At 47.1% G+C, this 70,345-nt stretch overlaps 2 protein-coding genes, 2 long non-coding RNA genes and 1 pseudogene across 23 annotated transcripts in view; 3 read left to right on the forward strand and 2 right to left on the reverse strand.

Annotated features, from left to right (window-relative positions):
• Nucleotides 1–216: 216 nt before the first annotated feature.
• Nucleotides 217–21,459, reverse strand: LOC139359463 (uncharacterized). Its single transcript, XR_011615457.1, has 6 exons — nucleotides 21,332–21,459; nucleotides 19,551–19,627; nucleotides 12,315–12,398; nucleotides 6,203–6,498; nucleotides 742–790; nucleotides 217–426 (listed from the first exon to the last, which is right to left on the reverse strand). It is a non-coding gene; the product is annotated as an uncharacterized lncRNA (long non-coding RNA).
• Nucleotides 21,460–28,792: 7,333 nt separating this feature from the next.
• On the forward strand, nucleotides 28,793–32,660 carry LOC139359271 (YLP motif-containing protein 1-like; annotated as a pseudogene).
• A 3,521-nt stretch (nucleotides 32,661–36,181) lies between these two features.
• LOC139359464 (golgin subfamily A member 6-like protein 26) lies at nucleotides 36,182–44,989 on the reverse strand. 2 transcript variants are annotated; one of them, XM_071082486.1, is made up of 10 exons: nucleotides 44,788–44,989; nucleotides 43,002–43,130; nucleotides 42,176–42,205; nucleotides 41,863–41,913; nucleotides 41,681–41,774; nucleotides 41,479–41,585; nucleotides 40,036–40,094; nucleotides 39,565–39,706; nucleotides 37,350–39,236; nucleotides 36,182–36,692 (listed from the first exon to the last, which is right to left on the reverse strand). In XM_071082486.1, exons 1-10 carry the CDS (start codon nucleotides 44,869–44,871, stop codon nucleotides 36,630–36,632), a joined length of 2,646 nt encoding a protein of 881 aa, XP_070938587.1. In that variant the 5' UTR covers nucleotides 44,872–44,989; the 3' UTR covers nucleotides 36,182–36,629. The 2 variants fall into 2 exon arrangements, with proteins under 2 accessions (XP_070938587.1, XP_070938588.1); XM_071082487.1 differs by lacking the exon at nucleotides 42,176–42,205.
• On the forward strand, nucleotides 41,575–44,578 carry LOC139359465 (uncharacterized). 2 transcript variants are annotated; one of them, XR_011615459.1, is made up of 3 exons: nucleotides 41,575–41,745; nucleotides 42,820–43,009; nucleotides 43,671–44,578. It is a non-coding gene; the product is annotated as an uncharacterized lncRNA (long non-coding RNA). The 2 variants fall into 2 exon arrangements; XR_011615458.1 differs by having other exon boundaries at nucleotides 43,674–44,578.
• Nucleotides 44,990–51,693: 6,704 nt separating the features above from the next.
• LOC105471026 (E3 ubiquitin-protein ligase HERC2-like) overlaps nucleotides 51,694–70,345 on the forward strand; it is a 30,011-nt gene continuing 11,359 nt past the window's right edge. For 3 of the 18 annotated variants that reach the window (XR_011615461.1, XR_011615471.1, XR_011615472.1), the window contains exons 1-4: nucleotides 52,043–52,703; nucleotides 61,621–64,341; nucleotides 67,401–67,620; nucleotides 68,373–68,604. The gene's annotated coding sequence lies outside the window, so the exon portion shown is untranslated. The other 15 variants (XR_011615468.1, XR_011615460.1, XR_011615466.1 and 12 more) reach the window with 15 other exon arrangements.

Consider the following 70,345-nt stretch of genomic DNA (forward strand, 5'->3'; position numbering starts at 1 on the left):
ATCCGCCCGTCTCGGCTTCCCAAAGTGCTGGGATTACAGGCTTGAGCCACCGCGCCCGGCCTACTTCTGTATTTTCTACAGATCATCTTTGTAACAAGAAGAAAGCAAACCAAATGAAAATGAAATGAATTCTCTCAAAAAGAATTAAGGTAACAAGAAGGCGCACAAAGTAATATAAAATATATCTTATGGTTTATATAAAATTCTTAATAAAAGTACCTTCTTTGCTCCAAGCTACACTCTGGCTTTGCCTTTGAGTCAGGTGGCATTTCTTTGCACGATGACCGGTTCTATTGAGTAGGCACTGCTTCAGCCCTACAGGAAGAACAAAACATCTCTGGAACACAGCAGCATTCCTGATTCCCACTTGAGAAGGCCTAACAAGATGCCATGCACCTCAACAGCAGCAGATCAGTGTTAAAAAGCCTGGAGACAAGGGGAAAAAGTAAAATTGGACCATTTCCAGAATCTCACAAAAACCAACAAACTGACGTTCTAAGTGCCCAACCATGAGCAAGTTAGAACCTTAAATAAAGGTCACTCTTAATGCCGATCCTAGCATAGATTCACCACCAAGTACAATCTCATTTTACTGGTTGACCTTTTTCATTCTTGAAAGTAGGGGCTATGAAAAAAAAAGAACACACACTAAAATTTCTTTAAGAGAATCTAGCTTAAATCTAGCTTACATAATCAAAACACTCTATTGAGGGTGAAAATTGAGTATCATAAGAAAATCACCTGTTTCGTGAGAAGTTCCATACATAATGCTCTTCTACCCAATATATACCTTAAAGAGAAAAAAGGAAACATACAAAATTATCTCCAGAATTGTTCCTGCTTAAACAATTTCTACGTGCCATTACTCAGAAAGCAAGCACACAGTAAAGATGAGAAGAGAACATGCAAGCACGAACATACTGGTTAGGGATATAGGCTATGAGTAATTAAAAAATTCTAATGGTATTACTCTCATGTAATTGCTCTGAAATTCTAGTCAATTGTTTGAAATGGCTCTTAGAACAGGATTCTTTGACATTTTTATGATGTCAGAAACTAAGAATTTAACCCTAAATATTCCAAAGAATAGGCGCAGAGGAACCCGTTTCCTTAAATGGCATTTGAGTATTCTTTTTTTTTTTTTTTTTTTTTTGAGACAGAGTCTCGCTCTGTCGCCTGGGCTGGAGTGCAGTGGCCGGATCTCAGCTCACTGCAAGCTCCGCCTCCCGGGTTTACGCCATTCTCCTGCCTCAGCCTCCCGAGTAGCTAGGACCACAGGTGCACGCCACCTCGCCCGGCTAGTTTTTTGTATTTTTTTTAGTAGAGACGGGGTTTCACCGTGTTAGCCAGGATGGTCTCGATCTCCTGACCTCGTGATCCGCCCGTCTCAGCCTCCCAAAGTGCTGGGATTACAGGCTTGAGCCACCGCGCCCGGCCTTGAGTATTCTTTACAACTGAAACTTTCTCTCCCATCCTGTGTTGGCCAAGAGTTTTTCCTCTGACAACAGCACTGACCTTACCCTATCCAAAATACGAACATCTGCATTGCTTCATGGTTGGAATTGTTTTTATCCATTCTGTCATGAGAATCAAAGGGTTCAGACCATGTAGCTCCTCTCTGGGACTCCTCAGATCCTTTCTAGATCTGAAGACTATTCTCTGAACCAAAGTCAACTTCTGGGGGTGTACCAGATCTCCCATTAGAAAATTACTTATATCAAGACATTTTATCCTTTTAACTCTTTCTCAAGCAAAATAATTTCGTTTCTCCTTTACTGTTACTTTAAATTTCAAAATACACAGATAGCATACCTAAAATATAATCAAGGGAATGACAGTTTTAGAACACAAACTGTGGTAATTTTGAAAACACAAAAGCTAAGACCACTAATTAGGTCTATGTGGACACCAAGTCCACCACAACCTGTTCTGTCCTCTGGGGCTCTGCCCACACATTTCCCTTGCCTGAGATTCCTTCTGCTTCCCACCCTTCCAAATGCTGTATCTCCCCCCAGAAAACCTGCCAAGACCACCCCAGCCTGCACATCTTCCATTCCAGCTATCCAGAGGCATCCTTGTGTTGACTAAACCAAACTATTTTGCAGAGAAGGCATCTAAACACTTCTACTGCAGACTATTCACCTTAATAATTGTTATCGTGACATTATTCAATAACAAAATGAGGGCAAGAAGTCCTCTCACTCCCTTATTCTGGAGAATCCAAGCCAGTGTCTTTCCCACTTGCTTTGCCCAAACCCTGGAACCTTTCAAAGTAACAGTTTAATGGAAGAGAAAGAAAATCTAAAAGAAAAACTCTCCAAAAAATTAAACTCAGGCAAAGAACCATGGGATTAAAAATTTTTATTCTTTATGTATTTCATTTCTGAAACGTAGACATCTATCTCCCACTCCTTAAATCTGCCACTGGGCTAAGAGAGTATTGTATAGAATGTGCACTTACTGATTTAACAGAATTAGAACATCCAGGCACTCACTGAGATTTTGCTTCCACAACCACTCAAAGTCTAGTGATTAGTTAATGAGTTAACACTACACTTGATCTTCACATTTTGGATATGCTGACGGCAGACAGGGACTTGTTTTGGGAAAGGAAGTATACAGTAGACATTGTTACCCATTACCCAGCCACCACCACCTTTCCTTTAAAGTACTCCACTCTTCCTTTAAGGTTTCAGAGTCTCAGAAAGTGGGAAGAAAAGAAGTTTTTGCATTTTCAGATCAAAAGAAAGTACATTTGTACAACCACATAATACCTATGCAAAGGTTTGTTGAAATCTAAACACAAGACAGAAGTAGTTCTAGCACCTCCGCCAAAAGTAAGGGAAGTAAACTTTTCCTTAATATACACTTTCAGCAGCATCGACACCTAAAAGTGTTCGACTTTACTACTGTACTAAATTAAATTACATTCATTTTGTCAATATGTGTTCCAAATTCCTACTGCTCTTTGTCTCCAAGGGGTTCCTGCTGAATATTGAGACAGTTGAAGATTACTAGGGGAAAAAATTCTTAATAATTGAAGTAAGGGTCATCTAAAGATAATATGCCACATATACAGTCACAGTCATATTTTCAACTTTAACAAGATTCAGTTGTCAAAGTTGTACAGCAAACACTATCCTAAGCTTAGCCTCTTCAGGCATTTCATTTATAAATACTGTAAAGAAAGGCCGGTCACAAAATGCCACATTTTGTATGATTCTATTTATATGAAATGTCCAGGAGAGGCAAATCTACAGAGAGAAATTAGATCAGAGGTTGCCAGGATCAACGGTGGGGGAGATGGGTACAGGACGTGACTGCTAATGGGCACGGGGTTTCTTTTTGGGGAGATGAAAATGTTCTGAAATTAGGGAGTGGTAATGGTTGCGTAACTCTGAATACACTAAAAACCACTGAACTGTACACTTGAAGGGTGAGGCTTATCATACAAAAACTATATCACAATAAAGCTGTTAGTTTAAAAAATGTTTGGCTATGTCAAGAAACAAAGAAATAGGGTCATAGCTAGAAGATGTGGGATATAAAACACATGGAACAAAACTGCTCAATAATCTATCTAGAATCACACAGTGCTTAAGCTTTACCCTGACTAAAATCATGAGCTTTGTGTTTTATTGATATTTCACATTTTTTACTTCTTCTAAGTCAGCCAATAATTCCTCCTCCTCACTTAATAGTTGACTACAAAGACCAAGCCATTTTGATTCTGCCGGCAATGAGCTTTCACATTTCATTCCTCCTGCCATTCCCATGAGTACCAAACCAATGTAAGTTCTCCTCACTTCACTCTAAGACAACAGTGTGGCCCTCAACTACCATCACACTCTTCAAGGCTCTGTGAGGACAATGTGTCTCATATTCTCTTCTCCTGCCACCAGATTTATTCTGAGACAGTTTCTTTACTGTTACTTCCCTGTTTCTCAACCAGTTACACAGAAAGATGAATATCCAGGCATGCTGTCATGTGACTGTAGTCCCAGCTACTCAGGAGGCTGAGGTGGCAGGATCGCTTGAGAATGGGAGGTTCAGACTGCAGTGAGCCATGATCATGCCACTGCACTCCAGCCTGGGCAACAGAGTGAGATTGTCTCAATAACTAATTAATCACCTAACTAACTAAAAAAATGTGGTCTATCCATGCAATGGAATATTATAATATTATGAGTCTTAAAAAAGAAAGCAGCCCTGTCACGTGCTGCAACATCGATGAACCTTGAAAACATTATACTAATTGAAATGAGCCAGTCACACAAAGACAAATCGTGTATGATTTCTCTTACATTAGGTTCGAAATTAGTCAAACTTATAGAAACAGAAAATAGAACGGTCGTTTCCGGAAGCCAGGGGAGAGAGAAATGGAGTTGTTGTATAGTGGGTATAGTTTCAGATCTCCAAGAGGAGCAAGTTCTAGAAACTCATTACTCAACAGCATGTATACACTTAACACTACTGCACTGTATACCTACAAATGGTTAATACGGTAAATTTTATGTTGTGCGTTATCACCATAATATTTACAAAATAAGGGGCTTGTGTTTCCCTTCGTTGTGATCTCCCATTTTTCACTTCAGCATTTTGAACTTTAGGTTTCCTGTAGCTGTTTTACTGAGCCCTGGAGTTACCGGCTGAGAATGTCTCCACCACCTTGTAACCTTGTAGGCAGACACTTCTCAGCATCTTATTGGGCTCCTTGTGCTTGACGCTTAAAGTGACATGGAGACATGCCACTTGCTGAGAGGCAAAGCAAGGCAAAATGTGACTGCCTTCCTGGCATCGATGAAGGCAGAGAGAAGGGATCTTGGAGGCACAGATGTTAAGGCATAAACAAAAACAAGGGTTGCCAGCAAAAGAACTAATCCCTCTCCTGGTAACATTTGCAGGTGTTTTTCACACGGCCAGTGGATTTCATAATGTGAGCGCTGTCCAGCACCAAAGGGAATGGCCAACAGGCATGGAGCAGCCTGCAACGTCCAGCACCCAGGAGGACGGCCAGCAGGTAGGGAGCAGCCTTCAGCGTCCAGCACCCAGGAGGATGGGCAGCAGGCACGGAGCAGCCTTCAGCGTCCAGCACCCAGGGGGATGGCCAGCAGGTAGGGAGCAGCCTTCAGCTTCCAGCACCCAGGAGGATGGCCAGCAGGGACGGAGCAGCCTGCCTGTCCCAGGAAAGCAGGAGTCACAGGACACAGCTGGACCCAGGTAGGCGTGTATATTAGTTTTCTGTGGCTGTTAGAGCAAATTACCAAAACTTTGGTGACTCAAAACAACAGAAATTTATTTTCTCACAGTTGTGGATACCAGAAGTCCAAAATCAGTATCACTGGGCTGAAATCTAGGTATCGGCAGAGCCAGTGCTCTCAGAGGCTAAGGAGAAAAATCCATCCTGGCCGGGCGCGGTGGCTCAAGCCTGTAATCCCAGCACTTTGGGAGGCCGAGACGGGCGGATCACGAGGTCAGGAGATCCAGACCATCCTGGCGAACACGGTGAAACCCCGTCTCTACTAAAAAAAATACAAAAAACTAGCCGGGCGAGGCGGCAGGCGCCTGTAGTCCTAGCTACTCGGGAGGCTGAGGCAGGAGAATGGCGTAAACCCGGGGGGCGGAGCTTGCAGTGAGCTGAGATCCGGCCACTGCACTCTAGCCCGGGCGACAGAGCCAGACTCCGTCTCAAAAAAAAAAAAAAAAAGAAAAAAGAAAAATCCATCCTTTGACTTTCCCAGCTTCTGGTGGCTGCTGGCATTCATTGGCTTGCAGCTCCACCACTCCGGGCTCTGCCTCCGTGGTCACAGGGCCTCCTTCTCTTCTGTCTGAAGTTAAATCTCCTTTATCTCCCTCTTATAAGGATACACGTGTCAGGATTTAATGCCCACAGAGACGATCCAGGATATCTCTCCTCAAGATCCTTAACTTAATCATACCGGAAAAGATGCTTTTTCCAAATGAGGTAACATTTACAGGTTCTAGGAATTAGGACTTAATTATTAGTTTCCACTTATCAGTGAGAACATGCAGTATTTGGTTTTCTTTCTCTGGTTTAGTTTGCTTAGGATCATGGCCTCCGACTGCATCCATGTTGCTGAAAAGGACATGATTTTGTTCCTTTTTACAGCTTCATAGTGTTCCATGGTGTATATGTGCCACATTTTCTTAAAAAGAGATTGATTATGGGGTCATGGCTTACATTATTATGAAGGCAAAGAATGTGCCATCTGGAAGCTGGAACACTCAGGAAAATTGGTGATTTAATTCTGTCCAAGTCAGAAGGCCTGAGAATCAGGAGAGCTGATGGTGTCCATCCCAGTCCCAGGGCAGGAGAAGATAAGATGAGATGTCCCAGCACACGGAAAGAGGCAGAAAGAAAGGGGGCAAATTTCTCTTTCCTCCTTTTGTTCTACTCAAGTCCTCACCAGGTTGGATGATGTCCATCTCCATGGGGCCATCTACTACTGAACTCACTTACTCAAAAGCTAATGTCATCTGGAAACACAAACACACAGAGAAACAATGTTTAATCTGAGCACCCTGTGGCCCAGTCAAGTTGGCACATAAAATTAACCCTCACTGTGTAATCCCAGGAGCAAGGCCCAGGCTGGAGTGCAATGACGGCTCACCGCAACCTCGGCTTCCCAGGTTTAAGTGATCCTCCTGCCTCAGCTTCCCCAGTGGCTGGGATTGCAGGCCTGAGCCACCATGCCTTGCGAAATGTTTTTTTTTTTTTTGGTTAAGACAGGGTTTCTCCATGTTGGTCAGGCTGGTCTCAAACTCCCGAGCTCAGTTTATCCACCCACCTCAGCCTCCCGGGGTGCTGGGATTGCAGGCGTGAGCCACCAAGCCCGACCCAATTTATTAATCAGAAAGGAATGAATCTGCCTGGTCTGGTGGCTCACCCTTGTGATCCCAGGACCGTGGATGGCCGAGCATGGGAGATTGCTTGAGCCTAGGAGTTCCAGACCCGCCTGGGCAACATGGTGAAACTCGGTCTTTTTTTTTTTTTTTGAGATGGAGTTTCCCTCTTGTTTTCCAGGCTGGAGTGTAGCAGTGCGGTCTCGGCTCACCATGGCCCCACCTCCCCGGTTTAGGTGATTCTCCTGCCTCAGCCTCCCCAGTGGCTGGGATTTCAGGCATGGGCCACCATGCCAGCTAATTTTGGTTTTATGTTTTTGGTACAGATGGGGTTTCTGCATGTTGGTCGGGCTGATCTGGAACTCCTGACCTCAGGTGATCCCCCTGCCTCCGCCTCGCGCGGTACTGGGATTGCAGGCGTGAGCCAGCGCGCAAGGCCTAATTTATTAATCAGAAAGGAATGAATCGGCCTGGTGTAGGGGCTCACGTTTGGAGTCCCAGGACTTTGGACTGCTGAGCAAAGCGGATCGCTTGAGCCTCGGTGTTCCAGACCGGCCTGGGCAACGTGGTGAAACCCGGTCTCATTTTTGGTGTATTTTTTTTTTTTTTTTTGAGACGGAGTCTCGCTCTGTCGCCCAGGCTGGAGTGCAGTGGCGCGATCTCGGCTCACTGCAAGCTCCGCCTCCCGGGTTCACGCCATTCTCCTGCCTCAGCCTCCCGAGTAGCTGGGACTACAGGCGCCCACAACCGCGCCCGGCTAATTTTTTGTATTTTTAGTAGAGACGGGGTTTCACCGTGGTCTCGATCTCCTGACCTTGTGATCCGCCCGCCTCGGCCTCCCAAAGTGCTGGGATTACAGGCGTGAGCCACCGCGCCCGGCCCATTTTTGGTGTATTTTTAAGACGGAGTTTCGCTCTTGTTGCCCAGGATGGAGTGCAATGGCGCGATCTCAGCTCACCACAACCTCTGCCTCCGGGGTTTAGGTGATTCTCCTGCCTCGACCTCCCGAGTAGCTGGGATTACAGGCAAGAGCCACCATGCCCGGCTAATTTTGTATTTTCTTTAGTAGAGATGGGGTTTCTCCATGTTGGTCGGGCTGGTCTCCAGCTCCCGACCTCGGGTGATCCCCCCGCCTGGGCCTCCCAAAGTGCCGGGATTGCAGGCGTGAGCCACCCTGCCCAACCGAAACCCAGAACGGAAAAACAAAGCAAAAACCACAAACATTAGCCCAGCTTGGTGGGCCGCAGGCAGGTAGTCCCAGCTACTCTGAAAGCTGATGTAGGAGGATTGCTTCAGCCCAGGGGTCTAGCTGGCAGTGAGCTATGCTGGTGCTGCTGCACTCCGGACTGGGCGACAGAGCGGGACTCTGTCACAGGAAAAGGGAAAGGAAAAAATAAAAAAGAAAAATTAAAAAAAAGAAAAAATGTAAATAAAATCGCTAACTCAAGGAACAGCTTGACAGTGTATTATTGAGACAAACAGAGGCAAAGGTTAGCTGACACCAGTGTTCACTTAGTGGGAACTGCAGGTGTTCTCCCGACAGGAGGCTGCTACTTTTCCACAAGAAATCCATTACTGACTACCAGTAAAAACACATTGTAGGTTTGTTACAATATATAAATAGTAAAACTTTATATAGCCACGATCATATTCTAGCACTGCTCTAAGCCATTTCCTGCTCTGAAATAGCTACTATTGTACCTCCATTGTAGAGAAAACAGATGCCCAGAGGTGGTTGTGGAAGGACCAGGGAAACTGACTATGAAATTGACTTGTTGTAAGTTTCCGACTTAAAGGTTCTGTTATGCCCAGACTGTTTGTTCCCCAAAGAAGACCACCAGAGTCCAGAGTCAAAGCCAAGCGGCAAGGATCTTTACTACAAGTTCGAACTTGGTCCCTCCTTTACACAGTATACAAGAGGGCCCTGAACAATGCGAGCGTTTGCTTTTTATAGCCCGAAAGTTGTAGGGGAACAAAGAAATTCTTTTGGCTCCTGCGCTTTCAGTAACCTTGAACGGCTGTCTCCTTATCGGAGACTTTCCAGGTGGTGTTTGTACTGAGCTCAGGGAGTTTGAGAGATATATGGTGGTGGGAGGGGAGGATGGGATGTGTTTGTGCTAGGCTCAGGGAGTTTTGAGCCCGGGGCTGAGGAATGTGCCCAGCTCCTTTCAGTTCTTCCTGCTCTGCGCCTTATATTGCCACATTTTAGTTAACTTACCTCTTACAATACTGGTCCTTTCTATATTTGGAGGGACTTCTCTTGCAAATTGAAGTTTTTTCTTGGGCTAAGTATTTGGCCATAAGATTATCTGCGTTTTATGTCAGTTTAAGTACCTCTTTAGACATTGTTCAGTTAGGAATGTAAATAGGAATGTAAATAACATTGTGGAAAAGGAAAGAACATCTGCTTACAACCATTTTTGTTTCATAATACAAATGTAAATCAATATGTTAATGGAAATGCAGGCTGGGAGGGGAGGGAAAATATGCAGAGAGAAAAGCCCCATCTCTGCTTGGAGTTCAGCACCGGGTCTCTTCCCTTCCACCTTTCTTGTCAAGGCTGCCACAGTGACAGAAGCACACGTCTGCCTTTTAGTGACACCTGCTGGGACAGACCTGGCAGAAGGGATTGCAGATCTGCATGTTTCCTGGCTGCCTCTGCTGGCCTGACTCAGCAGCCCACTCCAATTCATGCTGAGCTTGGAGAGCTCAGGTTTGAAAAATTCCCCCTTCCCTTGGAGCAACCGCTTTCCAGCCTCATCATTCCTAAAGGAGAATGACCTACATGCCAGCATGACAGAGATTTAGACATTTATAGAAGCTTCATCGTGAGCCTAAATCCTTAACAGGGGCTCAAACTGCCAACACCGAATGAAGAGAGAGGTTTCGCAGTAAAGCAGGAAGTCATTGCAATAATGAATCACCCCGCTGGGTTTTGAGCTCCTTTCCCATTAATTTAATGGAAAGTTTTATTGTCTTTACAATGTACACTTTCATAAATTTTGCATAAATTTATTACTCACGTCTTAAGTAACTCCTTTGTGTTTTATCACTGAGCAAATTACATGTAGCAAACCAATGCTATATTTTGGCAAACACAGCTTAGAAAATACTGAAGACTCATTGTAAACTGAGGGCAGCATTAAGCAAATTATATTTACCTTTGTGACTGCAAAACTTAATATTCAATGCTTTTCCCATGAAATTTATCTTTCAATACTGACAGTTTTTTTTTTAAATATGAATTAAATATCGATTAAAACTTTGCCATTGTTTTTAGAAACTGTGACTTCAGGAGTTATGAATAGACTTGAAATGTCTGGTTTTTAAGTTTGGATATTCTTTGTAGTTTCATTTACTTTTCCAGGAAGAGAGTGAGATAATTTTTGCCACTTTTTCCTGGTTTTTGTTTGTTTTTTGATCATAAACAAAACTTAATGGAGCCCCAAATCTACTAACTCAGTCCTCCTTTGGCAATATGCCTTTTTCTGATTTCTAGACATTACTTGTTATTTTTAACACACTAATTTTATTATTAAAAAATTTATAAAAGTCCTAAAAAGTAAGAAGCAAATTAAATTTGAAACCTTAATAGTAATACCATCATCCAAAATCATCAATAATATTTTGGCATATTTTATTTTAAAATGCATTTTAGCACAGTTTAGTTATATTTGTTATATTATGTCGGTATCAATAAACTGTTTTCCTATGTCATTACTTTTCTGAATACAATTTTTAATGTGTGAATAATACTAAATCTTATATACTTGCTATAGTTGACCTTGTAAGAAATTTGGACTTTCAACTGTTTAGTACTTTAATAATCAGTTTTTATTCTAATATCTTATTATTAGAATATTACTAGAGCATTATGATGATTATTGTAGCAATAGCTTGTTTTGAGAATAAATATCTTATTGCTCATTTAACTTGATTGGATCTGTGCATGGACAATTATGTTGGGAATATAGAATGTAATTGGCCCTATTTCAACCCCTTAAAAGTGGCCCTCAGTTCAGGGAAGGGAGGGGTTCTCCACTGGGCTGATAAAGCAGAACTCAGACACATTGTTTTCCTTTTTACCTGGGGTTTTACAAAACCGGAAGTAAGATGTGGGTGTGACTTGTAACAAAAGCACGTATATTAAATGCAAAAGCAGCCTGAAACATTTTATTCACAGTCAGATGGGCGAGGCTTGACTCCCTGCTAATTTGAAATACTTTGTGGGGAGGGGCCAGGGAAACCAAAACAAAATTTCAAAAGTAGAATGAGCTATTTGGTGTATGTCTCCAAGGCCAATAAATAACAAGAAGGAAAAATAAATTTCTTTGCTAACAATAAGAAGGAAAAATAAATTTTTTTGCTCTAAAACATTTTCTGATTATCTCCATGACACTGGAGGGAAGGACTAACACTAACAACAAAAAAGGCCTGGCACGGTGGCTCACGCCTGTAATCCCAGCACTTTGGGAGGCTGAGGTGGCTGGATCACGAGGTCAGGAGATCGAGACCATCCTGGCTAACACGGTGAAACCCCATCTATACTAAAAATACAAAAAATTAGCCAGGCATGGTGGCCGGCACCTGTAGTCCCAGCTACTTGGGAGGCTAAGGCAGGAGAATGGCGTGAACCCGGGAGGCGGAGCTTGCAGTGAGCGGAGATTGCACCACTGTACTCCAGCCTGGGTGACAGAGTGAGACTGTCTCCAAAAAAAAAAAAAAAAAAAAAAAAAAAAAAAAAAAAATTAACAATGACAGAGGAGCAGAGAAAAAACTTCTCAAAGACAGAAGACAGAAGTCATTGATTTATTTCCAACCCGGCACAAGCTCCTTAATTCTGTAACTGGTCCACAATGGTTTCCTGTCACTGTAGCTTCTGCATCAGAACATCCTCTTATGCAAAGCTAAAAAACTCCAAATCACCTCTGTTAACTATGCAATGCTCCATGGTTTTGCACAGTCCAGAGCTGGTTGTGTTTATCAAAAATGAAGCTGAAAATAAAATTCTTCCTTCACACAACCACCACATTCCATTGCACATTTACCAAAAACATTGACCACGTTGGCATTATTTGTGCATCCATCAAGGAGTGCTGAAAAGCATTCCCCTCGCACACTGCATGTGTCCTGTCAGTGGATCTTCCATTTCACTTGCTGGCTCTGGAAAACTTTGAATTTGTGTGTCGATGGAAAATTAAAGTTTAGTGGCATCTTTGCCCCACATTCACCCAACATTTCTAAGAACCATTGCAAGGCTATTTTTCACTAGTGTCACTTTTCAGTCTTAGCCTCCTGGAGTACATGTTTATTAGAAGCCAGCAAAGCACTCGTGTTAAAATGAGAAATAGTAAACATCTGATTCTGTTGTCTTTTAACGCCATGCTTTTCTCTAATGTTTCATTGTTTTGAATTTAATTATTTGTGCTTCCCACGTGAATGCAACTTACATTTTGAATGTCTTCTTGCTTCACTAGCCAATGCACCTGTGCCAGTAACACACTGTGATTCTATCCTTTCACCTTCAGTTATGCCTGTAAAACCAAATTCAAGACAGATGATCCTCAACTTACAAAAGGGTTATAGCCCATCATCAGTTGAAAATATAAGCCAAAAATGCATTTAAGGCCAGGTGCAGTGGCTCAGCCTGTAATCCCAACTCTTTGGGAGGCCGAGGCGGGTGGATCACCTGAGGTCGGGAGTTCGAGACCAGCCTGGCTAACATGGTGAAACCCTGTCTCTCCTAAAAATACAAAAATTAACCGGGCATGTTGGTGTATGTCTGTAATCCCAGCTACTGGGGAGGCTGAGGCAAGAAAATGGCTTGAACCCGAGGGGCGGAGGTTGCAGTGAGCCAAGATTGCACCATTGTACTCAAGCCTGGGCAACAAGAATGAAGCACCGTCTCAAAATAAAATGAAATAAAATAAAATAAAATGCATTTAACACACCTAAGCTAACATCATAGCTTAGCCTAGCTTACCTTAAACATTCTCAGAAAATTTACGTTCACCTTCCGTTGAGCAAAAATTATCTCTCACAAACCCATTTTAAAGTGTCGAATATCTCATGTAATTTATTGACTACTGAAGTGTGGTTTCTGCTGAATGCATATCACTTTCACACCATCATAAAGTCAAAAAATGGTAAGTCAAACCATTGTATGTCGGGGATCACTTGTCCATTAGAAATAGCACTTCTGAGTAAAACGAGGACAAACACCTTTGGTCTTCATTTCTCCAGAATCACTTCCATAATCATCTCTTGGTTTACAAGGTGCATCTTTTGTTGGTTAAAAAAATTAATACAATTTGTTTCACTATAAAATTAGGATTAATAATAAATAATACAACTTCCTTTTGTTTTCACTAACAATGCTAACACTGGCTTGATTGAAAATTAAAATTATTGCAAAAATAAGACTTTATACAGTGTATGCTCCCATTTCTCAGATGTGTGAGATTATACTATAGTTGACAGACTAACCTTAAGGAACGCAGCTTGCAGTGTGGTCCCTGTGCACATGATTCAGTTGCAGTTGACAGCCTCTGCATCTTTCCATCAAGTCTGACAATACCTGAGGTGGTCTGTAACTGCTCGTTGAGACAAGTCCCCTGATGTTACATACAGATGCTGGGAGAATGTCAGGTTTCTATAGAAATTTCTAAACATTTACCCTGAATTTCTATGTTTCTATCATCACATAGAGATGACAGAGTGTTGACAGATTTTGAGTGGACTTTAGTAATGAATTGTTGAAAGTCTGGTTTAACTCAACTAGTTTGCAAATACCTCAGCAGGTGCCTTTGCTACAGGAATTCTCAGGGTCTCTAAATACTAATGAGCATTGGAAATCTGCAGGGGAAAATAGAGTATGCAGTATCCCCCAGGAGGATTCAACCCCACATTTTATTTTTCACTGAGCATCTCACACTTAGTAGTGTATGTTTTCTAGGCATTGGGCACTTTGCACTGGACACAGACCTGGCCTTCAGACTCCACCACTCACTGCCGCTCTGTCCAGGCAAGCATCAACTTGGACTGTTTCAGAAACAAAATGAAAATGAACCACAGCCACTGAAGTCCCTCAGAACTGAGGAAAAGTTCACTGACTTTCCTGATTTGTGTTCAGTCCGGCTGGCCATGGGTACAGACACAACTGGTTTCCCCATTTATGAGTTGGACGGATTTAATTCCTGACTGTTTGAATGATGTATTTCCTCATCAGTGAAACCAACAGAGTAACTCAACTCAATTTTCTCTTTCTATGGCATGCCATTTATACCCATTCAATTATGCCTGTGTCAATAAAGTCAAACATTCTTACTGTCTCTATTTCTAATAAAACGTGGTAAATACTCAAAAACCCCTTTCATAAATAGGAATGTATAAAAGCGATGACCTTAGTAAAAATGTTGGACTTAATAAAATTATTTTAAAAAACAGTAGGAGCCCTAATATAACAAAGGCCTCATTTTGCAGGCGAGGACACTGAAGAGTATAGAAGAAAGAAGGGCTTCGTGCAAGACCACCTTCCCGATTGTTGCTAGAACCAAGCCCATGACCTGGAACTCAAGTCTCTCTGCTTATAGTAGACAAAGAATTACAATAATTTGTAACAACATGTCATAATCATTTGACATTTCTAAGCTGGTCACGTTTTATTTCATGTGTACTTCTCCCCTCTCAACAGTTACTGTGCCCTTGGCAATTTAATAAAGCAATGATAATATTGAACTCAATGACCTACACCTTGGCAAGCATCTCCTGCTCCCAGAAAACAGAAGGTGTTTTGTCAAACTAACACTAAATAATAATTTTCTGTACTCCTAGAACCTCTGGACTTCCCAATTACAGAGCCAATAATCCCCCTCATTGTTTAAGCCAGTTTGAGCTGGGCAACCTGCCTGAAAGTCTAGAACATGCCTAACTGGCATCCTAACAGACTTCAGAGGTCCTTAAGATGACCCTAATCCACCTGTCTGGCTTTCTCTCTTGTCACTTCCTTCTACATCCTCTCTGGAACAACCAAATTAGATTACTTACCATTCCCCACACTGCCCTTCCCTTCCCTTCCCTTCCCTTCCTTTTTTTTTTTTTTTTTTCTTTTTTTTTTTGAGATGCAGTTTCACTCTTGTTGCCTAGGCTGGAGTGCAGTGATGTGATTTTGGCTCACTGCAACCTCTGCCTCCTGGGTTCTAGTGATTCTCCTGCCTCAGCCTCCTGAGTAGCTGGAATTACAGGTGCCCGCCACCACACCCAGCTAAATTTTGTGTTTTTATTAGAGATGGGGTTTCACCGTGTTGGCCAGGCTGGTCTTGAACTCCTGACCTCAGGTGATCCACCTGCCTCAGCCTCCCCACCAAAAAAAAAAAAAAGCTTTCTTTTTTCACTCATGCATTTGCCCAGGCAGACTTTCTGGCTAAAACCTTTCCCCTGGCCTTGAATCCTCTATATCCGTCTGTCCAAACTTCCCTTACTCTCCAAAGTCTCATTTTAAATGTTGCTTTTCCCTGAAGTTTCTCCTGGAATGACCCATCTCTCCCTCCTCATTGTGATCATTTCCTCTTTGAACTCCCGTAGTATGAGGTGTGCCCTCCTCTTCCAGCACTGAATCCAACCTGGCCTTGAATTAGAGTTGCTTGTATACCTGACGTTAATCCCCCTGAGGGCAGGGATAGTTTGTGTTTATCCCAAAGTCCTGAAACAACTACTATAGAACCTGAGACACAGGGAGACCCCAGAATTGCCTGCTGAATAGAACAGCGATAGTGCTGAGTGGAACAGCGATAGTGCTGAGTGGAACAGCGATAGTGCTGAATGGAACAGCGATAGTGCTGAATTTGGCTCCCTCCTTTAACCTGTGTGACCCCAGACATTTGTTTTCTATGAAGCCTCAAAACATGGTTATGTTTCCTACTTTACAACTAACACATGGAAACCCATGTTTGAAAATGGGGGTGGGGAGGATCAACTGAAGGCAGGCTCTTCACCCAAGTTCCAAAGGCCAGGTGGCCCATTGTGAACCTTGTTTAACCACACAGAACACATGAATAGCTAGAACAAGGGATCTAACAGTTACCAGAATGTTTTCAGAAAGGTGACTTCAGAAGTGCCAAGCTTCAGGAAGACCTGGACTGACAAGGGATCAGACAACTTTAGAAAAGTAGGTGCCAAACAGCCCTTTTACAGTTTACACACAGGCCTTGGTGTCAGAAAAATACTGGTTTGAGTACTGGTTATGCATCAGAGATGTCACTCTGGACAAGCTCCCCATGCTCTCTGGGACTCAGCTTTCTCATCTAAAAAGTGGGGATAATAAGGCCAGGCACAGTGGCTCATGCCTATAATCCCAGCACTTTGGGAGGCTGAGGTGGGGTGGGGGGGTGGATCACCTGAGGTCGGGAGTTCGAGATCAGCCTGAGTAACATGGAGAAACTCTGTCTCTACTAAAAATACAAAATTAGCCAGGCATGGTGGCACATGCCTGTAATCCCAGCTACTCAGGAGGCTGAGGCAGGAGAATTGCTTGAATCCAGGAGGCAGAGGTTGCAGTGAGCTGAGATTGTGCCATTGCACTCCAGCCTGGGCAATAAGAGCAAAACTCCGTCTCAAAAAAAAATAAAAAAATAAAAATGGGGATAATAGTCAGGCATGGTGGCTCACACCTGTAATCCCAGCATTTTGGGGGTCGAGATGGGTTGATCACCTAGGTCAGGAGTTCGAGACCAGCCTGGCCAACATGGCAGAACCCCGTCCCTGCTAAAAATACAAGAATTAGCCAGGCATGGTGGTGGGTGTCTGTACTTGCAGCAGCTACTTGGGAGGCTGAGGCAGAACTGCTTGAACCTGGGTGGTGGAGGTTGCAGTGAGCCGAGATCGCACAACTGCACTCCAGCCTGGGCAACAGAGTGAGACTCTGTCAAAAAAAAAAAAAAAAAAAAAGGAGGCGACAATAATAGTGCCTCCCTCAAGAGGTTGCTGTGAACACCAAAAGAAGCAATGCACAGCAAGTGCCTACAGATGGGAAGCACTTGGTGAGAATATAACTGCCGTTAACAATGAATATGATGCCCACAGGGTCAGTGGAAAAAGGAGTGGAAAGTAGGAATGGTGGGAACAGAATAGGAGGAAACAAAGCACCTCCGAGTAGACCTTTCTGTATAGCTCCGACTCTTATTATGTTTCACCCTAATAATTCATTAAAACTAGGATAGGAAGGCTAAGGGTGTTTTTGGAACATAAACCCTAATGAACCAAACTGCATTATAAATAACGGCCATGCTGAGAGGGATGAAGAAGAAAATAAGTAATTTTAGAAAACAGTATTTTGACTGGACACTGTAAGGCAAACTTGTCGGAATTTACTGATTTGCATTTGAAAGGAACTGCTGACAAAGATTATTCAACTGTAATAATCTGAACAAGTTGGAAACTACAGGCAACACTACTGAAACACTACTCAAATAATTCCAGGACATAGGTTTATTTGGCAGAACAAAACTTCGCAGATGCTGTCTTTAATGTGAAAATTGACTGTTTCTTTCTTTTCTAAACACACAGTGGTATAATTAACAATATTCAATCACCTCTGTTCTTTCCTGAGTATATAAAAATTAAAATATCAATTAAAAAACTAATACATCTTCTCTTTATATCTTACAGATATGATTTCAATGTTTCACTCAACAGTGGTGTGGTTTAAGTGACTTTTTTCTTTACAAGTTAAACCACAATCCACCCAAAGGGAACTGACAGTCTATAGGCTCATAGTGCAAATAAACACTTTAGGAATGCAGCAACTGACATTTCTAAACTACAAAACAGATACAGTTCTTAGAAGATACATGCAAAAAGCTCTGCTAAGCAGATGGCCACAGAACTAGAACATTGATAATTTTATTGGCGATGTCCATAGGACTCCAGATGTTTCCAAACGCAACTTGAACTCTCAACTGAGGCTTGTTTTGTATTTTGCTTCCCCAGCTTCACTAATGACACAAACATGCTATAAAATGAAAATCCAGACATTCACATTTAAAAAGTATATTCTGAAATGAAAGGCAAGAACAGCATTTTACATATAAGAACACTGTGGCCGGGCGCGGTGGCTCAAGCCTGTAATCCCAGCACTTTGGGAGGCCGAGACGGGCGGATCACAAGGTCAGGAGATCGAGACCAGCCTGGCTAATATGGTGAAACCCCGTCTCTACTAAAAAATACAAAAAATTAGCCGGGCGAGGTGGCGGGCGCCTGTAGTCCCAGCTACTCGGGAGGCTGAGGCAGGAGAATGGCGTAGACCCGGGAGGCGGAGCTTGCAGTGAGCTGAGATGCGGCCACTGCACTCCAGCCTGGGCGAGACTCCGTCTCAAAAAAAAAAAAGAAAAAAAAAAAAAAAAAAAAAAAGAACACTGCTATGTTGCCAGGTTCTTACTAAACAAACAGAGATGGTACTACTGTATTTTAGACCAGGAACTTTTGGGGAGTGTATCTTTTGAAAACAAAGCAGTAGTCTATCTATCAGTTTAATTTGTTTCTTGTCTTAATATGTAGTTTTTTGGGTTTTTTTGGTTTTTTGTTTTTTTTTAGACAGAGTCTTGCTCTGTCACCCAGGCTAGAGTACAGTGGCGCGATCTTGGCTCACTGCACCCTCTGCCTCCTGGGTTCTAGTGATTCCCCTGCCTCAGCCTCCCAGGTAGCTGGAATTACAAGCACACACCACTACACCTGGCTAATTTTTGTGTTTTCAGTAGAGACGGGGTTTCACCATGTTGGCCAGGCTGGTCTCCAGCTCCTGACCTCAGGTGATCCACCTGCCTCGGCCTCCCAAGATGCTAGGATTACAGGCGTGAGCCACCACAACCGGCCTCAATATGTAGTTTTGAAAGACAAATAAAGTAGGCAATTTTAAGCATATGAAAGTGGGAGGCCAGGGTAAGTGGCATAAAAAGATGGAGTAAAAAACCTGCTTTAGGTAGTGTGCTGTTGCACTCTTCCCAAATCTTCCTCAACCATGTTCCCACATCCATGGGACTCCTGCCTCCAGAGTAAGAGGCAGGTATTCAAAGGACAGTGAATTAAAAGAGTAAACTCGATCATTTATTTCTTTTTTTTTTTTTTTGAGACGGAGTCTTGCTCTGTAGCCCGGGCTGGAGTGCAATGGCCGGATCTCAGCTCACTGCAAGCTCCGCCTCCCGGGTTTGCGCCATTCTCCTGCCTCAGCCTCCGGAGTAGCTGGGACTACAGGCGTCCGCCACCTCGCCCGGCTAGTTTTTTGTATTTTTAGTAGAGACGGGGTTTCACCGTGTTAGCCAGGATGGTCTCCATCTCCTGACCTCGTGATCCGCCCGTCTCGGCCTCCCAAAGTGCGGGGATTACAGGCTTGAGCCACCGCGCCCGGCCGATCATTTATTTCTTACTTATGACCAGATTTATCATCTGAAATAATAATGCAACAGTTATTGTATATTAAAGCTGTTCAACTATTTCAGTCAACAAGAAATGTCACCCTAGCCTGGCCAGGTTCCAGTTCTAAGGACGTCGGTACTAGACTACAGCTTTATCTGACTAATGGGAACCATCATTCTGTTCAAATTATGAGGTGCTGGAAGGAGAAAAAACAATTATCTTTCCTAAATTTTTATGCAGGTTTTGAAAATGAGTGAGAAAAAGATGTAATTACTTACATTCAAATCCCTGAGGTATTCGTTATAGTCAAGGGCATATCCTCCAACAAACTTGTCTGGAATTTCAAATCCAACAACTATAAAGAATCATAAGTCATCATGTAGATGCAGAAAACATCACTTTAAATCCAATACAAGCAAATGTGCCTCTCTACAAATATTCTGTAAGCTATTATAAGCCATTTCACATAAAACTCTTTTAGGTTAAAGATGGTTAAATGATTGACAGAAATAGTAATCCACTTACAGTCTGGCTTATATCCAACACTTTGGTTGGGTCCTTTTGACCAGCAAGTTGTTAATTACAAAGTGACATATAACATACAGAGAGACTACAGGGCATTACAAAACAGAAGATTAATGTTTCTAAACACTGTTTCATTTCTTTTTTTCTTTTTTTTTTTTTTTGAGACAGAGTCTGGCTCTGTCCCCCAGGCTAGAGTGCAGTGGTGTGATCTTAGCTCACTGCAAGCTCCGCCTCCCCAGTTCATGCCATTCTCCTGCCTCAGCCTCCCGAGTAGCTGGGACTACAGGCGCCTGCCACCGTGCCTGGCTAATTTTTTGTGTTTTTAGTAGAGACGGGCTTTTGCTGTGTTAACCAGGATGGTCTCGATCTCCTGACCTTGTGATCTGCCTGCCTTGGCCTCCCAAAGTGCTGGGATTACAGGTGTGAGCCACCGCACCTGACCAACATTGTTTCATTTCATCCGTGCTGAGTGTACCCTGGTCCCTTTTTTCTTTTTTTTTTTTTTTTTGATGGAGTCTCGCTCAGTTGCCCAGGCTGGAGTGCACTGGCGTAATCTCAGCTCACTGTAACCTCCACCTCCAGGGTTCAAGCAATTCCTCTGCCTCAGCCTCCTGAGTAGCTGGGATTACAGGATTACAGGCACCTACCACCTTGCCTGGCTAATTTTTTGTATTTTTATTAGAGGTGGGATTTCACCATTTTAGCCAGAGTGGTCTCGATCTCCTGACCTCGTGATCGGTCTGCCTCGGCCTCCCAAAGTGCTGGGATTATATGCTTGAGCCACTGCGCCCAGCCACTATGGTCACTTTTCCATGGTCACCCAAGGAAAGACTATGAGATGAAGAGCTAAATTACGGGGATTACTAGGAAGGGACAGTAATGAGTTGACACTACAGACAAGGGCCTTGGTTGATCACCTGGAGCCTGAAGGACAGTTCTGAGACCTGCGCCCTGACTACCCGTGTGTCCATCGCAGGGGAGATAATCAGGAGGATGAATGGATAGAGTGTCAATGAGCAAAGATGGAAAGATAAGGGTTCTCAGTCCAGAAGCCTTGGAGATACAATCCCTAAACTGTAGAAGGGTGTGGGAGAGGCGAGCATCACCTTTAATCACAGCATTCTCTGTTTTTAAAGAGACGAGTCTCGCTCTGTGGCCCAGGCTGCCGTGCAGTGGTGTAATCACAGCTCACTGCAGCCTTGACGTCTTGGGCTCTAGCGATCCCCCCACCTCAGTCCTCCGAGTAGCTGGGACTACAGGTGTGTGCCACTTCGCCCTGGCTGCATCACAACTTTTAATAACTGGCTTACAAAGAGGAACTTTAGGCTAAAACCACGAGTGTGCCAAAAGAACCAGTATTTATTTTTGAGAGCAAAAGCTGCAGGTGGTATAAGTCAACTCTACCAAAAGCTAATTTTATAACCCAAATGCTGCCTGTTGAAAAATATTCAGCCATTAAAAAAATCTATAGAAGCTGCCTTGAAAGCCTTTATAGATGTTAAAGACAGTCTCAAGAAAACTTACGCTTTCATACCTTCCTAGATAAATACATGTGTTTAAAGAGCTGGAAAGGGCCTAAAGTGCATCTCAACCTGGACGGCACATCAGAATCACCGGGGACCTTTCAAAAAACAAAACCCAGGCTGCCCAGGTCACAGCCCCGACCAATCACATCAGAATTGCTGGAGATGAGACACAGGCTGCCCAGGCCACAGCCCCGACCAATCACATCAGAATTGCTGGAGATGAGACACAGGCTGCCCAGGCCACAGCCCCGACCAATCACATCAGAGTTGCTGGAGATGAGACACAGGCTGCCCAGGCCACAGCCCCGACCAATCACATCAGAGTTGCTGGAGATGAGACACAGGCTGCCCAGGCCACAGCCCCGACCAATCACATCAGAGTTGCTGGAGATGAGACACAGGCTGCCCAGGCCACAGCCCCGACCAATCACATCAGAGTTGCTGGAGATGAGACACAGGCTGCCCAGGCCACAGCCCCGACCAATCACATCAGAGTTGCTGGAGATGAGACACAGGCTGCCCAGGCCACAGCCCCGACCAATCACATCAGAGTTGCTGGAGATGAGACACAGGCTGCCCAGGCCACAGCCCCGACCAATCACATCAGAGTTGCTGGAGATGAGACACAGGCTGCCCAGGCCAGAGCCCCGACCAATCACATCAGAGTTGCTGGAGATGAGACACAGGCTGCTCAGGCCACAGACCCGACCAATCACATCAGAATTGCTGGAGATGAGACATAGGCTGCTCAGGCCACAGCCCTGACCAATCACATCAGAATTGCTGGAGATGAGACACAGGCATAGGGTGTCCTGGTTTTTGTTTTTAACTCTCAGGTGATTCCAATGTGCAGCCTAGAGAACCACTGACCTAAGCTGTAGGCTCCAAGGGATCATCTAATCATGTCACTTATGACTCTTCCAGTAAATGGATAGAGGAGACACTTCAGTTCCATTTCCATTTAGAAAGAACATAACAAGCCAGTCCCAGCAAAAACCTTTCCCTCTACCTGAACTCAGGAATGCTCCAGAATGCTATTTGCAGAGGCTTTCATGTTCATTATCCCGTTTAAGCCTCAGAACAACCCTATGGGAAGGGGACGTACAAGTATCATCCTCTTTTTTACAGATGGAAAAACCAAAGTTCAGAAAGGTGAGGTAACTTGCCCACCACAGCTGCTAAGTGGTCAAACTGGGATTTGGACCCATGTTGATCCAACCATGAGTTCTTGTAATTTCTTGCATTCCATGACAACCGCTAGTGCCACCATCATTTTTGAGCACTTACTGGGTGCCAAGTCACTGTGCGACATGCTCTACCCACATTATCTTGTGGAAGTATCAGCACAGCCCTTATAGATGAGGAAAAGGAGAAAGTAGCTAGTCCAGGGTCATGGAGCTCCAAAGCAGCAGAGCCAGGATGGGTGTCCTTGTCTGTCGACCTCACATCCTTCATTACCACCTACAGATGGAAAGCCGTGGCATAGCCAGGCTGGAAGGGCCATGGAGGAAACTCACTCCAAACTGCTGCATGGCAGGAGAGAATTCTCTGAGACCAAGCAAGGCATTAGGCCAGCAGCAGGCACTGAGTGGCACCAACCCAGATGGTGAGGCCTCAGATGGTGCTGACCGGAGGGATGGGGACCAGCTGTTCCTTGTCTCAGGCCCTTTGGGTTGGGGGGCTGCATTCCATAATATCTTGGGTCTGGATCAGCCCCAACCCATGTCCCCAGGTTCCCGTGGCAGAGCCACCTCTGGACCCAATGACAGAGCCACCAATCCTCCTGGTTCTGTGGCCTCAGCTGCTGTGTGCCCCAGACACTGATGAGCATCTTAGTGCACCAAGCTGAGCCCCAGGAGAAAGGGGGCAGGTGGGAGGTGGAAAAGGGGAAGAGCAGAGAGCGGCAGGCCCCAGGACCCAGCAGAGGCCAGACATGGGCAGAAATCCCAGCTCTACCTCCTGCTGCATCTGTGGGCAGGTGGGCAGGTCAAGGGACCTATGGACTTTGGTGTTTGTTAAGTGTGTGTTCAAACTCCAGCACCACCAACCTCCCTCCCTATCAGCTTTTCACTGCAAGCTGGGGCAGTAGCTTCTTGTGAGGATAAAATGATGAAGTATCCAGCACCAAGCAGGTACCCAGTATATTGTGGCTTCCTCCTCACCGCCCTAAGAGATGAGGATCGAAGACCCTGCCCTGTCCCTGAGGCCTTTCGGGCTAGTGTGGGGCTGATGTGACCCTTTTAACAAATCATTCTGCTAAGGGCGGAGGGAAGCAAGCCTCCCTCTGGAGCTGCTGAGGAAGGCAAGGCCCCTGGGGAGGGGCATCCTGGTTCAGGTGCATTCCCAGGGCCCAGAGAGCGCTCGCCGCTTACGCTCACCTTGAAAGAAGTGTCAAGATTCAGTGAGGGAAGAAGCAGAACCATGTGAGAACAGGCTAAGGGATTTGTTGTGGAATTAGACCTTACAGGATTGCGGAGGGGCTGGGAACTGGAGGTGTGGGGATGGTGCTGGAGCGTCAGCGAGCAGGTCACCAATCGGTCACTCTGAGAAGCTGAAACATGCCCAGCCACCTAAGTAGGACAACCAAGGGCAAGGCCCTGGAGAGGTCTCTGGGCCGCTGTGCCTTGTGGAGCCCCCACATCTGTGGGTCTGCCACGAAGTGCCTGGTGCTGGGCTTGTGGCCACCGCAGGTCACAGTGCTGCCCTGCTTGCTTTCGGCTGCTTGCTTTTGGCTGCTTGCTTTGTGTTATTTTTTGTTTCCCTTTTCCATGAACCCAAAGGCCACGGTACACTAAACGCTGAAACTCAACCTTCACTGGCTACATTATAGATAACATTCATAGGTCACAATGGTCATGGTGCTTCCATTGTATTTCAGGACCTTGGGTCAACTCCTGTCCAATTCAAACTGGTTGAGACCACTGACCCTTCAACTGGACCCATGCATGTGCCTGAGAAAAGGTCCATCCTGACATCAGAGGGTCCAAAACTCCACCTTCAGAGCCCAACACTCCACCTTCAGATCATGCTAATGCCACCATTTTCTGTACTTATGTCCTATGAAATGCCAAGAAGCCTGATGACACTTGCACAAAATGAACCTATTATTTCATTTTTCCCCACTGCCAATCACCTCCCCTGACATCTTAGACATCACGCTTTCCTAACCTAGAAACAGCCCTCAGCTTCATCTTCAGGAGGTGGATTTGAGAGCTCTTCTCCCGCCTCCTCACTTGGCGGTCTTGTGAATCTATCTTTTTTCTTTTGCAAAACCTGTGTCACAGTGATGGACTTGCTGTGTATGGGCAGACTGGACCTGGACCTGGCCAGTGACACTGTGGATGGGCACAGCTGCCTCCAAACAGCAAAGGCTGCCACTGTCCATCTACCCTTATCATCCCAGGGCCATGCACCAGGTAACTAGGGACAACCCTAGATATTCCTCTTTTTTTTTTCTTGAGAAAAAGCCTCACTCTATTGCCCAGGCTAGAATGCAATTGCACGATCTCAGTTCACTACCACCTCCACCTCTCTGGTTTGAGCAATTCTCCTGCCTCAGCCTCCTGAATAGATGGGACCACAGGCACGCACCACCATGCCCAGCTAATTTTTATATTTTTAGTACAGATGGGGTTTCACCATGTTGGCTAGGCTGGTCTCCAACTCGACCTCAGGTGACCTGCCCACCTTGGCCTCCCAAAGTGCTGGGATTACAGGAGTGAGCCACCATGCCTGCCAGCCCTGCTACACTATTCTTGGCTCCTCAATGACTACATGAATTTTAGGATCAGCCTGTCAAGTTCCACAAAAAAATTCTATTGGGATTTGTGTGGGAATTTATTTAATTTATAGATTAATTTGTTGAGAAGCAGTATGTTTATAGCATTGAGTCCTACGATTCATAATATATATGGCATATATTTCAGTTTAGTCAGTTTTTTCTTTAAGTCCCTGGGAAAGTTTTATATTTGTCTTTTTTTTTTTTTTTTTTGAGACGGAGTCTCGCTCTGTCGCCCAGGCTGGAGTGCAGTGGCCAGATCTCAGCTCACTGCAAGCTCCGCCTCCCAGGTTCACGCCATTCTCCTGCCTCAGCCTCCCAAGTAGCTGGGACTGCAGGAGCCTGCCACCTCGCCCGGCTTGTTTTTTGTATTTTTTAGTAGAGACGGGGTTTCACCGTGTTAGCCAGGATGGTCTCGATCTCCTGACCTCGTGATCCGCCCGTCTCGGCCTCCCAAAGTGCTGGGATTACAGGCTTGAGCCACCGCGCCCGGCCTATATTTGTCTTAGTCCCTTTGTAGTGCTATACCAAAACACCTGAGACTGGGTGATTCACACAGAGCAGAAGTTTATTTTCTCAGTTCTGGAGGTTGTGGAGGTTGGGAAGAACAAGATCAAGATTCCAGCAGATACAGTGTCTAGTGAGGGCCTGGTCTCTGCTTCCAGGATGGTACCTTGAACGCTGCTTCCTCTGGAGCAGACAAATGCTATGTTCCCATGAGGCAGAAGGGACAGACTTACCACTACCCCCAAGCCCTTTTATAAGGCACTAATCTCATGCATGAGGGCTTGCCCTTATGTCTTAATCACTTCTTAAAGGCCCCACTTCTTAGTACTGTCATCTTGGGAATTAAGTTTTAACACATGAATTTTGGGAGACACATTCAGGTTATGGCAATACTCTTCATGAAAGGCCTTGTGTATATTTTGCTAGATATATTGTCAGGGTTTTGTTGCTATTGTGAATAGAATCTCTTTTTCTATTGTATTTTCTAATTTGTTATTACTGATGTATAGGAACGCTAATAGTTTTTTTTAAGTTGATCTTGAATTCAACAACCTTGTTAACTCTCTTACTAGTCTTAATAATGTATCTGTATATTCTTCTGGATTTTCTGTGTAGACAATCATATGGTCTGAAAATACAGGTAGTTTTTTTCTTTCCAGGTTAAAAATTTTATTTTCTTCATTTCTTTCTTTCTTTTTTTTTCTTTCTGTTTTCTTTTTCTTTTTCTTTTTCTTTTTCTTTCTTTCTTTTTTTTTTTTTTTGAGACAGAGCCTGGCTCTATTTCCCAGGCTGGAGTGCAGTGGAACAATCTTGGGTCACTGCAACCTCCACCTCCCGAGTTCAAGCGATTCTCCTGCCTCAGCCTCCTGAGTAGCCGGGATTACAGGCACCCGCCACCACACCTGGATAATTTTTTGTATTTTTTTTTAGTAGAGATGGGGTTTCATCATTTTGGCCAGGCTGGTCTCCAACTCCTGACCTCAGGTGATCTGCCTGCCTTGGCCTCCCAAAGTGCTGGGATTACAGGCATGAGCCATCTCGCCCGGCCGATTTATTTCTGTTATAGGTTGAATGACATACATTTCTGATGCTGTGCCACTGCACTCCACTGCACTCCATAACCTAAAAAAAAAAAAGGCAATTTCATGTATTAGCCTAACACATTACCTAGGACCTCCAGTGGCATGTTCAGTAGAGACAGTGATAGAAGGTACCCTTGTCTACGTCCTAACTTTGATGGAAAGTGCTTCCCAAATTTTATTATTAAGTATGATAATTGCTTTACATTAAAGAAGATAGGGCCAGGTGTGGTGGCGCACACCTCTAACCTCAGCACTTTGGAAGGCTGTGGGGAGGATTGCTTGAGCTGGGGAGGTGGAGGTTGCAGTGAGCCAAGATGTTGACACCGCACCCCAGCCTGGGTGACAGTGAGACCTTGTCTTTAAAAAAAAGGAAGCTGGCTTGCTAATAGTGCATTATCTGATGTTGACTGTGCCCTTGCATTATTGTAATAAAACCTAATTCACCACAATGCATTATTTGTGTTTGTGTGTGTACATTGCCGTATTCGACTTGGTATTATTTTATTTAAAATTTTGGAATTCATGTTCATAAAAGTTAGTAATAGCTAACATCTATTTGCTTTTCTATGTTCTGGGTATTGTTAAGTTAGTTTCCTTGAGTTATTTCATTTCATCCTAGAAGGCTTATTGTAAAGGTTATTTCCCCCTTTATCTACGAGGGAGTTAAGGCACAGTGAAGGCAAGTCATTTTCCCTAAGGTCACAGGGGAGATAAGCAGTGGCAGCAGGAGTACAAATCCGGATTGCCTGGCTCCAGAGGCCGAGCGCTAAGCACTGCCCTGTGCCCTCTCCTTGTGACAAAGACTCGTCATTCAGACTGTTCTACCATGAACTGTCCTTGTACATCCTTGTTCCAGTTTCGTACCAAGATTATATTATTCTCGATAGATAATTAGATCACTCTTCTTTTTCCTTTATTTAAAAAAACCTATTTCATCCTATCACCTTTTGCTAGCCTGATGTCAACAGTTTTGCAGTGGCCTTCAGGTTTTACGGCATTTACAAGCTCCTGTCCTGGGGATATTGGGGAGGTATACATCCCATAAAGCCAGAGATACAGACCACAGATCAGAGCAGACTCCCCCACCCTCCAGCACCCTTGTTTTTTTGTTTTGTTTTGTTTTGTTTTTGAGATGGAGTCTTGTCGCTCAGACTTGAGTGTAGTGGTGTGATCTCAGCTCACTGCAACCTCTGCCTCCAGGGTTCAAGGGATTCTCCTGCCTCAGCCTCCCAAGTAGCTGGGATTACAGGTGCCTGCCACCACACGTGGCTAACTTTTTTGTATTTTTAGTATAGACAGGGTTTCACCATGTTGGCCAGGCTGGTCTCCAACTCTTGAGCTCAGGTGATCGGCCCACCTCAGCCTCCCAAAGAGCTGGGATTACCGGCATGAACCACCGCACCTGCTCAGCATGCTTTCAAGTACTGGGGTCCACCCAAGCTCCCAGCTTCCAGCTAGGAGTCATTTGGTCCCTTTATCCCAAAGGACCTGCCACTGTCTTCGGTTTCCAATGCCCAGCAGGGTCCAGGCTCTTCAGCCTCCAGCCACTTTGCATTTATTTTCTGCTTTTCGTTCATGGAGATAAACATTAACTTATTTTTCAGACTCGGTATGTCTTTTTTATTTACTTACTTTTTTATTTTTATTTATTGAGATGGAGTCTCATTCTGTCACCCCGGCTGGAATGCAGTGATGAGATCGCCATTCACTGCAACCTCAGCCTCCCGGGTTCAAGTGATTCCCCTGCCTCAGCCTCCTGAGTAGCTGGAACTACAGGCGTGCGCCACTATGCCTGGCTAATTTTTGTAATTTTAGTAAAGACGGATTTTCACCATGTTGGCCAGGCTGGTGTCGAATTCCTGACCTCAGGTGATCTGCCTACCTCGGCCTCCCAAAGTGCTGGGATTACAGGCGTGAGTCACCACGCCCGGCCTTTATTTACTTTCTATATCTCACCTATCACTGCTGCGGGTTGCAGAAGAGAGGATGCCCTCAACCCTAACTTCTCCAAACCATCCCAAAGGGAATGTCTGCTCCACGTCAACAGTGTTGTTGTTTTTAAAGACCATCTGTCTGTCTACATGCCAGATTATAGCAAAAGGATGTCGAGGGAGCGATATGAAAGCAAGCCTGAGAGTCCTGGAGAGAAGGTGGCCGAGCTGCTCTTTGAAGGTGGTCACTCCCTCAGACCCTGCCCTTCCTGCCTTGTTCCTCCAGTTGTCAGATTTGCTGTTGGGGCCCTCACTGGAGAGGAGGGGGGGCTGGACTGGGAGGGAGATGGAGAAGCTGCCAGGTGCCCTTTTGGATCCAGAATGGAGGCAGCAGTTCCAGCCAGGTCGGAAGGTGGGGGCTGTCCCCCAGCCCCCAAGGGAATGGTACTGATTCCAAAATGTGGCGAGAACTCCCTGGTCGGGAAAAGGACGTGTTTGCTCCCTTGAATCACCTGAGCCCAGGCTGGAAGGCACAAGGGGGAGGATGAGGCCAGCTCACTCCAGCTCTATCCCCTCCCCTTAACCCTGAGCTACTCACCCTCTCAGATTGCAGTCCCTTTTCCTAAGTGCCCTCCCTGCAAAGTGTGCACAGAGCAGCACTCCCTTGTGCCAGCTCACCCCACACTGTCCTTTCTGTCAGCAACCCCATGGGTATGAACTTGACATGATTCATTTTCCTAAAAGCCTCTTTGGGCTGAGGGAAGGTGTGGGTGGCTCCACGAGGTTTGGACTGGGGCTTCCTCTTCTCAGAGCCACTGTAAGGGCCAGGGCCACCTTCCCTGGTGGGTGTCTGTGGCCTGGGCAGCGGTGCTGGATGGCACCAGTTTTGCAGGCAGCCTGGGTCATCCCCAGCAGTCTGGGAGGCTGGCGCTGCACCGGCCCCCACTCCTGATAGGGCCGAGGCTCCTTTCTCACCTAAGAGCTGACTGTCTTGAAGAGTGGGCACAGAGGAGCCGGCAACCTGGGCGGTGTAGGCACCCGGGAGAACCTCTGCAGCTCAGTCTCAGAGAGAAGTCTCCTCCAACACAGCTATTGTAGAGATGGGGAAACAAGGCTGAGAGGGAAGGGGGCGTGCCCAAATCACCAGCCCTGGAATGTTTTGAGCTTTGGGGGTGGATCTCCCAGGAAACGTGTTTTATGGCACCACCACCTCTGGTCACCCACCCCGAGGTGTGGCGGGCCTGGACAGCCAGCTTGACTGAGGGCCGGGCTGGTGAAGTCAAACCTACCACTCAGGAAGGAGACCCAGACCTTCTCCAGAGTTGAAATGTGAGGACTGCCTTCTTTGGGCCTCAATTTCCCCGCCTGAATTCCAAGGACCCTTCTAGCTCCTACACTCTGGGCCAAGCTTTTTCTCTGAGCCCCAGTCAGCCTAGAGGACCAGGGCTACATCTTCCTTGGACAGAGACCCACCATAGGGGCAGCAGGAGGTAGGGGTGGGGGTGGGCAAGGTTCCTGTAGGGAGGTGGAGCTGTCATCAGAGATGGTGTCCGCAGGCAGTGGGTGTGTCGTGGCTCTGCTACTACTTGCTGGGTGACCCTGTGCCATTTCTTTCCCCACTCTGGACCTCAGTTTTCCTATCTGTTCTATGGAGATGAGAGGCCTGCCTACGTATTTGGGGACTTGGATGTGTGTGTGGGGCAGTTGCAGTGTTTCTTAGGTGTGGTCCTGGGGCAGCCTGCACCACCCCATAGAGATTTCCGGGCCCCACCCTAGGCTCACAGGACCAGAGTCTCTGGGAATGAAGCCTGGGAACTTGCATTTACACAGGCATCCGGGTGATTCTGACATGATTGAAAAAGCACTCATAGTATGTGGCAAGTTCTTTATAAAAGGTAAATTCATAGCTGCCTTTTACTAAACATAAATCTCACCTTCCCTTCCTCAGTGAAGGACACACACCCCAGTTGAAAGTCACTGTGCCTTTCCAGATGCAGAATCTGACCTTTCCAATAAGATTCTGTTAACTGTTGCTTTCTGTAGTTTGTATTCCAAAACAAGGGGAATAGCTTTCCATTTTTTCAATATAAATGTTGAAGTCGGATATGCTTTTTCAAACTAGACACACACTCACACAGTTTAGAATTTCAGCTACGGCTTCCTCTCAAATTATCAGCCCATTTCTGCCAGGGAACAGTTTTTCCAGACAAGACCCTGGACAGAGGCTGGTGGGGACCCCTCCTCATCAGAATCACTGGATCATGACTGACCCCTAGACGCGGCTTCTCTGCTTAACTGTCAGCCCGTGGGCTGGGATGTGACCCCCAAAGCTGCAGCAGAAGCTTCCACCCATCCTGGGCCTCCCTGTCATCTGTGGGGAAAGGCCTGTTCCTTGTCTTCTGAGCCCAGCCGGCCTCCCAGTCATTCCGCAGATTCCAGGTGAAGCATGTGCTGTGCTTGGCTGGGCTCTCCTGTACCCCTTTTTGGGGTGAGGCGGAGTGCATTCCAGCCGCAGCATCCCTGCCATTTATTCCCACTCCTCATCCCCACCCCCATACCCACTCACAAGTACAAACACAGGCACAGTCATGGGCACACACCGCCCTGGACAGCACCATTTCCAGCCTCGGCGGGGCAGTCTCCTTACAGGGAAGTTCATGAGGCACTAAAAAAGGCTCAGGGGACAGGGAGAACCTCTGTCGAGAAGAGGTTCCTAGACCCGGTTCTGCCTCTGACTTGCTGGGGGTCCTTGAGAAAGTTGCTTCCCCTCTCTGGTCTCAGTTTCCTCAGCTGAGAAATGTGGTGGGCGGGGCGGGGCGGGGGGGCAGGCGGCAAATGGTCTAAGGTTCTGGGAACCTGTAAGTCAGAGCCCGTAGCTGGTGGTCAAGATGAGGGAGAGGCCCTCAGGGTCAGCTGAATGCCTGAGAGGCAGGACAGGCCCAAAGGTGAGCAACCTGAGCACATCAGGTGGGCTCAGAGTTGGCGCATGAGCCCCACAGCCTGCAGAGCAGGCCTGGACTTGGGAACCTGCTCGCACCAGCCCGGGGGGACTTCAGAGATGTGGGTCCAGCCTCTCCTACTATTGCAGGGCTGGGGCCCGGGAGCTGCAGATTCTGTCCCCACAGCTGCCTTGGACATGCCAGATGGGCTGGGGCAAGACATACCCCTCTCTACGAAATGAGCAGTCAGTCCAAATAGATGCACTAATGAAGGGCTGTGGGATGGACCCAGCTGTAGCCCGGGCTACAGACAGGCTTCCAGGGTACTCAAGCAGCTGGCCTCTGGGGTAGCAGCCCCGGGTGAGAGGCAGGACTCAGAATCTAGGCCAAGCCTTCACAGGAATCCCCTCTGGAGAGCCCAGGCACTCTGCAGGAGGGGCAGCAGGCAGCAGGTGCACCAGGAGCACGTTTCACAAGGTGCCCAATTTGCATCTGTTCAGATAGACAGCGAGTTGGAAAGTGGACGCAGTAGGCAGGGTGGCGGCTGCTCCCCACAGCCAGGAGTCCAGCCCAGCACCCACCTGAGTCCACCTCAGTCCTGCTCAGTTGGGTCATCCGTGCTCTGGGCCCTCTGGTCCCACCCACAGAGGGAGGGCTTTGGGGCGACCAGGTGAGCTGGCCCTTGTGGGAGGATGTAACTGACTCCTGAGCCTGGCGAGCCAGGCAGCCCCTTGCCAGCATCCCTACCCCCACCTCTCCAGCCCCCTCATTCCCTGATCCTCCCATCCGCTCCCCTGCCCCAGCAGTTTCCTCTACTCACGCTCATCTCTTTTCCTGCTCCCAGGCTCGCCTGGTCATGTGTCCTTCACTCTCCTCTGAGTCTCCCTCTTTCCAAGCCGCCTCCACTCTACTTGACACATTCTCCATTAAGACACCAGAGTACACAAGCTCAAGTCCCTGCACCTCACCTTTACTCTCAGACATGGGAGGGAGATGACATGAAGAACCAAACGCCACTTGGCAAGGGCTCTGGGGTACACAGAGGGGCAGATCTGAGACTGTGCATGCTCCAGGGGCTCCCTGCAGGAGGCTGCATTTAAGCTGGCTATTGAATGTGGCTCTGAGCTGACACCTCTCCTTGAAGCTCCAGACCAGGAGCCAGCTGCCAGCTGGACCCTCCATTTGGTGTCTCGGAGAAACCTTGCACTCTGTGGGTCTAACTCTGAACCCAGAACATCTCCCCATCTCAGTCCTGTCTCTTCTTAGGGAAAGCACCACCTCAGACCCAGTTCAGCACCAAACCCACATTTGAGTCAGGGGCTCCTGCCCCGCACTGTGAGCGCTCTGGAGAAGCCAGTGCCGAGGGGGAAAGAGCTCTGAATGTCAAACCATGAGTTTCAACTCCACCTCCAGCTCTGAGAGCTGTGGGCAGGGAAGGGCGCTAGTCCAGTGTGCTGTAGAAAGACCAGTCTGCCACTGTATGCCACATGGATGGTGGGGACAGAGTGCAGGTGGAGAGAACAGAAGGTGGACGGGGCAGGGGAGGCAGGGACATGGCTGTAGCCGTGGAGATGGGAGGACAGACAGGACTTGGTGGCCACTTGGATGAACCGATGGAGGAGTCTGGAAGAGACACCCAGTTTCATATCAGATGTGTAGAGCGTGGGATGCTGTTCACTGATCGAGGGAGGAGGAGGAGGAAGAGGTGTGGCATGGGAGGAGGTAACTGAGCTATTCATGAATGAATAACTATTCATGAATGAATAACCATTCATGAATGTCATTTGAAGTCCCCAGGGAGAGCCAGAACCCCAGCACCTTCACTGCTTCAGCCGGCCCTCAGGGTGCCTGTGCTCCTGGCTCTCTCAGTTCCCACTTTGTAGCTGTCAGCTGCAGTGGGGGACAGTTGCACAAGGGCCCAGCATGTCTGTGTTCTTAGCCAGGGGACTGCCGCGTGGCCCATGCTGAGCAGAAGCTGATGGACGACTCTCTGAACAAAACCCATTACAACATCCTGATCCACCCAGCCACCAACTCCTCACAGCTCATCTCCATCGAGACGGAGCTCTCCCTGGCCCAGTGCATCAGTTGGTAGGTGCAGAGGACATCTGTGGCTCAGGCTCAGGTGAAGAAGCAGCTCATGCCCAAGCCCCAGGCAATCAGTGTCCAGTGGAATGAAATGACTAGAGTTGACTTAGACTCACCAATGCATGACGGGGAGGCTGGAGGAGGGTCCATGAGGTTTATAGGTGTCCAATATTTAATGAGTCCACGGTTTTGTTAACAAAAAAGAAGTGAGGGTGGGAGCGGGGTCACCACTGGCTAGGCAGCCAATGGGCCTGCATAGACTCTGCTCCGCTGAGTCTCCAGCACGACCATAAGCTTCTCCTCCTCATCCTCCCAGCCCCGCCCTACTCTCTCCCCCAGCTTGCTCAGCAGGTGACCTTACAGGCTCCCTAGTTGTTGGGGGAAATAAGAACCAGACTGGGGGAACTGATGGGTACAGAGGCCCAGGTGTAGGGGCAGGACCCCAGGCAGTGCAGCCTCTACTGAGCCAGGTGGGTGAGGGTCTGGAGAGTGGGCATGGCTGCTGCAGGCATGGAAAGGAGGCACAAATGGCAGCACTCCCAGGGACCACCATCGGAGTCTCTATATGTGGATGTGTGCAGAGGTGGGTGCTGAGGGAGGAGGTGTAGGGAATTTCTCATCTTCTCTCCACTGCCTCTGAGTTGGAGATGTCAGAGGGAGCCATGGCCCACTGTAAACTAACACAGTGTCCCCACCCACAGTGTTATTACCCCTCCCCTGGAAGCGGCTCTGAGGGGAGCAGTCACATGTGGAGAGTGCAGGGCACTGTGTCCAGCCAGGGGAAGGAGGACACCAAGGGGGTTGACCCTCCTCTGGCCAGGTGGCTGCCTTCTGACACACCAGCCTCTCTCTCTAGCACGGTGGCCCCCACACACCCAGCCTGTCAAACCTACAGCCCTCAAGAAGGCTTTGTCCAAATTAATGAACAGCTCCGTCTCCCAGGAGGAAGCACAGCTGAAGGATGTGGAGCGCAGTAGAGTTGTGAATGCTCCCCCCCGCCCCTCCACAGTCGGATCGGAAAGAAGGGGGCTTTCAGCCAGGCTCACCCAGGCTGGGGTCTGAGTGTCACTGTCCAGCTATTGGCCTCTTGCTTAACAGGTGAGCCCAGCTGCTCCGGTGCACCTGCCACCCTAGTGAGGGTGAACCAGCAGGCGAGTGACATGTCTGATAGTTTGGGGTTACAGGAAAGATTAGGTTGTAGCTGCTGGGCCAGGAAGGGGTGTTTATTTTCAGGGTTTATCTACTGACTTGACCAGGGCGGTTTATAGGTACAACCAGTTTAAAGATGGAAATTTTGAGAGAGCAGGCAGGGACTTAGTGCTGGGTAAGGCAAGCAGGCTTGTCAAAGCAGCTCTTTTGGGGAGGCCAGAATCCTGTACCAATGTCGTCAGCAGGTTCATCAGCTGCTGGGGGAGTGCCGGACGGGGTTAAAGCACAGGAGAACCTTCTGGATGATAGGAATGTTCTATATCTTCAAAGGAGGTGGGATACATGGGTAATGCATTTGTTGAAATTCATCAAAATATATACCAGATCTGTGCATTTCACTGAATATAAATTATACCTCAAATTAAAAACATTTTTTAAAAGAGAGATGGGCCAGATGCAGTGGCTCACGCCTGTAATCCCAGCACTTTGGGAGGCCGAGGCGGGTAGATCACCTGTGTCAGGAGCTCGAGAGCAGCCTGGAAAACATGGTTAAATCCTGTCTCTATTAAAAATACAAAAATTAGCCAGGCATGGGGACACAGGCCTGTAGTCCCAGCTGCTCGGGAGGCTGAGGCAGGAGAATTGCTTGAACCCAGTAGGCGGAGGTTACAGTGAGCAGAGATCACGCCACTGTACTGGAGCCTGGGCAACAGAGCGAGACTCCATCTCAAAAGAAAAAAAAAAACAGACAGATGAAGGTTCTCAACTTTCACTAAAGGCAGAGTAGCTTGTTATAGATTAGCCTGCCCCCAAAAGCAGTTAGAGAAACTGGACCAAAATGTGCCCCCACCACCAAAAACAACTGTTTGAAGGTAATTGGAGACCTCAGTCAGAACTTGAGTGACCAGGCCTAGGAGGTGACCTTGACAGTCTGTACTGCTTTTCCGACACTTGGTGATTGGTAAACACTAGAGGGCTAAGAGGTTAAGAAACTGAGTCTGAAGTGGTGGTTAAGAGGCTGGAGAGCCTAGCTGAATGTGTGGCACTCACAGGGCTGAAATGACCTCATGAGAATTTGGGTCCCAGTAAGGAGATGGGACCTTGGTGGGAACCCTGGAAGGGTCACCCCTAGGAGTCCAAATGAATAAAAAATAGACCAGCCCTCACAAAAACTAAAACCTGCTTTGAACCAGCTTAGTTCCAAACTAGATGAAGGTGATCTGCGCTTACTCCAATTGTGTGCCATAAAGTCAAAGTCAATACTCTCTGGAGGCAGATAAAATTTTACTAGCAATGCCATAAGACAAGACAAGACTAAATGAGAAAGAACAAGAAAAAAAACAATAGAAACATACAAGAAAAAAACCAATAGAAACATACATGTAAGGAAGATAAGGAAGAAGTATTTTTTTGTTATTTTTTTTTGTTGTTTTTTTGTTTTTTTGTTTTTTTTTGGAGACGGAGTCTCGCTCTGTCACCCAGGCTTGAGTGCAGTGGCACGATCTCAGCTCACTGCAACCTCTGCCTCCCAGGTTCGAGCGATTCTCCTGCCTCAGCCTCCCAAGTAACTGGGATTACAGGCATGCGCCGCCATGCCCGGCTAATTTTTGTATTGGCCAGGCTGGTCTGGAACTCCTGACCTCAGGTGGTCCATTCACCTCAGTTTCCCAGATTGCTGGGATTACAGGCATGAACCACTGTGCCTGACCAGTATTTTGCCACAATTTAAAATAAATAATTTTTCTTTTTTTTTTTTTTTCAGGTTTAGGCTCAGACTATATTCTAAACAGTCACATGGCAGCTGACTCTTCTCCAGGCCTTGCTGCCGGGTTTTACATGTTTATTGTTTTTGCCTTCTTGTCATGTGCTCGGTAGATGGCAGCTTCCAGGTGCTCCTAAGGGGCCAGAAAAGAGAGTGAGAAGGCACGGAGGCTGCCAGGTCATCCCCCTCAGGGCCTCACCCTCATCAGCTCCCTCAACTGGGTCTCCTGCAACTATTGGGGGGCCACCTCGGCCACCGCTTTGCCCTGAGCTTCCTGCTGCTGCAGCTGGGCAGAGCCTCCTTCTCAGAGGCCAGCTGCTGATAGGCGGCCAGGTACTGCTGCAGGGGACCCAGGGAATGGTCTCGCTGCTGCTGCAGACTCTGAGCCTCTTGGCTCTTCAGCTCCACCTGCAGGATGGGCGTCAGGGTAGGCAGTGGCTGGCTTCCAGATTCTGGGCCCATAAACAGGGTGGCGAGGGCACAGTGGGTCTCTGTTATCTGTCCAGGCCCCTGGCCCCTGGCCCCTTCCTCCAGGCCTAAGTGACTGCCTCCCTTGCCTAGAGGCCCATGCCTCCCTCCCCAGCCTCAAATCTCACACCCTTCTTCCCACCATTGAAGCTGTACGCCACAGACTGGTGGAAAAGCAGAGGGAGCCAACCACCATCTGCTAAGTTGTGGTGAGGTCGCTCTGTATGATCTCCAGGGTTTGCAACCACCTCCGCCTGCTTCCCCAGAGCTTGGCCTTCCGCCCCAGCTCCCCCAGCCTCTCCTCCAGCTCCTGCAGCCTCACCTCCTGCTTCTGCATCTTCTCCTCCTGCTGCCACAGCCTCGTTTCCTGCTCCCGCATCTTCTCCTCCTGCTCACGTATCTTTTGCTCCTTCTCCCGTATCATCTCCTCCTGCTTCCACATCTTCTCCTCCTGCTCCCACATCTTCTTCTCCTGCTCCCGCATCATCTCCTCCTGCCTCCACATCTTCTCCTCCTGCTCCCCTAGCTTCTTCTCTTGCCTCCACATCTTTTCCTCCTGCTCCCACATCTTCTTCTGCTGCTCCCACAGCTTTTCTTCCTGCTCCCGCAGCATATCCTCCTTCTCCCCCAGCTTCTCCTCCTGCTCACACATCTTCTCCTCCTGCTCCCACAGCATATCCTCCTTCTTCCCCAGCTTCTCCTCCTGCTCACACATCTTCTCCTCCTGCTCCCGCATCACCTCATCCTGCTCCTGTATTATCTCCTTCTGCTCCCGTATCTTCTCCTCCTGCCTCCATATCTTCTCCTCCTGCTCCCGTAGCTTCTCCTCTTGCCTCCGCATCTTCTCCTCCTGCTCCTGCCTCTTCTTCTCCTGCTCCCATATATTCTCCTCCTGCTTGTGTATCTTATCCTCCTGCTCCCGTATCTTCTCCTCCTGATTGTGCATATTCTCCTTCTGCTCCTGTATCTTCTCCTCCTGCCTCCACATCTCCTGCTCCCGTATCTTCTCCTCCTGCTCCCGTATCTTCTCTTCCTGCTCCTGTATCTTCTCCTCCTGCTCATGCATCTTCACCTCCTGCCTCCAAATCTTCTCCGCCTGCTCCCACATCTTCTCTTCCTGCTCCCGCCTCTTCTCCTCCTTCTCCTGTGTCTTCTCCTCCTGCTCATGCATCTTCTCCTCCTGCCTCCAAATCTTCTCCTCCTGCTCCTGCCTCTTCTTCTCCTGCTCTTGTATCTTCTTCTTCTGCTCCTGTATCTTCTCCTCCTGCTCGTGCATCTTCTCCTCCTGCTCCCGTATCTTCTCCTCCTGCTTGTGTATCTTCTCCTCCTGCTTCCTTATCTTCTCCTCCTGCCTCCACATCTTCTCCTCCTGCCTCCACATCTTCTCCTCCTGCTCCTGCCTCTTCTTCTCCTGCTCCCGTATCTTCTCTTCCTGCCTGTGCATCTTCTCCTCCTGCTCCCTTATGGTCTCCTCCTGCTCATGTATCTTCTCCTGCTCATGCATCTTCTCCTCCTGCTCCCATATCTTCTCCTCCTGATTGTGCATCTTCTCCTCCTGCTCCCGTATCTTCTTCTCCTGCCTCCACATCTTCTTCTCCTGCTCTTGCCTCTTCTTCTTCTGCTCTGGTATCTTCTCCTCCTGCTTGTGCATCTTCTTCTCCTGCTCCCTTATCTTCTCCTCCTGATCATGCATCTTCTCCTCCTGCTCCCGTATCTTCTCCTCTTGCCTCCAAATGTTCTCTTCCTGCTCCTGCCTCCTCTTCTCCTGCTCCCGTATCTTCTCCTCCTGCTCATGCATCTTCTCCTGCCTCCACATCTTCTTCTCCTGCTCCTGCCTCTTCTTCTCCTGCTCCTGTGTCTTCTCCTCCTGCTCATGTATCTTCTCCTCCTGCTCCCGTATCTTCTCCTCCTGCCTCCACATCTTCTCCTCCTGCTTCCGCCTCTTCTCTTCCTGCTCCCGTATCTTCTCCTCCTGCTCCTTTATCTTCTCCTCCTGCTTCCACATCTCCTTCTCCTGCTCTTGCCTCTTCTCCTCCTGCTCCCGTATCTTCTCTTCCTGCTCCTGTATCTTCTCTTCCTGCCTCCACATCTTCTCTTCCTGTTGCTGGTACAGGCGGTTCCACAACTTGTTCTCTTCCACCTGGGCTTGGAGCTTCGCGGACACACTCTGCAGGTCCTTACCCAGGTGGTCAGCCTCCTCCTGCAGCTGCTGCTGGAACAGTGAAAGTGTTGGTTTGAACCTCAGAAGGAAACAGACTCATGGGATAGTCATATAAATGTAATCTATCAAACAATGGTTTTCACCCATGATCCTTTAAAATATATATTTTTAAGCCCTAACTCTGAGATTCTGATTCCCCAGGCAGGGCCCCACTTTGTACATTTTTAGCACACTCTAGAGGATTCTATGGTGGGACCAGAACAAGGGCCCAAATTTTCTAGCTCTTGACTGGAGCCTCCCCATACCCTGCATGATCCCTAGACCATGGTCCCAGCCGGATGGGGATCCCACAACCCCCGGGGCTGTAGCTGCTTGCCTGTGGCAGCAGGAGCTTGGCCTTCTCCAGCTTCCTTTCTAGCTCCTTTACATTGAGCTGGATCTCAGACTTCTCAGATTCTACAAGTCGAAGTTTTTCTTGTAGTTCGGCATTTTTCTCCTTCAGCTCATCATCGGTTATGCTATGACCAGAGGCAGTAGATAAAGGAATGAACGAAGAACAGAAAGGACTGCTTTGGTGATCAACCCTCTACTTTCACCCCACAACCACAGAACCGTGGCATTGGATGGGACCCCAGGAATTTAAAGCCCCAGGTGGCAGGCCAGAGAGAAGACATGAGTTGCCTGAGGCTACCCCATGAGTCAGTGGCACAGCCGGCACTAGAGCTTCCCTGTGCACACATGAAAACCTGTATGAGCCTCTCACCATGCTCACCTGTACCCCCACCTCCCAGCACACCCCCCACGCTAAGAGCCCCAAGACCTCCCATCCCACCGTCCCCCATCCTACGTGTTCCTGTACAGTTCCAGACTCAGGGCATCCCTCTCCTTTGTTAACTCCTCGATGTACTGCAAATAGAGAAAGGTGAAGTCAGGATAGAGCAGGCAGAGGAGCGGCTGGCCGACCAGGAACAACAGCCACCGTGACCACTCCACACACCACTCCCCACTCCCAGTCACACCTCACATGCTCTCAAGGCACTTCCAAGCCCAGGGTCTCCTTTGGTTTTCTTTTTTGTTTTGTTTTGTTTCTTTCTTTCTTACTTTTTCTTTTTCTTCAGGCAGAGTTTGACTCTTTTTGCCCTGACTGGAGTGCAATGGCGCAATCTCAGCTCACCACAACCTCCGCCTTCCGGGTTCAAGCAATTCTCCTGCCTCAGCCTCCCGATTAGCTGGGATTATAGGCATGTGCCAGCACACTCGGCTAACTTTGTATTTTTAGTAGAGATGGGGTTTCTCCATGTCCGTCAGTGTAGTCTGGAACTCCCAACCTCAGGTGATCTGCCAGCCTCGGCCTCCCAAAGTGCTGGCATTACAGGCATGAGCCAGAGCACCTGGCCCTCATTTGTCTTTCAAAGAACTCAGTAAAGGTGGAAGGGACAGGGAAAGAGACTGAATTCATAGCTGGCTAGCAGGGGCCCAGAGACATCAGATGGTATTGCTATTGTTCTTACTGTTACTACTACCACTGTTGGAACCTTTACTGACTGCTTCACCAGGCACTGCACTAACAATCCCATTTCATCCTCACAACCTCCACAGGAGACGGTTACCATTATTACCTCTATCGTATAGATGAAAAACATGGGGTATTAAGGGTTAAATGCTTGCCTAAGATCACGTAGAGCTGGGATTTCAACACCCAGGTATATCTGATTCTCTAAGCCCATTCTTTCACTGGGGGTAGGGGCAAAGATAAGAAGGAGGAAATTAATCATTTGTTGACATTTTGAACGGATGATACATTCAAATCGTCCAAAACTCAGAAAGTACAGAAGGGAACTATCTCCCCCCAACACTGTTCCTCTCTCCTGAGATGTTTATGATCCTTACAAACATGTTTATTGTATATTCCCATAATACATACACACACATACGTGTTCCCTCTCTCAACACAAATAATAACATACTCAAGCTACTCTTCTGTACCTTTATGGTACCAGTATCCTAACCGCCACTTGGGACTTGGCCAAGGCCACAGTGAAATATGGGCAGGGCGGGCACTTGGCCTGCGAGCTCTATGTCCAGTGCTCACTGCCCACGGCGCCCCCCAACTCACCCACAGCAGCCGACTCAGCCCCTGTCAGCCTCTAACCACCACACACAAAAGCAGCAAGAAATGGCCATGCTGTTTTCTGGGCAGGACACTCCATCCTGCAGAAGGGACTTTTAGGCTCACTCCTCCATCTGTGAAGCCGGGTTCCCAGGGGATGGGGCAGGTGGTTGGACTCACCCTGTTAGCCTTCTTCTTCTGTGTAGCAACAGCAGAGAGATCCCACTCTAAATGTCTTGCAAAATTCCATGAATCATGCAGGCGGCCGACCAGATGCCTGCACTCTCCTGGAATGAGAGACATTCAGATGCGGCCCAAAAGATTCCCCCTAAAGGCCTGTCAAAGTGCCAGGTTGAAGGATGACCGGGTGCCAGATTCCCACCTTCCAACTGCTGGACAGCACGCTGGCTGTAATAGAGTGCCGTCTGAAGCTCAGTTTTCTCACATGTAAGGATTCGTATGGTATGAACCTGGGCCTTTGGGAGAAAAGACAAGCAAGTGCTGAAAGAGAAGCAAAGAAACCTTCTCCAGGGGACAGGAGGGAACTTCACACCCTCCACTCACCTCTAGCTCCCTCCTTAGGGCTTCCTGATGTTGGTGGCTTGCCTTCTTTTCCTATAGAAAGAGGAAGACAGAGCTCTTACTAGGGGGAGGCAGAGATGGCACAGCAAGAGACATACCCCCAGAAGGGCACCACTGCCCCAGGACAGGCCCACCCATGGGACCAGGTTATCAGGGACCCTGTGGGGACAGGGTGGAATCTGGGGGGTGAGCCTTCTTCCCCAGGCTGGGAGTGGGTGAGACGAGACTGGGGCCTCTATGGCTGAGTGTCCTCCAAACCCAGCAGTCATGTGAGCAAACAAAGAAATCACGTTACTTCTTCTAGCTGGGCTCGGTTCTGTTGTTTCTGTGGGGAGAGTCAAAGGAAGGTGACTGAGGGTGGCCCCTTCAACTCTATTCCCCAGGCCAGGAAGCAGTAGGCAGGGGCCAGGGATGGATTTTAAAGGTAGTTCTCAGACCCAATGGGAACACGAACTGGTAAACTCTCCTCAACTCCCAAAGTAAAAGGACTTGAGTCTTTGTTGGTTTTTGCCCACAGCCACAGAACTCAAAGTCTGAAACTAGATTCTCTCAAAAAGACAGTCACAGAAACCTTCAGAGATGGAGTGTGAGAAGAGCCCACCCTTCTGCCAGCTTGTGATTTAGAAAGGTGCATTCATTCAACAAACATTGACTGAGCACATACGGGCCAGGGACAGTTCTTCACAGCGCGGACATAGGACGGAAAAGGCAGATAGGAACCCTCGGTCCCGAGGTTTCCATTCTAGTGGGCCTTTAACTCTCGGACTCTCAGAGCTAACAGACACCTCTGATACTCTCTAACTCTACCCCAGGAAACGCAAGCCCGAGAAGGAGAGTTTATAGCAGGCCGTGGACTAGGGATTCACATAAAAACAACAATGATAAATCTCATTTAAACTTCACCAATGTAGGTAAAACCACACCACTCCTATTTTACAGATGTGAAAAGAGAGGCCCAAAGAGCTCAAGGAATTTGCCCTCTATCATATCCCCAGCAGATGGAGAGGATTCAAACCCAGAATTCTTAAGCAGTGCCTGGGAGTTCTTCCACAATCTTAACAATTACCCTCCACCACCCCTTGGGCCCTCTGTCCCCAGGAGCCTGGCCAGCCAAGACTCACATCCTCAGGTGAGTGGCAACCTCCAGACGTGGTTGTCTCAGGGTTAGCACCATTATTTATGTTCTTCGTTTTGGTGTCGCTTGCTCCTGTACCAACACTAGGGTTGGCCTGGGGATGGTAGTCTCTCAACTGTGGAAAGGAAGAGCAGTGATACTCATGAGAACTAGAAACTCCTACAGTCACATCCTGCTTTACAGTTTCTACAAAATACTCTTATGCACCATCTGATTTAATGCCACCAACAACTGTAGGAAGTGTTGTCACAATCAGTGACTGAGAGGGATTGATACCATGGCTGAACAGAAGGCACTAATGGAACTGAAACTCAGTCTTCTGACTCTGAGCTCTGGGATTTTGCCACAAGTCAGCAGCTGCCAGGTACCGAAACCAGAGGCAAAGGCAGAAAAGCAAATATTACATAGGCAGGCACTGTACACCGTGTGGTTTAGAGTCATACACCCTCACACGTCTGTTAGTGTGAAGAAGTGCACCACTACCTCTCAAACGTTTATATTAATGTATGCTCATGGCAGAAGGCAGCCTTTCTGTGAAACCCGGGAACTTAACACAAAGAGGACAACCCAACCCTCATTTCAGAGAGAAGTCTTGTATATTCTTCTAAATTTATGTGACAGTCACCCCTAAGTACATTAATGTTTTGTTTCTCAGTAGACTCAAAGGAAACTGATGCTTCAGAAAGATGCCCCATATTTATCCTGTGGCACTCAAAGTACCCCAGGTGGAGATGAGATGAGGAAGATTCAAGCTGTCAAGTTCAGTTTCCCAAGATCTGTTCCACAGAAGATAAGGCAGATCTCACTCCAGCAACCACTGACTGAGGGGCACTCTGGTCCCAGAACAATGCAGAATTCAAGTCTGAGGTGGAGAACTCAGAAACAATGTTCGAGTCTCTCTGGAGAGTAGAAGCCTGGGAGAAAATCAAACTAAACCCGTTCTCCCGTTGCCACCCAGAGACACCATCAATGTGTTGAGCTCATGGGGGAGGTGAAGGCTTTTCACACTGTCAGTGTCTGTGTTAAGGAAGTAAGGCAGCCTGAAACCTCTCTCTCCTATGTCCCACAGTCCCCAATCCCCTTCCAGCTGGAAACCTGTGCTACAACCAGAGGAACCAGAAATGGGCAAGAACACTTAGGAGACTGGGTCCTAAAACCAAAGACCGGTCTCGTGGCAGTAATGACAGTTCCTAGGGGGACTGCGACATCACTACATTCCACTCCTCGGTGGAGTGGTGGGGGGGACACAGGAGTGCAATGCCCAAGTTGCCGCTTTGAGATTGGGGAGGGGGGGGTCACAGGATTGGGACCCAGGTCCTTGGAGATGCAAGCCCAAAGAGCCCAGGGAGGTCAGGCTTTGGGTGGCGGGAGGTGAGGGCCGAGTATGGAGCGGGGAGCCCCAGGAGTCACCTGTCCAAAGTGACCAGGGGACAACTGGTGAGGGCAGGTTCTAGGGCACCCAGGTCCTTGGAGACGTGAGCCCAAAGAGCCCAAGAAGGTCGGGTTTGGGGTAGCAGGAGGTAAGGGCAGAGTATGGAGTGGGAAGCCCTGGGAGTCACCAGCTCAAAGTCACCCTGGGGTGGCTGGCGAGGGCAGAGGCAGGACTCACGAGGGGGTTGGGCTGGCTCACAAGATTTTGGTGTGGGGAGCCCAGGGGCACTGGGGGGTTCCCAGCCTAGTGTGCCTTAGCAGTGGCACAGACTCTGGCAGCAGCTTGACTGTCAGAGGGCGCCTGGGGCTGGGTTGGGGTGCCACAACCTGGTGCGTTTTACCTTTTCCTTGGCCTTGGCCAATTTGATCGGTTGGGTCTCTTTGGACATCATGGGATGGGTAGGGCGGTGGGGTTGGGGCCACATCAGCACAATCCAGGCGAGGACAACTATACACCTCCAGTCACCTACCAGGTAGCTGTGTGACTGAGCCAGAGGAGGCGTAACCAGGGCCACACTAGAATGCAGAATGGGGCGTGGCCTTAATGCTTCAAGCCTATTGGTCCATGGAAAGATGCAAGGGAAAGGAGGCGTGGCCAGACAGCAGCCTGTCCTGAAGAACCTGTGATGTCACAAGGAAAGCCGCCATGTAACCTCTGTCCCCGCCTACTCCAGGAGAGGGGCGGGGCTGGCTTTCACTTTAAAGACTTTAAAACTGGATTACCTCAATTGAGGTACAAATCCTATTAAAATGGAAATTTTATAGTGTGCTTGATGATTGATAAAGCAGACTATATTATCCAACATTCCACTAAGATAAATAATCACAATGATTTCTCTTTTTTGGAAAACCTTTCTCTTATTCTCCTACATTATTGTTAAGGGTTTTTTGTTTTTCTAAAAATACAAAACAAAACAACAAAAAAGAAAACAAGAAACATGTCTAATATCTTTAAAAACATAAAGCTTGTGAGCCAGGTGTGGTGGCTCACGCCTGCAATCCCAGCACTTTGGGATGCTGGGGTGGGTGGGTCACCTGAGTTCAGGAGTTCAAAATCAGCTTGGCTAACATGATGAAACCCTGTCTCTATTAAAAATACAAAACTAGCTGGGCATGGTGGCAGGTGTCTGTAATCCCAGCTACTTGGGAGGCTGAGGCAGGAGAATCCCTTGAACCTGGGAGGCAGAGGTTGCAGTGAGCCAAAATCATGCCACTACACTTCAGCCTGGGCTACAGAACAAGACTCTGTCTCTAAATACATACATACACACACACACACACACACGGACACACACACACATACACACACACACACATACACACACACACATACACACATACACATACACACACACACATATACACACACACACACGCACACACACACACGGAAAGCTTTCCATTTAATAAGCACTCAAAGTTCTTTACAAGTTTAAAACAAATACAGGACCCTCTAAAGCAAGGCTAAATGCTAAGTGATGGGGGAGTGAAAAAGGACATAAATAACTCCTACTCTCATGAGGTTAATCACTAAATCCTATTTTTCTAGAATCACCTGGCCTCTCTAATCCCTGAAAATGAAACTGAATTTCTCACTTGATACTTGGCTATGACTTGCAATCATGAAAACCAAGAGTTGGCCGGGCGCGGTGGCTCAAGCCTGTAATCCCAGCACTTTGGGAGGCCGAGGCGGGCGGATCACAAGGTCAGGAGATCGAGACCACAGTGAAACCCCGTCTCTACTAAAAATACAAAAAATTAGCCGGGCGCGGTGGCGGGCGCCTGTAGTCCCAGCTACTCAGGAGGCTGAGGCAGGAGAATGGCGGGAACCCGGGAGGCGGAGCTTGCAGTGAGCCGAGATCGCGCCACTGCACTCCAGCCTGGGCAACAGCGTGAGACTCCGTCTCAAAAAAAAAAAAAAAAAAAAAAGAAAACCAAGAGTTGTGTTCTATCACTGTGTAGTGCTTGCTACCTGGGATCAAGGATTGACTTTTTCATGATTTGCTCCATTATCTGTGTGCTTCTTATCCCAGACCAAACTAAGCTTTTTTCTAAAGTTCTACAATTTACAGTTAGTATATAAGAGTGCTTCTCAAAAATATAGTCTCTGAACCAGGAGCACTTGGGAATGTCTTATAGATGTAAATTCTCAGGCCCCTCCCTAGACTTGATGAATCAGAAACTCTGAAGTGGGGACCAGCAATCCACGCTGCAATAAGCCCTCCAGGTGTTCAGGAACCGCTGGCATACAGCAGGTAGAAAAATGTGTTTCCTTCTGTAGGTCCAAAGCCAGGGATACTATATGTTCTGTCTCGATACGAAGCAATGACATGCAATTAAAAGACATAAATCTTTTTCCTACTTCCACCCTCCAGCCAATGTGTTTTATTTTTACAAGTTCAAATAGAAAGCGAATGGCAATCAGAGATTTCATCTAAAAAGTATGTTTACAAGTATCAGTTCTCATCCAGCCTGATCTCATCCAGTACCATTTATATCCTCTTATATGTAATATTGTAGAAAAGGATCTTCACAATGTAAGACTCGGGCACACTAGAAGTTCTATGATAAAAGACCAACTAGATCTGAATGTCCAGACTTCCTAGAGAAGAAAAGTGGAATCACTCGATCTCCTGACCTCGTCCTCTGCCCTCCTTGGCCTCCCAAAGTGCTGGGATTACAGGCATGAGCCACGGCGCCTGGCCTTATTTTGTTTCGAGGAGTGCCTTTTGGTAGGGGTGCCCAGGAGGAGGATGACTGTGGAGATGGGCAGGTGCCCTCCCTGCTGTGCAACTGGCTGACGTCCTGGCCCGGGGCTCTGCCCAGGACTGCCGTGTGCGCTTTTTGCAGTTCCCTTGGCGGTGGGTGAGCCCAGTTCTCTCCACCAGCTGAGGCCCAGGCTGCAGTGGTGCTGGCCAGAGAGAACGGAGTTAGCCGCCCGGGACCTGCGGCAATCCACAGCAGGAGTCAGAGCCTGACTTTCCCATCTGGGGAGTGAGACGGTGGATCTCGTGGTTTTCAAGGATTCATCCAGCTCTGTTTTCCTGGGCCAAGGGTTTGTCCCAAGACCTGTGGCTGATGCCCTGGGCTCCAGCCTCTCTATCCAAGGGAGCAGGGCTGAGCAGAAGTCGGCCTCCACATGCCTGGCTTTTCATCCCCATCCTGAGCTGCCTGTCTCTGGCTTCCCCATCAGTGTTGGTGCCCCTTCAGAAGCCTCCCAGAGGAAGAGTTGGCCAAAAGGGGTGTTTATGTGTGACTTGGAAGGCAGAAGGAAAGAGACAGCAGTTGCTGTCTGGAGGCGGCCGTGGCTGTCCAGTGTCACTGGCCAGGTCAAGGTCCATTCTGCCTGTACACAGCAAATCTATCACTGTGACACGGGTTTTGCAAAAGAAAAAAGATAGATTCACAAGACCGACAAGTGAGGAGGTGGGAGAACAGCGCTCAAATCCTTATCTCCCTGGAGATAAGGCTGAGGGCTGTTTCTAGGTTAGGGAAGTGTGATGGTCTAAAATGTGGGGGGAGGTGATTGGCAGTGGGGAAAAATGAAGTAACAGGTTCATTTTGTGCAAGTGTTATCAGGCAGCTGGCCGAAATCGGTGGCTCATGCCTGTAATCCCAACACTTTGGGAGGCAAAGGTGGGCAGATCACCTGAGATCAGGAGTGTGAGACCAGCCTGGCCAACATGGTGAAACCCCGTCTCTATTAAAAATACAAAAATTAGTCTGGACACGATGGCTCATGCCTGTAATCCCAGCACTTTGGGAGGCCGAGGCAGGTGAATCAGGAGGTCAGGAGATCGAGACCATCCTGGCTAAAACAGTGAAACCCCATCTCTACTAAAAAAAAAAAAAAAATACAAAAAATTAGCCAGGCATGGTGGTGGGCACCTACAGTCCCAGCTACTCGGGAAGCTGAGGCAGGAGAATGGTGCGAACCCACGAGGCAGAGCTTGCAGTGAGCTGAGATCGCGCCACTGCACTCCAGCCTGGGCCACCGAGCCAGACTGTCCAAAAAAACCCAAAAAGCCTGGGTGCGGTGGCTCATGCCTGTAATCTCAGCACTTTGGGAGGCCAAGGCGGGCTCATCACCTGAGGTTGGGAGGTCGAGACCAGCCTGACCAACATGGAGAAACCCCATCCCTACTAAAAATACAAAATTAGCCAGGCGTGGTGGTGCATGACTGTAATCCCAGCTAGTTGGGAGGCTGAGGCAGGAGAATCGCTTGAACCCAGGAGGCGGAGGTTGCGGTGAGCTGAGTCACACCATTGCACTCCAGCCTGGGCAACAAGAGCCAAACTCCATCTCAAACAACCAACCAACTGAACGAAAAACAAAACAAAAGAAAAAACACAGTGTAACAAGTTATTATAAAGTCACTGTTCAGGGACCAGCTTGCCCGTCCTGTGCCTTTAGAGGGAAGCTCCCACCCACTGTTCTTCAGTTTTATATCTTAAGTACAGGAGTCACCAAACTGGGCCTATGTACCACAGCTGGCACCCAGCATTTATTTATTTATTTTTTGAGATGGAGTCTCTCTCCGTCCCCCAGGTTGCAGTGGAGTGGCACGATCTCTGCTCACTGCAACCTCTGCTTCCTGGGTTCAAGCAATTCTCCTGACTCGGCCTCTGGAGTAGCTGGGATGACAGGTGCATGCCACCACACCTAGCTAATTTTTGTATTTTTGGTAGAGATGGGCGTTGGCCTCTCAAAGTGCTGGGATTACAGGCGTGAGCCATGATGCCTGACCCAGCCTTTTTGAAAATGAAGGTTTTGGCCAGCACGGTGGCTCATGTCTGTAATCCCAGCACTTTGGGAGGCCAAGGCAGGCGGATAACCTGAGGTCAGGAGTTTGAACCCAGCCTGGCCAACAAGATGAAACCCCGTCTCTACCAAAAATACAAAAATTAGCCAGGAGTGATGGCATGCACATGTAATGCCAGCTACTTGGGAGCCTGAGGCAGGAGAATCACTTGAACCCAGGAGGCAGAGGTCGCAGTGAGCCGAGATCACCCGATTGCACTCCATCCAGCCTTGGCAACAAGAGCGAAACTCCATCCCAACAAAATAAAAAATAAAAAATGATGTCCTTTTTTGCATCTCAACCCTTTTTTATTTTTTTTATTTTGAGACAGGGTCTCACTGTGTTGCCCAGGTTGGAGTGCAGGAGCCTGATCTTAGCTCACTGCAGCCTCGACCTCCCCAGCGCACATGATCCTCCCCCCTCAGCCTTCCAAACAGCTGGGACCACAGGTGGGCACCACCATGCCCGCCTAATTTTTGTATTTTTTGTAGAAATGGGATTATGCCATGTTGCCCAGGCTGATCTTGACTTCAGGGCTCAAGTAATCTCTCTGCCTCCACCTCCCGAAGTGCTGGGATTACAGGCGTGAGCCACCATGCCCAGCCCTGCTTTAAATTAAAGTGTATTTCACTTGATATTAGTACAGCCACTTCGGCGGTTTTTTGCTTACTATTTAAATGTTGTATCTTTGTATCCTTTTACTTTCAATCTGTTCTTTTTAATTTAAAATGTTTATCTTGTAGATAGCACATTGATGGATCATATTTTCTTTTTTAATCCTTTCAGCCAGTCGGCTTTTCTTTTTTTGTGAGACAGAGTTTTGCTCGTCACCCAGGCTGGAGTGCAATGGTGCGATCTCAGCTCACTGCAACCTCTGCCTCCTGGGTTCAAGCGATTCTACAGCCTCAGCCTCCTGAGTAGTTGGGATTACAGGCGCCTGAAACCATGCCTGGCTAATTTTCGTATTTTTAATAGAGACGGGGGTTTCTTCATGTTGCTCAGGCTGGTCTTGAACTCCTGAACTCAGGTGATCCACCACCTCAGCCTCCCAAAGTGCTGAGATTACAGGCGTAAGCCACCGCACCCGGCCAAAGTGAATTTTTTTTTCTCAGAAAATCTATTCCATTCTTTTTCCAGAAACCAAGTTTGTACAACTAAAATAAATATTTATACTCTACTTTTTTTGTTCTGAGGTCTTATTGAGTTTTAATAGAATTTCATCTTTACATGTTTAGAAAAATTAGAAAATACAGATAAACCATAACTAAGTAAATAATAACATCTTTTCCTTCTGTTCAAAGTTCATTACTATTAGCCGAGTGCAGTGGCTCACACTTGTAATCCCAGCATTTTGGGAGACAGAGGCGACAGATCACTTGAGCCTAGGAGTTCGACACCAGCCTGGGCAACATGGAAACCCCGGTCTCTACAAAAACTACAAAAATTAGCTAGGCGTGGTTGCTTGTGCCTGCAGTCCTAGCTACTGGCAAGGCTGAGGTTGAGAACCACGTGAACCCGGTAAGTCAAGGCTGCAGTGGTGCAGCCTCTGTCCCCCAGGCTGGAGTGCAGTGGTGCAATCTCGGCTCACTGTAATCTCCGCCTCCCAGGTTCAAGCAATCCTCCTGCCTCAGCCTCCCAAGTAGCCGGGATTACAGGCACGCACCACCACACCTGGCTAATTTTTGTATTTTTAGTAGAAAGGAGGTCTCACCATGTTGGCCAGGCTGATCTTGAACTCCTGACCTCAAATAATCCACCTGCCTCGGCCTCCCAAAGTGCTGGGATTACAGGCGGGACCACCATGCCCTTTTTCCTTCTTAGAGGCAGGATGTCACTCTGTCGCCCAGGCTGGAGTGCAGTGGCATGATCTCAGCTCACTGTAGCATTGACCTCCCAGGCTGAGGCGATTCTCCTGCCTCAGCCTCCCGAGCAGCTGGGATCACAGGTGTGCACTACCACACCTGGCTAATTGTTCATTTTTTTTTGGAGATGGGGTCTTGCTCTGTTGCCCAGTCTGGCAACATGGGATCCTCCAACTCCTGGCTTTGAGGGATCCTCCCACTTCGGTCTCCCAAAGCCCTGAAAATTACAGACGTGAGCCACCATGCCCAGCCTATATTGTTGCATATTTCTTCAATTGTGTTTTGTGGTCGCTGGAGGTCTGTTTCTTCTTGGATTCCCTGCACAGTGTTCCACAGCTGCTCCACGTAATCTGCCCAAGACTTCTGCTGCATTCAGTTGAACACACAGGAGGAAACTTCACTCCCCAGCCGACCACACAAAGATCGTTCTCATCCCCAGGGCAGCTGCTCTAGCCACTCCACCCGCTCCCTGGATGGCTCCAGTTGCTGTGAGCGCGACCACCCGCCGCGTGATTAAGAGCGCTCCGGGCCGGGCAGTCTTCCGTGGGAGTGGGGGCGTGGGTGAGTGCGACGGAAATCCCGCCTTCCGGCGCCCGCGCTTGACCCTGGCGTCAGAGGGTGAGCTCCAAGTAGGAAGATAAGCAGGATTGCGGGAAGCGGGAGAGCCCGGAGGACTGCGAAGCGCTCGTCTTCACCATTGGCTGCGCCCGCGGAGCAGCCTCGTTGCGATTGGACGTACGCGGGGGGCGGGGGGGGGGGGGCGCGGGAGTGTCGCGTGCGCCCGCCGCTAGGGCAGTTAGAGGCGCGGGGATCCGGGCTGAGCCGGGGGCTGCTGGGAGGCTGTGTCCGGACGCCGGCGGGGCCACGCGGCCCGGCTCTGCTTGTCCGGTCCTGGTCTGGGGCACAGGGGCGGTGGGAGGCGGAGGCGGTGCGGGCGCGGGGCTGGCGGGCGGCCGAGCCTGGGAGGCAGGGGTGGGCGCGGCGGCCGCACCGGGGCCTGCGCGGATAGCCCGCGGGGCAGTCTCGGGCCTCTCTCCATCTCTTAAGTGGTGGTGGCTGTGGGTTTTTCTGCAGGCGATCGTTTTGAGTAATTTGTTTCACGCACGCGCCGTGCTGTGGGGTAAATGCTGCTTTCATGTGTCCATTGAAACGGTGGGTTTCCTGTCGTGTGTGTGTACCTTTTGCATTTGAGGGCAGATGACATTGTGACTTGGCCTCCTGTGACCGTCCATTCTCAAGGTTTCGCCAGCGTGGTGCAGAAACCCGGCCCACCCTGCTTACCTTGGAAGGAGGCCTTCCCTTCCGGAACCACCTCCCTTTCCCCTCCATCTCTTCCCTGTTTCCCTCTCTCCCCTCACTGCCGTCCCCCAGCTCTTCTCTGCCCTCTTGCTGTTCTCTGTCCCTGTCTCTTTTTTCTGCATTAAACATTTCGGGAGTGTCTTTGTAAATTATTAAAAAGCGTTAGGTATTAAACATGTGTGTTTACTTGCAGGCCTGAGAACCGGGAGGACGCTGGAGAAAAGCTGCCCTGTGAATCTTTGTTTGGCTGCCCAGGCTCGCCTTGACTCCAAATGGTTGAAAACAGATGCACAGGTGGGGTTTGCCATGTCTTTTTCTTGGGGTGTTTCTGCTTCCATGTTTAAATTTCTCGTGTAAGGCTGTTTTTTTTTAGGGCATGTAGGGGAAGTTAGTTGTATCTTCCTATGTTAGAGGAGCAGGTTTATTTCCTCCTATAACTTAAAATGTAGCAGTCTTGGCCGGGGGCGGGGGCTCACACCTGTAATCCCAGCACTTTGGGAGGCCGAGGCGGGTGGATCACGAGGTGAGGATATGGAGACCATCCTGGCTAACACGGTGAAACCCCGTCTCTACTAAAAATACAAAAAAATTAGCTGGGTGTGGTGGCAGGCGCCTGTAGTCCCAGCTACTCGGGAGGCGGAGGCAGGAGAATGACGTGAACATGGGAGGCGGCGGAGCTTGCAGTGAGCCGAGATCTCACCACTGCGCTCCAGCCTGGGCGACAGAGCGAGACTCCATCTTAAAAAAAAAAAAAAGGTAGCAGTCTTCATGGCTGTTTTTGTAGATTGTGCACAGCTGCCTTTTAATTAGTTTCCTGCGAGTGCACTACACTTGAGATCTATTAATAGGCAAAATTTTTTTCCTATTTATTATTACTGGCTAAGAAATCTGCCACACTCCTCACCATATCATGATGACTGTTATTTGTTACTGATAGTATTTGAGCTGTTTAGTTAACTGTGGAGGGGAAAATTGGAGAAGTCAGTTGCAGTAATTATGGCCGATAGAAACTCACTCATTTTATGAGGTCTTGTGTTTGTGTTTCTGGAGAGACAAGAGTGAGTTCAGTTGAGCTGTTTGTTTTGTATTTGTAACCAATACAAGGACTAAGGACAGTTGTGTTGAAACTGAGGTCATGATGTTAGGATCTTGAGGGCTGAAGGTTCCAAATCAATGGTGTATGTATAGAATTCTATCTGACTTGAAATTTTCCCTTTCTGGACCTCTGGATGCTGAGGCTGACAGTGTCCATGTGACAGTGCCTTCCCTGACAGGAATCAGCAACCTTTTCTTTTTTTTTTTTTGCACGTGTCAGTAATTCATTATATTTTTAAAACTTTTCACCTCTTCCTCCTAGTCCTCAAATACTGATTTGTTAATGAATTAAAACGTTTCCCAAAGTGTTTTCTGTGAAAGAATAGTTGCAAAAGACACTCAAAGAAAAGTTAAGTACATGGAAAACTCCAAAGTGTATGTTTTATTCATTACATTTGATGAATTTTTTTGTTGTACTTTTTCCTCTCGAGAGGGAGTCTTGCTCTGTCGCTCAGGCTGGAGTGCAGTGGCTTGATCCTGGCTCACTGCAACCTCTGCCTCTTGGGTTCAGGCAGTTCTCTGCCTCAGCCTCCTGAGTAGCTGGGATTACAGGCACCCTCCGCCTCACCCAGCTAATTTTTTTTTTTTTTTTTGAGGTGGAGTCTCGCTCTGTCGCCCAGGCTGGAGTGCAGTGTCACCATCTCAGCTCACTGCAAGCTCCGCCTCCGGGGTTCACGCCATTCTCCTGCCTCAGCCTCCCAAGTAGCTGGCACTATAGGTGCCTGCAACCACACCCAGCTAATTTTTTGTATTTTTAGTAGAGACAGGGTCTCACCATGTTAGCCTGGATGGTCTCAATCTCCTGACCTCATGATCCACCTGCCTTGGCCTCCCAAAGTGCTGGGATTATAGGCGTGAGCCACTGCGCCCAGCCCTAATTTTTGTATTTTTAGTAGAGACGGGCTTTCACCATATTGGCCAGGCTAGTCTTGAACTCCTGACCTCATGATCCACCCACCTCGGCCTCCCAAAGTGCTGGGATTACAAACGTGAGCTTCCACGCCCAGCCCATGTTTGATGATTTTTTTTGTCCTTTGTTCTTGTAAAAATCATGGTTAGAAAGCAGAGCATAATTGTTCTTTACATAGATCCCAACTGATTAGGGTTTTTAGGGAGTTTTTTTTGGCATTCAGTAAATGTTTTTATTTTTAGTGTGGAATGTTGTGTGTTTTTTATTATTAGAAAATATTTGTAGATTTGTACATATCAAATTCCATTCTTTTTTTTTGTTTGAGACAGAATCTCACTGTGTTGCCCAGGCTGGAATGCAGTGGCACTATCTCGGCTCACTGCAACCTCCGCCTTCCAAGTTCAAGGGATTCTGCCTCAACCTCCCAAGTAGCTGGGATTACAGGTGTCCGCCACCACACCTGGCTAATTTTTTTTTTTTTTTTTTTTTTTGAGATGGAGTCTCGCTCTGTCGCCCAGGCTGAAGTGCAGTGGTGTGATCTCGGCTCACTGCAACTTCTGCCTCCCGGGTTCAAGCAATTCTCCTGCCTCAGCCTCCCGAGTAGCTGGCATGACAGGTACCCGCCACCACTAACCTCCACCTCCCAGGTTCAAGCGATTCTCTGCCTCAGCCTCCTGAGTAGCTGAGATTACAGGCGCACGCCAGCACTCCTGGATAATTTTTCACTTTTTAGTAAAAACAGGGTGTCACCATGTTGGTCAGGCTGGTCTTGAATTCCTGACCTCGTGATCCACCCACCTCGGCCTCCCAAAGTGCTGGGATTACAGGCGTGAGCCACATTTTTAGTAGAGACGAGGTATCACCATGTTGGTCAGGCTGGTCTCGAACTCCTGACCTCAAGTGATCCTCTCACTTCGGCCTCCCAGAGTGCTAGGATTACAGATACGAAGTACTGCACCCAGCCTAATTTTGTATTTTTAGTAGAGATGGGGTTTTGCCATGTTGGCCAGGCTGCTCTAGAACTCCTAGGTTCAAGTGATCCTCCTGCATTGACCTCTCAAAGTGCTGGGATTACAGGCGTGATCACCACACCTGGCCAGTGGGAGGTCTTCCTTCCTTTCTCTCCAGCATTCTATAAGCAATGTTTTTGGGCAATGTGTGTTCAATTTTCTCTATATATACCTTGAACCCTACAGTAGTGAAAGGAAGAGTAGACAAATATTGAAGCTGATATGGTGTGGGCTTTTAGCTGGTGGTGCTAATTATTGTTTTCATGGCCTTCAGTGACTTCATCCTGCTTTTGCTGTTGTAAAGTGTTCTAATTTATGCTCCTGAGTATAACACTTGAGGTGTACTTAGGGTTCTTGTCTGCTTCCTGGTGACTGTCAAAGCTTTTCATCTTGAAGAAGGGAGATGACCAGTGTTACAGTGTACTGACTTTAAAGAATTTTGCATTTTTTTATTTGTAAAATTTATAGCCAGATGTAGGGTAGGGGTGGCATGCTTTCTCTAAAGGGCCAAATAGTAAATATTTTAAGCTCTCAATGGACCATATGGTCTCTGTCATAGCCATGGGCCCTTGAAGCTATAGTGCCAAAGCAGCCACAGATAATACTACATCTGTGGGCAGGGGAAGTTCATTCTGTAAACTTTATTTATGGACACCAAAAGGTGAAGTTCACAGAATGTTTGCAAGTCACAAAATACTGTTTTTCTTTTGATTATTTTTGAATCATTAAAACATAAAATACGGTGGCCGGGCATGGTAGCTCACACTTAATAATCCCAGCACTTTGGGAGGCCGAGGCAGGCGGATCACCTGAGGTCAGAAGTTCGAGACCAGCCTGGCCAACATGGTGAAATCCCATCTCTACTAAAAACAAAAAATTAGCCAGGCATGGTGTGCATGCCTGTAATCCCAGCTACTTGAGGCTGAGGCAGGAGAATCACTTGAACCTGGGAGAATCACTTGAACTTGGGAGGAGGAGGTTGTGGTGAGCCAAGACTGTGTCTCAAAAGAACAAAAGTAAAATACTTTCTTTCAGACCATACATGAAGAGGCTGTGGGCTGGGTTTGGCCCCTGAGCTGTGGTTAGTGACCACACACACACACACAGACACACACACACACACACACACACACACACACACACACACACTGTGGTTAGTGACCACACACACACACACACACACACACACACACAGGGCAGTCAGGCATTTAGAGCCAGCACCTGTGTTCTCAGCCGAGCTGTGTTCCTGGCTGGGTTCTACTCTCTATTCCGGGCCCTGAGGTGTCTACCTTGGTAAACTGGAGACAGCAAAGCCTGCCTGCTTCCAGGTTGGTTGTGAAGATTGAAAAGGGTCATGTTTCGTTGTCAGGCCACATGCTTTGTGTAGGACATGTTAGGTTAGTTTCACCTTTTTTTTTTTTTTTTTTTGAGATGGAGTCTTGTTCTGTTGCACAAGCTGGAGTGCATGGAGTATAGTGGTGAGATTCCAGCTCACCGTAACCTCCGCCTCCCGGGTTCAAGCAATTCTCCTGCCTCAGCCTCCTGGGTTGCTGGGATTTACAGGTGGCTGCCACCACGCCCGGCCAATTTTTGTATTCTTAACAGAGATGGGGTTTCACCATGTTGGCCAGGCTGGTCTTGAACTTCTGACCTCAAGTGATCCGTCCACCTTGGCCTCCCAAAGTGCTGGGATTACAGGTGTGAGCCACCGCACCTGGCCCATTTTCACTTTTCATTAGCTGCTTTTTTCCCCCGTTTATTTCCTACCTTTCTGTGAAGGATTTCTGAATTAAATGTATTTCATGTCTTAACCTTCTGAATTGTTTGTTCTCTCATTTTCCATGTTGAGGAAAATAACAGGCTACGCGAGACATATTAAATTTGTATGTAGTTGCTCAGATCAGGAGAAATGCTCACCTGGTGCAGAATGGGACTCTGCTCTTGCTTCACCCAGGATGCGTTTCCTAGTTCCTTACTAGGGTGGGGACACACCGTACTCCAGCCCTCCGGACCCCGCTCCCCGCTCTGGCATGATTCCACCAGACTATCTTCCAGCTGTCCTCCCTGGACCTAGATGTTTTCTTTCTCTTTTTTTTTCTTTCTTTGAGATGAAGTCTCACTCAACGGTCCAGGCTGCAGTGCAGTGGCACAATCTCGGCTCACTGCAACCTCCACCTCCCAGGTTCAAGTGGTTCTTCTACCTCAGCCTCCCAAGTAGCTGGGATTACAGGTGCCTGCCAGCACGCCCAGCTAATTTTTGGAAGACAGGGTTTCACCATTTTGATCTTGAACTCCTGACCTCAAGTGATCCGCCCACCTCGGCCTCCCAAAGTGCTGGGATTACAGGCATGAGCCACCGCGCCCAGCCCCTGACCTAGATATTTTCTCTGACCCTTTCCAAAGCCTGATTTGCATCGATGAGTTATATGTGTGTGATAGGTTTTTCTAAAGTTTTTTTAGAAGTTACCTTTTTACTTTAGTGTAAAAGTGCTTTGAATATGCTGAATGTTAAATACATGTTTGTTGAATTTCTTTGAAACTTTAGTATTAATGAGAACCATTAACTTTTTTTTTTTTTGAGATGCAGTCTCGCCTTGTTGCCTAGGCTGGAGTGCAGTGGCATGATCTCAGCTCACTGCAACCTCCGCCTTCCAGGTTCAAGCAATTCTCCTTCCTCAGCCTCCCGAGTAGCTGGTATTACAGGCGTGAGCCACCACGCCTGGCTAACTTTTGTATTTTTAGTAGAGACGGGGTTTCACCATGTTGGCCAGGCTGGTCTCGAACTCCTGACCTTGTGATCCGCCTTCCTTGGCCTTGCAAAGTGCTGGGTTTACAGATGTTAGCCACTGCACCTAGCCAACTTTTTTTTAATTAAAAAAGTTATATAAAATTTATTTTATTGGCCGGGCGCGGTGGCTCAAGCCTGTAATCCCAGCACTTTGGGAGGCCGAGACGGGCGGATCACGAGGTCAGGAGATCGAGACCATCCTGGCTAACACGGTGAAACCCCGTCTCTATTAAGAAATACAAAAAAAAAACTAGCCGGGCGAGGTGGCGGGCGCCTGTAGTCCCAGCTACTTGGGAGGCTGAGGCCGGAGAATGGCGTGAACCCAGGAGGCGGAGCTTGCAGTGAGCTGAGATCCGGCCACTGCACTCCAGCCTGGGTGACAGAGCGAGACTCCGTCTCAAAAAAAAAAAAAAAAAAAAATTTATTTTATTGTGGTATCTAGTTCAGGAAATTTTGACCTCTGTAGATTCATGTAACCCCCGCCATCATCAGGATGGAGAAGTTTCATCACCCTAAAACCTCCCTTGTGCTGCTCCTTTTTATTACATATTCCCTGGCCTCGTACCCTGGCAACCACTGATCTGTTCTCCATCAGGATAGGGTATTCTTTTTGAGAATGTCATGTAAGTGGAACTGTATTTTAAGTAATGTTTTGAAACCATCTTCATTTACTTCTAGTTATATGTTTGAGATTTCTCTGCTGTTCTGTGTATTAACAGTTCTTTTTATTGCTGAATAGTGTTTCATCATTTGGATGTACCACGTTGTGTTTATCCATTCTGCTATTGTAGGACCTTGTGGTTGTCGCCATTTTTCTTTCGCGATTGTATTCCTGCTATGAGCGTTTCTCTACAGATGTCGTGTGAATGTAGTTTCCATTTCCCTAGGATAGAAACCTAGTGGTGGGAAAGTTGGGTCGTGTGCTGAACTGTTTTCCAGAGTGGCTGATATAGTTTGCATTCCCACTGGCAATCTGTCATGTTTCTGTTGCTCTGTGTCTTAGTTAGCTCTTGGTGTTATCGGTGATTTTTAGTTGAGCCATTCTAACAAGTCTAGTGAGATCTCATTGTGGTTTAAATTTGCATTTCCATAATGGCTAACGATGCTGAGTATCATGTTCTTCTTTGCCACTCTTCTATCCTCTGTGAAGTTTCTGTTCAGATCTTTTGCACGAAAAAGCTGTATCAGGGAACCAGTAAAATAACCAAGGAGAGGTTGATTAAAGTTCTGTTTATAACCCCAGAAGATTCCTGCCCTAGGGATATGGGATGGCTGAACATAGGATGCCGACACTGGACAGATGAAATAGCAGTTTATTAGTCACGCGTGCTCACAGCCCTGGAGGTGGGGGACACCGCATGCCACACGGGGGCTGCACTTGGGAACAGAGTGAGCCACCAGGGGCTGTGGGAGGCACATTTTATAGTAAGAAGAGGGTGAGATGACCTTGCTTCCATGGACAGATGTGATTGGCTTGTTTGAATACCTCTGGGGTGGCAGGGATGAGCAGGTTGGGGTCGGCTCTCTGTGATAAGGAGGGTTGTTTGGCTTTGGAACCTTATCCGTGGGAGCAGAGCTCGGGGGAGACCTTGTGGTTAGGCTATTTGAGGCCTTCTTGATTTTTCCGACATCAAGGCAGCACGTAATATTTAGCCTTAATTTCAGGCCACGCAATACCTTCTTCTATATCTACTTTCTGTGGCACTTTCAAAAGGTTTTTGTCCTTAGTGTTTAGCAGCTGATTACGATGTGCATAGTCATGGCTTCCTTTGGATTTATGATGTGTGGGCTTTGCACAGATTCTTCCATCTGCCTCGGTTTATGTCGTTTGCTGAACTTAGGAAGTTTTCAGCCATTAGTTCTTTGGATATTTTTTTCAGCATTGTACCTTTTCTCTCCTGTTATTTTTTTTTTTTTTTTTTTTTTTTTTTTTGAGACGGAGTCTCGCTCTGTCGCCCAGGCTGGAGTGCAGTGGCCGGATCTCAGCTCACTGCAAGCTCCGCCTCCCGGGTTTACGCCATTCTCCTGCCTCAGCCTCCCGTGTAGCTGGGACTACAGGCGCCCACCACCTCGCCCGGCTAGTTTTTTGTATTTTTTAGTAGAGACGGGGTTTCACCATATTAGCCAGGATGGTCTCGATCTCCTGACCTCGTGATCCGTCCGTCTCGGCCTCCCAAAGTGCTGGGATTACAGGCTTGAGCCACCGTGCCTGGCCTCTCCTGTTATTAACCTGTGGGGTTTATGCTAATTCTGGGTAGTTAGTTTCAGAATTGAATTGCACTGTGGGACACATAGCTGGGTGTCCCAGAGAACTGGAGAATTGCCTGGTGCAAAAGTCCATCCATTTGGTGTCAGAAGTGTTGCAAACAGAGGAACTGTTTCCTTAGAGATTTTTAGATACTCATTATTTGTAATCTGGATGGGATATCATGTCTTCCACCGATTTGGATACATTTTTGTAATTATGTTGTTTAGACGGTTAGTAACAGCCTTGTGTGACACGTCAAGATTAAGGTTACTTCTCTCTCCTCTTGGCTTACTATGTAAGGAGTTTCATGACAGTTGTTTTGACGGAAACTTCACATTGTCAGTGGCCTAAAGTCATTGTTCTCAGCTTTTCCTTTGTGTCCCAGTGCTCTTGAGTTATGCTCTTACTGATAGCGCCCCTGCATAGCAGTGCTTCTCAGTTGGCAGTGGAGTAGGGCCTCGTAAGGAGTTAAAAGATTTTTGATTTATGCTCCTATTCTACACCCTCCCTTTCCCCATGGATACACAAGCATTGGGCCACACTGGATAAAGCAATTGGTGTGAAATTGAAGTAGGTGAATATCAAAGACTAATTTTCTCAGTTGTGAAATCTACTAGGAAGTTAATGAAATATCATTTTGGAAGGCATGCTTTAAGTAATTTGATATATTGGTTTCTTTTTTTTTTGAGACAGAGTCTCGCTCTGTCACCCAGGCTGGAGTGCAGTGGCACAATCTCAGCTCATTGCAAGCTCCACCTCCCAGGTTCACACCATTGTCCTGCCTCAGCCTCCTGAGTGCCTGGGACTGCAGGCTCCCTCCACCACGCCCGGCTAATTTTTTGTATTTTTAGTAGAGACGGGGTTTCACCGTGTTAGCCAGGATGGTCTCGATCTCCTGACCTCATGATCCGCCCGCCTCAGCTGCCCAAAGTGCTGGGATTACAGGCGCGAGCCACTGCTCCTGGCCGATATATTGGTTTCTTTATGAAAATTGTACTGGATCTGTAACAGATATGATTGATGTATTTTATTTTTAAGTTGTCAAACATTCAGTTAATGATGTGTGTTGTAACTTTTCAGGGAGGGACATTTGCAGAGACTGACTAATGGTATGACATTGTGAAAAGCGGTTACAGATTAAAAATTTTTTATTTTTGCAGATGATAGGGTGGAACAAAGTGGAACAAAGAAAGAAGATCTGGATGACAAAGAGAAAAATGATGAAGAAGAAATTCCTGCACTTGTGTACAGCGCAAGTCAATTCTGCACAGTTGGTTATGGGGCAAGCAACCAGATAATCTTGTGCGTTTTGACACTTAGGAAAGCTTAATCTGACGCTCCTTATCTAAATAACTTGTATGGATTATTAGTATTTTTGGTAACAATTTTTTTGTTTTGCTTTTTTTGAGGCGGAGTCTAACTCTGTCGCCCAGGCTGGAGTGCAGTGAGACAATCTCAGCTCACTGCAAGCTCCGCCTGCCGGGTTCATGCCATTCTCCTCCCTCAGCCTCCCGAGTAGCTGGGACTACAGGCGCCCGCCACCACGCCCTGCCAATGTTTTTGTATTTTTACGAGGTTTCACCGTGCCAGCCAGGATGGTCTCGATCTCCTGACCTTGCAATCCGCCCACCTCAACCACCCAAAGTGCCAGGACCACAGACATGAGCCACAGTGCCCGGCCCACTGTCCACTTTCAAATGGTATTACACTGCCTGAGCCGCGGAGCAGTGCTCTGACCACAGCTTCCTGCTTCTGACCTGTTCTTGGTTGGTTGTGTTGCTGTATCATATGTCCAAGTGAAACATGGTATAAACCCCACAATATGCTGTTTTTGTTTTTGCTTTAAATAGGCAATTACATTTTTTCTCCTCAAATTCGAAAAGAGAAAAAAAAGTCTGGTTTTTTTGAGACAGAGTTTTGCTCTTGTTGCCCAGGCTAGAGTACAATGGCATGATCTCAGCTCACTGTAACCTCCGCCTCCTGGGTTCAAGCGATTCTCCTGCCTCAGCCTCCCTCACAGCTGGGATTACAGGCATGCACCACCACGCCCAGCTAATGCTTTTGTCTTTTTAGTAGAGACCATTTCACCACGTTGGTCAGGCTGGCCTTGAACTCCTGACCTTAGGTGAACCAGCTGCCTCCACCTCCCAAAGTGCTGGGATTATAGGCGTGAGCCACTGCGCCCGGCCTCTGTTTTTTTGGAGATGGAGTTTTGCTCTTGTTGCTCAGGCTCCAGGCTGGAGTGCAATGGCATGATCTTGGCTCACTGCAACTTCCGACTCCTGGGTTCAAGCGATTCTCCTGGCTCAGCTGGGATTACAGGCATGCGCCACCAAGCCTGTCCAATTTTGTATTTTTTGCTTAGAGACAGGGTTTCATCACGTTGATCAGGCTGGTCTCGAACTCCTGACCTCAGATGGTCCACCCACCTCGACCTCCCAAAGAGCCACCGCGACTGGCCAAAAGTATTTTCTGTTCACCTACATGTTTACCATTTTGGGCCCATAAGGTTTTGTTTCTATCCCAGCTGCCTTCTGGTATCATTTTCCTTCAGTTTGGAGATGCCCCTTTACCATTTCTAGATCTGCTGGCAGAGAAGTTTTCAGTCTGTCACGGTATCAATTTTGGCTTTACCTCTGACTCTACACAAATCACTTCGTCTCACCTTGGGCCTGTCATGTATAAAATAGGAATAAGTGGCCGGGCGCGGTGGCTCATGCCTGTAATCCCAGCACTTTGGGAGGCCAAGGCAGGTGGATCACAAGGTCAGGAGACCGAGACCATCCTCGCTAACGGGGTGAAATCCCGTCTCTACTAAAAATACAAAAAAAAATTAGCCAAAAAAATCACCTGGGCGTGGTGGCAGTGGTCTGTAGTCCCAGCTACTCGGGAAGCTGAGGCACGAGAATGGCGTGAACCTGGGAGGCGGAGCTTGCGGTGAGCAGAAATCGCACCTCTGGACTCCAGTCTGGTGACAGAGCGAGACTCCATCTTAAAAAAAAAAAAAAAGGAATATAATGTAAATAATTAAAATTATATAATATATATAAAATAAGTGAAAGTCCTTCAGAGTTGCTGTGCAGATGACATGAAATAATGCACTTGAAGCTCTTAAGTCAGTGCCTGGCACATACTGTTTGATAGACATTTGTTGTGATTTAAAAAATCTGTTATTTTGCCTTTCTCCTTCTTTCCCCTTAGCTAGGCATCAAAGTACACAGTTATGGGTGGGTAACTAGACCAAAAATACACCTTTCTTGCTCAGATTAAAGCCCAGCTTATTGACTCAGGATGACTTTAATGAAGAGGGTTTTCTTTGGAAGCTCTGCTTGTTCACAGGTTCAGAGCTTTGGCAGAACCAGCTACCTACCTGGCAGCCTTGAAGGAGCTTGGATTAAAAGCATATTCTTGAGTCACATCATCTTTAATCAAACTGCAAGTGGAATTTGTATCTTTTATAATAGCACCTATTACTTTCATTCCTTTTTTTTCTTTTTTGCTCTTCCATCTCAACCTAAAAAGAAAAACACATTAATTTGAGCCATAGGAATTTAGAACTTGTGTTTTCTTTTCCTTAGATACGTTTGACTAAAGCTTCCTTTTTCACAGGTTCATTTTTTCCAACATTTTATGATGAAAAAAATATACAGAAAAGTTGAAGGAGTTTTGCAGTGTGCACCCACATATTCACCACCTAAGACTGTGCCGCTGGCATTATCCCACGTGCTTTATCACAGCTCTCTCCACCTTTTCCTGCCTCTATTCGTCCATCAGTCCCTCACATTTTTTTTGCAATGTTACCAAGAAGTTCTCTGGACACTTGCTTCTCAACACTGCGGCGTGCAGGCCCTCAGCAGGAGTTCAGAAGTGCACATTTCACGGTGAACCTTCTGGGAATGTTGACAGATGACAGCTTTCCTTTTTGTCTAACGAAAAGGGCTTGCTGGCCATTGGGTGTTGTAATCTCTTAGAACAGTAAACTCTTAGTGACTATCTACATCATTCTGAATGATTCTCTCTGCTGTGTAAAGTAGGTCTAGGAGGACCTTTCTGACATTGTTAGCGTAGGTTTTAGCTTAAGGTTTTGTAAATGCTGTTTATCAAGGTGATGAAGTTACCATTTGTTGCTATTTTCTGAGGATTTTTATCCTGCATGAGTATTGAGTTTTGTCATTTGCTTTTTCTAAATCAATTGATATGTAATCATGCAATTTTTGTTCTTTAGCCTATTAATAGGGTGGGTTACATTGATTTTTGACTGTTGAACCAACTTCATTCCTGGAATGAAACTACTTGGTGATGATGTGTAATTCTTTTTATATATTGTTTAATTCTACTTGCTAATAATTCACTGAATTTTTTTTTTTTTTTTTTTTTTTTTTTTTTTTTTTTTTTTTTTTGAGACGGAGTCTCGCTGTGTCTCCCAGGCTGGAGTGCAGTGGCGTGATCTCGGCTCACTGCAAGCTCCGCCTCCCGGGTTCACGCCATTCTCCCGCCTCAGCCTCCCAAGTAGCTGAGACTACAGGCGCCCGCCACCACGCCCGGCTAGTTTTTTGTATTTTTAGTAGAGACGGAGTTTCACCATGTTAGCCAGGATAGTCTCGATCTCCTGACCTCGTGATCCACCCGCCTCGGCCTCCCAAAGTGCTGGGATTACAGGCTTGAGCCACCGCGCCCGGCCTTTTTTTTTTTTTTTTTTTTTGAGATGGAGTCTCACTGTGTCGCCCAGGCTGGAGTGCAGTGACCCAATCTCGGCTCACTGCAAGCTCCGCCTCCCGGGTTCACGACATTCTCCTGCCTCAGCCTCCCAAGTAGCTGGGACTACAGGCGCCCGCCACCATGCCCAGCTAATTTTTTGTATTTTTAGTAGAGACAGGGTTTCACGTGTTAGCCAGGATAGTCTCGATCTCTTGACCTCGTCATCCGCCCGCCTCAGCCTTCCAAAGTTCTGGGATTACAGGCGTGAGCCACTGTGCCCAGCCAATTCAGTGAATATTTTTGTGTGTATATATATAAAGTCTATTGTTCTGTAGTTCGTACTGTCTTTAGGTTCGATATCATGCTAATAATAGCTTCTTAAAATGAATTGGGAGGTTGTTCCTCTTCTGGTTTCGAGAAGAGATTGTTTTGAGTCTGAATTGATTCTTTTTTCATGTTTGATGGAATTATCCAGTGAATTCATTTGGGTCTGGTAATTTCTTTTTTTCAGGATTCTTAGAATTATGAACTCAGTTTTCTTGATAGTCGTAGGGCTTTTCAAATGATCTACTTTATATTTGGTGAGTTGTGGTTATTTGTATTATTTGAGGAATAAGTCCATTTTGCCCAAGTTGTCAAATTTGTGTGTGTAGAGTTGTTCCTAGTAACTCCTAATTATCTTTTTTGATATCTTTAGAGCCTGTGTCATCACTAATGTTGGTAATTTATGTCTGTTCTTTCTTTTTTTTTTTTTTTTTGTCAGTCTTGCTTAGAGAGGTGTGTCAGTTTTATTGATCTTTTCAGAGAACCAGCTTTTTGCTTTACCGTTTATTGTTTTTCTGTTTTCACTTTGTTTCTGCTCTTACCTTCGTTATTTCTTCCTTTCTGCTTACTTTTGGGTTTATATTGCTATTTTTTTTTTCTTTTAGGTTGTCAAGCCGGGCACTTATATTATTGATTTGTTTCCAAGTTTCTAATGTACCATTTATTTAGTGCTGTAAATTTCTCTCTCATCACCCACTGCAGCTCTTTCCCGTACATTTTGATATATAGTACTTGCATTTTCTCTCAGTTCAGAATACATTTTAAAATTTCCCTTGAGACGTCCTCTTGGATCCATGGGTTATTTAGAAGTTTAGTTTCTGAGAGTTAGGCAATTTTCGGGTAATTCTCGTTGACTTCTAATTTGTTTCCATTGTTGGAGGGAACATATGCTTGTGATTTTAATTTCAAAAAATTTGTTAGGTTTGTTTTATGCCTCAGAATATGTTCTGACTTAGTATTCATTTTGTGGATCCTTGAAAAGATTAAATATTCTGCTGTTATTGGCTGGAGTGTTCTATGAAATTTGGTTGGATCTAGTTGATTGATGGTGATGTTGAGTTCTATATCCTGGTGGCTTTTCTGTCTCCTAATTTTATCAGCTGTAGAGAGAGATTTTGAGGTCTCCAACTCGAAAAGTATAGATGTCTTTTTCTCCTTTCAGTTCTGTTCATTGTTTTTTGTTTGTTTGGTGTATGCACGTTTCGAATTGCTGCGTCTTAATGGTGGATTGACCAGGTTCTCATTTTGTAACGTTGCCGTCTCTTCCTGGTAATTGTCTTTTTTTTTTTTTTTTTTTGAGACGGAGTTTCAGAGTTTCACTCCTTTTGCCCAGGCAGGAGTGAAGTGGTGCAATCTCAGCTCACTGCAACCTCCAACCCCATTGGGTTCAAGTGATTGTCCTGCCTCAGCCTCCTGAGTAGCTGGGATTATAGGCAGCCACCATCACACCCAGCTAATTTTTGTATTTTTAGTAGAGATGGGGTTTTGCCATGTTGGCCAGGCTGGTCTCGAATTCCTGACCTGAAGTGATCCACTCGCCTCGGCCTCCCAAGGTGCTTCGATTACAGACATGAGCTACCGCGCCTGGCCAAAAACTTCTATATGATGTCTCCAGAGAGGCAGTGTGCCACGGTGGCTCAGAGTCTCTGTCGTGTGCCGTACTCCTCTGTGTGACCTCAGAGAAGTTGCTTAACCACTTGGTGCCTCAGTTTCTTCATCCATAAAATGGATGGACAGCACTGCTTGACCGTGCTGGGTGTGAGGGTTGCCTGAGCTCATATGTGTATAGTGGTTAAAACCATTGTTGCCACATACCATGCCTTCCAGTACACCTGTCATCATCATCCATTTTCTCAACGTCACAACCAACGGTGGCCACATTGTCCACAGGGGAGGTGTTTTCTTGTCTTGTTTCTAGATGTGAATGAACTGAAGGAGTGTCTTTCTGTGCTGGTTAAAGAGCAGCAGGCCCTGGCCGTCCAGTCCGCCGCCACCACCCTCTCAGCCCCGAGACTCCAGCACAGGCTGCTGATCTTGGAGCGCTATTTCGTTGCCTTGAATAGAACTGTTTTCCAGGAGAATGTCAAAGTTAAGTGGAAAAGCAGCAGCATTTCTCTGCCTCCTGTGGACAAAAAAAGGTAATAATAAAGCGACGAAAGAATCCTGATGCCAGTGAAATATAAAATTCAGACTGTTTTGTTTCAGAAAGTTTAAGGTTTTCGATATAGTGTCTGTCTTTACCTTCTGAAATTTATTCTTGCTTTCCCTTTTCTTATGTTTTGTATAATCTGGAGAATGGATTTGCCAATTTCCTCATGTAGTAACAGACCATACTATGTAATCTGTGTATTATTTTATTCAATTAAAATTTCTTTTCTCTGTTTTTTTTTTTTTTTGGAGAGACAACGTCTTGCTCTGTGACCGAGGCTGGGGTGCAGTGGTGTAATCATAGCTCATTGTAACCTTGAACTCCGGGGCTCTAGTGATCCTCCTGCCTCAGCCACCTGAGTAGCTGGGACAACAGGCACATGCCACCATGCCTGGCTAAATAAAAATAATTTTTGTGTGTGTGTGTGTGTGTGGAGATGGGGTCTTGCTCCTGACTTCAAGCAATCTTCCTGCTTCAGCTGCTGAGAGTCCTGGGATTACAGGCATGAGACACTGTGCCTGGCTCTGTGTCATTATTTTAAAGACGTTTTTCTGTGGAAGCCAGTCAAAGCTTTAGATCAGCTCAAGTATAAATTTGAGAATGAGTTCTGAACGTTGTATACTTTTTATTTTGTTTTGTTGCTGGGCAGGAGATAGTCAGATTATAATGTTTAGTGCCCAACAAGTTTAGATGCTTCATGTTTTTCCTTCCTAATGTGATTTTCTTATTCTTTATTACAAGAGATGCTTCTGGGCCAGGCACGGTGGCTCACACCTGTAATCCCAGCACTTTGGGAGGCCAAGGTGGGCAGATCACGTGAGGTCAGGAGTTCGAGATCTGACCAACATGGAGAAACCTCGTGTCTACTAAAAGTTTAAAGATTAGCTGGGACGTGGTGGCGCATGCCTGTAATCCCAGCGACTCAGGAGGGTGAGGCAGGAGAATGGCATGAACCCAGGAGGCAGGGGTTGCGGTGAGTAGAGGTTGCGCCAATGGACTCCAGCCTGGGCAACAAGAATGGAACCCCATCTCAAAAAGAGAAAAAAAAAAAGATGCTGTTGGGCATATGAGTTTTAATGTGTTGATGCCTGTTAATATATCACAGATTTCCTCTATTTGCTAACTGCCACTAGAATGTTTAAGGCTTATGTAAAATTGTACTTTTCCAAAATGAAGCTGTCTATCAGACTTTTGTCCTCAGAAGGTTAAACTGCAAGGTTGCCAGATGAAACTGTATTTTGTGTAGTTAGGAGTGCTGGCTTTATTTGACTGTGATAGTGACTTTGACTCCCTGGAGAGCACATGGAAAGTACAGGAGGCAGAAACCAGGGCAAAACCCTGAGCGTCTTGCTCCCCAGAGACAGGAGCGATCCTTGTAGCCTGTTTCCTTGTTTTCTTATGTTTTAATTTTTGTGTTTGGTTGTTTTTTTTATTTCCTTCAGTTTAAATACAGTTGAAATCACATTACAGTTGGCTCTCTGTATCTGTGGGTTTCACATCCACAGATTCAACCAACTGTGGATCAAAAATACTGGAAGAAAAGCCATAAAAAACAACAATAAAAAGAACGAATAAAAAACAATACAATGTAACAACTAGTTACAGAGCATGTACCTTGTTTTGGGTGCTATGGTAATTCAGAGATGATTTTGTTTGTTTGTTTTGACATGGGGATCTCACTGTTGCCCAGGGCAGCGGGGTTATCATGGCTCACTGCAGCCTTGACCTCCTGGGCTCAAATGATTCTCCCACCTCAGCCTCCCAAGTAGCTGGGACTGCAGGCGTGTGCCACATTGCCCAGCTGATTTCTGTATTTTTTGTAGAGCCGGGGTCTTACTCTCTTGCTCAGGCTGGCCCCTAACTCTTGGCCTCAAGTATTCTGCCCGCCTTGGCCTCCCAAAGTGCTGGGATAACAAGCATGAGCCACCACACCTGGCCAATTTTTTTTTTTTTTTTTTAATTTGTATAGATGGGGTTTTGCCATGTTGCCCAGGCTGGTCTTGAACTCCTGGGCTCAAGCGACCCTCCCACCTCAACCTCCCAAAGTGTTGGGAGTATAGGTGTGAGCCACTGTGCCTGGCTGAGATGATTTAAATGACACGGGAGGATGTGCACAGGTTATATGCAAATACCACACCATTTTATATCGGGGTCTTGAGCATCCTAGGGTTTTGGTGTGGAGCCAGGGTGGGGCAGGCCTGGTCCCAATCCCCTGCAGATACCAAGGGACGACTGTGCATGTTGTATTTTTGAAAACAGTTTGAGAGTAAATTAAACCAAGTGACAGATGAGATTCCTACCCATTTGGTAATAGGAGTGCCGTGGTTCTTTCCTTCTTTCCTGACCGGTTGTGATGGTCATGAATCAGAGTGTCATGTGTGGGTGGGCGGTAGGTGCTCAGATTCTCCAAGCACTGTTGTGTGTTTGTCAAATCAAACTGAATTCCCTCCACTGCAGAAATGGCTGAGAACCCAGCTGATTTTTCTCTGTGCTGTTTCCTTTGTGATGACATAGTGTTGATGGATTTATTGGAATATATCTTTCATTAATTGGAAGAATTCCTAAAATTTTTTTAAAAAAAAGTCTTTTTTTGAGATAATTGTGGATTCACATACAGTTGTAAGAAATAGTATCGAGGTTCCTTTTACTGTTCGCCCCATTGCCCTCAATGGTAGCTAGTTGCAAACTACGGCACAGTCACCACAACTAGGGTG

Source organism: Macaca nemestrina, chromosome 17 (genome assembly GCF_043159975.1).
Source record: "Macaca nemestrina isolate mMacNem1 chromosome 17, mMacNem.hap1, whole genome shotgun sequence".
Lineage (NCBI taxonomy): Eukaryota > Metazoa > Chordata > Mammalia > Primates > Cercopithecidae > Macaca > Macaca nemestrina.

Coding starts and splice junctions, on each gene's coding strand:
- LOC139359464 (XM_071082486.1), bottom strand. CDS start 44,871: ATGTGGCCCCAACCCCACCGCCCTACCCATCCCATGATGTCCAAAGAG. Junction 41,775..41,862: donor CCCTAAGGAGGGAGCTAGAG/GTGAGTGGAGGG, acceptor TTTCTCCCAAAG/GCCCAGGTTCATACCATACG. Junction 39,707..40,035: donor CTGGAACTGTACAGGAACAC/GTAGGATGGGGG, acceptor CTCTGGTCATAG/CATAACCGATGATGAGCTGA.